Genomic DNA, 70,139 nt, shown 5'->3' with positions numbered 1-70,139 from the left:
AAGAACCCTCCGGGGAAGGATCGTTGCTTGGGACACGGGGCTGGTATGGAGGTGACTGCTCTGTGCCTCCACTTCGCAGCTGTTCTCTCTCAGCGGCTTCCGAAGGCTCTTCTGAAGAGTTTCCTGAGGGTGCCGGAAACAGGGAAGTAGCCGTCAGGCCCACGAGGACACCAAGCCTCGCAAGCAAGAGGCTGCCAGCCTCAGACGCTTGGGCTCGCTTTCGTACATGAAACCACACTGTGCTTTGAAGGTTCCTGGCACCCAGCTTGCGAACCGCACTTCCACCGTGTCTTAGGGTTCCCAGGGTTTCCATGCCATGCCGTCACAATGTCCAATTGTTAGGCCTCAGACGGCCGGGTGTCCGGCAGCTCTAAAGGAGACCATAGGAAGGCGGGCCTTTTGGCTCCTTCCACCGAGAAACCAGCTCCCCCGGAGCCTCTGTCGTCAGCCAGTTGATTTCAGAATACCTGTGCGCACCCTCCATTGCTCCTCGACGTAAGAGACAAACAGAATTGCCATAAAGGGAGGAAGCCTTCTGAGTCCAGCACAGTGGCGGTGTCTCTCACTCAGCATTCCCACAAGAGCTGAGCACCAGGGTATGGGCCCGAGAGAGGGAGAAAGAGAGAGCCGTAAGACCCAGCCTTTCCACAATGTAGTATAGGCATCACCCTTCAAGCCCACGTAAATTTCATAGAGAACACACCGGGCCTCAGTGTGCCTTCTTGTGGGTAAGGAAACTTGGCTTTTCATTCCTTGGGTGGCACACTGGCTCAGGGCTGCCCTACCCCAGAGACTCACGGTGCGCAGCCCGATCGGTTGAGATCAGCCCCTTCGGCGTTTCCACGGATGGGACCAACTCGGGAAAGAGCCGTTCAGAAGCTGGGGACCATGGTGGCTTTCACTAGTCTTCACAGCCGGAGCACCCTGAAGGAGAGGAGCTGCTGAAGTCCGCTAGCAAAGTCTTCTAGTCCGGAGAGGAGCCTTTCCTTGAGAGGGGCTTCCGAAGGCCTCGATGCATTTTCGCCGTTATCTAGAGTGGAGGCCTGTCGCCTGGCAGACTCCCCCACGGGCCTGCTTCCCTGGCTGGGATACGGACACGCCGCCTGCTGCAGCCGAAAGGGGCAGCTTGGAGTAAAGATAAAAACCCAGTGCGTAAACGTTCTTGCCTAGCCCTCGCCACGAGCACAAGCGTATAGGCCTCTGGTCAAAGGCTTTCGCCACAAGCCGAACACGTTGGGTCTCATCTAGCCTCTGAAGCCCGAGTTTACCCAGCTACGAATCAAACTTCAGGAAAGGTACTCGGGGTGATGCGGACTGCCAAGCATGTAACCAGGCAGCCCGGATCGAGTACAAATACTTGTGTTTTAAACGGGCAGAAGAAATGGTGTCAAGAGCGCGCCTCCATCTGCCGGGCGACGTACACATTTTCTCCGTGAGATAGATGCAGGCCCTTCCTCCAGTGTGAAAGGCCTCTACGCCTCTTCGCGCTCGCAGCGCAGAGGTGCCACCCGCTCTGCAAACCTTCCAAAGGCACAGGGTCACGCAGCGTGTGAACCACCGAGAGCGGGTACAGCACACACCTAGGTCTTCTCGGTCGGCCTGAGAACACCCACGGCACAGGGCTTCTTGGGTGCACACACGTGGTCGCGGTCGGTGATGCCTTCTGCTCCGTGAAACCTTCTCGCGGACACATAGAGTGAGCGCACGTCAGATTAGCCCTACACCTCAGCCCTGTTTCTTGAGTGAGTTGTACTGCTACAAGGCAAAACTCCCTGCTGGAACCTCGGTGTGGCGTAAGTATCCTCCGGGAGGCGATCTCTGCTAGAGACACTGTGCTGCTATCTAGGATAATGGTCTGTGCCTCCACTGCGCTCGCTTGCTGTTGTCTCCAAGCCGTTGGCGAAGGCTTTTCGGAAGAGGTTGCTCACAGTGTCCTTTCTGTAGAGTAACCCACAGGCGTGCGAGGATACCTGTTCTGTGAAGTTAAATGCTAGGGCGCAGTTTTGTGCAGGAAAGGACCCTCCGCCTTGAAGGGTCTTCCTTCCGGATTGCCACTTGCACTGGCGATGTCTCCTAAATCTCGCAGGCTTTCCGTGCCGTCACAAGGTCCGTATCTCAGGCCTAGAACGGCAGAGCGTCCGGCAGCCTTGAAAGAGACCTTCGGCATTCTGGCCTTTGGGCTCCCTCCATGAGGAACCAGCTCCTCAGCACCACGCGTCTTTAGTTCTTTCATGTCAGAACCTCTGCGGGCGACCTCATTCCGCCCCCCCACGTGAGAGGCACACAGACTTGCCATTGGGGGCGGAAGGCTTCAGAGTCCAGAAGGGAGGCTGGCGCTCCCACTCAGCATTCCAACAGGGAACTGAGCCCGGGTGCGTGAGACCGTGAGAGGGGGCAAGACAGGCGTACCGGCGAGCTGTTCACAGTGTACTCTGACGCGTCACCCTTCAAGCTCGCGTTCATCTCATGGAGAGAACACGAGGCCTTGATGCGCTTTCCCGTGGTAAGTAAACTTCGGTTGCGTCCCCTGGTGGGCACATCGGCACAGGGCTGCCCTGTCCCAGAGGCTCAAGGCGTGGAGCCCGATCGCTGGAGATCGGCCTCACGTGGATCTTTCACGGATGAAACCGGCTCGCAGTGGGACCGTTCACAAGCTGGGGACCGTGGTGGCTGTTAGGAGTCGGCACACCCAGAGCACTGCGAGGGAGAGGAGCTGCTGACGTTTGCCAGCACAGTCTCCAATTCCGAATTGCAACCTTTCCCTGTAAGTGGCTCCCGAAAACCTCGACGCACTTTCTCAGCTATGATGGAGGCCAGTCACTTGGCGGACTCCCCCAACGCCCTGCCTCCCAGGCTGCGATACAGACACGCCGACTGCTTCAGCCAACAGGGACAGCTTAGAGTAAAGGTAAGAATCCTACGTGTCAAAGTACTTGCGCGACGCTGGCCAGAAGCACAAACGTTTAGGGCAGGGCATCAAGGCTCGTCGCCGCACGCTGAGCAAGTCTGTTCTCATCTCGCCTCTGAACGCCGAGTTTAACCAGCTAGGAGGCAAACTTCAGGAAAGGTACTCAGGGTGCCAGCGATTCAGAATCCTTTCGCCAGACAGCCCAAATCGTGTACGCCTCTTTGTATTTTCCGTGGGCAGAACAAAATGGTGTCAACCTGCACGCCTCCAGCTGGGGTGGGGTGGGGGTGTGGGTGTGGGCGACGTACACTTTCTCCCTGGGAAACCAGCCCACGCCTTCAGTGTGAAAGGCCTCTACGCCTCTCTGCTTTCGCAGCCCAGGGGTAGCCTCAGCTCTGAAAAGCTTCCAGAGGAGGAAGGTCAGAGAACCCTTGAACCACCCAGCAGGTGCAGCACAGAACAAGGACTTCTCTCTTGGCCTGAGAACACCCACTGCCCAGCGCTCCTTTGTTGTACACACGTGGTGGAGGAAGGGTGCTGGATTCGGCTCCGTGAGAACTTCTCCGGGCCTCGTCGTGTGAACGCAAGTACATGAGCCCTACCTCTCATGCCAGTTTCCTGTGCAAGTTGGACAAGGCAAACTCCCTGCTTGAATCCCTGGGTGGGTTAAGAACCCTCCGGGGAAGGATCGTTGCTTGGGACACGGGGCTGGTATCGAGGTGACTGCTCTGTGCCTCCACTTCGCAGCTGTTCTCTCTCAGCGGCTTCCGAAGGCTCTTCTGAAGAGTTTCCTGAGGGTGCCGGAAACAGGGAAGTAGCCGTCAGGCCCACGAGGACACCAAGCCTCGCAAGCAAGAGGCTGCCAGCCTCAGACGCTTGGGCTCGCTTTCGTACATGGAACCACACTGTGCTTTGAAGGTTCCTGGCACCCAGCTTGCGAACCGCACTTCCACCGTGTCTTAGGGTTCCCAGGGTTTCCATGCCATGCCGTCACAATGTCCAATTGTTAGGCCTCAGACGGCCGGGTGTCCGGCAGCTCTAAAGGAGACCATAGGAAGGCGGGCCTTTTGGCTCCTTCCACCGAGAAACCAGCTCCCCCGGAGCCTCTGTCGTCAGCCAGTTGATTTCAGAATACCTGTGCGCACCCTCCATTGCTCCTCGACGTAAGAGACAAACAGAATTGCCATAAAGGGAGGAAGCCTTCTGAGTCCAGCACAGTGGCGGTGTCTCTCACTCAGCATTCCCACAAGAGCTGAGCACCAGGGTATGGGCCCGAGAGAGGGAGAAAGAGAGAGCCGTAAGACCCAGCCTTTCCACAATGTAGTATAGGCATCACCCTTCAAGCCCACGTAAATTTCATAGAGAACACACCGGGCCTCAGTGTGCCTTCTTGTGGGTAAGGAAACTTGGCTTTTCATTCCTTGGGTGGCACACTGGCTCAGGGCTGCCCTACCCCAGAGACTCACGGTGCGCAGCCCGATCGGTTGAGATCAGCCCCTTCGGCGTTTCCACGGATGGGACCAACTCGGGAAAGAGCCGTTCAGAAGCTGGGGACCATGGTGGCTTTCACTAGTCTTCACAGCCGGAGCACCCTGAAGGAGAGGAGCTGCTGAAGTCCGCTAGCAAAGTCTTCTAGTCCGGAGAGGAGCCTTTCCTTGAGAGGGGCTTCCGAAGGCCTCGATGCATTTTCGCCGTTATCTAGAGTGGAGGCCTGTCGCCTGGCAGACTCCCCCACGGGCCTGCTTCCCTGGCTGGGATACGGACACGCCGCCTGCTGCAGCCGAAAGGGGCAGCTTGGAGTAAAGATAAAAACCCAGTGCGTAAACGTTCTTGCCTAGCCCTCGCCACGGGCACAAGCGTATAGGCCTCTGGTCAAAGGCTTTCGCCACAAGCCGAACACGTTGGGTCTCATCTAGCCTCTGAAGCCCGAGTTTACCCAGCTACGAATCAAACTTCAGGAAAGGTACTCGGGGTGATGCGGACTGCCAAGCATGTAACCAGGCAGCCCGGATCGAGTACAAATACTTGTGTTTTAAACGGGCAGAAGAAATGGTGTCAAGAGCGCGCCTCCATCTGCCGGGCGACGTACACATTTTCTCCGTGAGATAGATGCAGGCCCTTCCTCCAGTGTGAAAGGCCTCTACGCCTCTTCGCGCTCGCAGCGCAGAGGTGCCACCCGCTCTGAAAACCTTCCAAAGGCACAGGGTCACGCAGCGTGTGAACCACCGAGAGCGGGTACAGCACACACCTAGGTCTTCTCGGTCGGCCTGAGAACACCCACGGCACAGCGCTTCTTGGGTGCACACACGTGGTCGCGGTCGGTGATGCCTTCTGCTCCGTGAAACCTTCTCGCGGACACATAGAGTGAGCGCACGTCAGATTAGCCCTACACCTCAGCCCTGTTTCTTGAGTGAGTTGTACTGCTACAAGGCAAAACTCCCTGCTGGAACCTCGGTGTGGCGTAAGTATCCTCCGGGAGGCGATCTCTGCTAGAGACACTGTGCTGCTATCTAGGATAATGGTCTGTGCCTCCACTGCGCTCGCTTGCTGTTGTCTCCAAGCCGTTGGCGAAGGCTTTTCGGAAGAGGTTGCTCACAGTGTCCTTTCTGTAGAGTAAGCCACAGGCGTGCGAGGATACCTGTTCTGTGAAGTTAAATGCTAGGGCGCAGTTTTGTGCAGGAAAGGACCCTCCGCCTTGAAGGGTCTTCCTTCCGGATTGCCACTTGCACTGGCGATGTCTCCTAAATCTCGCAGGCTTTCCGTGCCGTCACAAGGTCCGTATCTCAGGCCTAGAACGGCAGAGCGTCCGGCAGCCTTGAAAGAGACCTTCGGCATTCTGGCCTTTGGGCTCCCTCCATGAGGAACCAGCTCCTCAGCACCACGCGTCTTTAGTTCTTTCATGTCAGAACCTCTGCGGGCGACCTCATTCCGCCCCCCCACGTGAGAGGCACACAGACTTGCCATTGGGGGCGGAAGGCTTCAGAGTCCAGAAGGGAGGCTGGCGCTCCCACTCAGCATTCCAACAGGGAACTGAGCCCGGGTGCGTGAGACCGTGAGAGGGGGCAAGACAGGCGTACCGGCGAGCTGTTCACAGTGTACTCTGACGCGTCACCCTTCAAGCTCGCGTTCATCTCATGGAGAGAACACGAGGCCTTGATGCGCTTTCCCGTGGTAAGTAAACTTCGGTTGCGTCCCCTGGTGGGCACATCGGCACAGGGCTGCCCTGTCCCAGAGGCTCAAGGCGTGGAGCCCGATCGCTGGAGATCGGCCTCACGTGGATCTTTCACGGATGAAACCGGCTCGCAGTGGGACCGTTCACAAGCTGGGGACCGTGGTGGCTGTTAGGAGTCGGCACACCCAGAGCACTGCGAGGGAGAGGAGCTGCTGACGTTTGCCAGCACAGTCTCCAATTCCGAATTGCAACCTTTCCCTGTAAGTGGCTCCCGAAAACCTCGACGCACTTTCTCAGCTATGATGGAGGCCAGTCACTTGGCGGACTCCCCCAACGCCCTGCCTCCCAGGCTGCGATACAGACACGCCGACTGCTTCAGCCAACAGGGACAGCTTAGAGTAAAGGTAAGAATCCTACGTGTCAAAGTACTTGCGCGACGCTGGCCAGAAGCACAAACGTTTAGGGCAGGGCATCAAGGCTCGTCGCCGCACGCTGAGCAAGTCTGTTCTCATCTCGCCTCTGAACGCCGAGTTTAACCAGCTAGGAGGCAAACTTCAGGAAAGGTACTCAGGGTGCCAGCGATTCAGAATCCTTTCGCCAGACAGCCCAAATCGTGTACGCCTCTTTGTATTTTCCGTGGGCAGAACAAAATGGTGTCAACCTGCACGCCTCCAGCTGGGGTGGGGTGGGGGTGTGGGTGTGGGCGACGTACACTTTCTCCCTGGGAAACCAGCCCACGCCTTCAGTGTGAAAGGCCTCTACGCCTCTCTGCTTTCGCAGCCCAGGGGTAGCCTCAGCTCTGAAAAGCTTCCAGAGGAGGAAGGTCAGAGAACCCTTGAACCACCCAGCAGGTGCAGCACAGAACAAGGACTTCTCTCTTGGCCTGAGAACACCCACTGCCCAGCGCTCCTTTGTTGTACACACGTGGTGGAGGAAGGGTGCTGGATTCGGCTCCGTGAGAACTTCTCCGGGCCTCGTCGTGTGAACGCAAGTACATGAGCCCTACCTCTCATGCCAGTTTCCTGTGCAAGTTGGACAAGGCAAACTCCCTGCTTGAATCCCTGGGTGGGTTAAGAACCCTCCGGGGAAGGATCGTTGCTTGGGACACGGGGCTGGTATCGAGGTGACTGCTCTGTGCCTCCACTTCGCAGCTGTTCTCTCTCAGCGGCTTCCGAAGGCTCTTCTGAAGAGTTTCCTGAGGGTGCCGGAAACAGGGAAGTAGCCGTCAGGCCCACGGGGACACCAAGCCTCGCAAGCAAGAGGCTGCCAGGCTCAGACGCTTGGGCTCGCTTTCGTACATGAAACCACACTGTGCTTTGAAGGTTCCTGGCACCCAGCTTGCGAACCGCACTTCCACCGTGTCTTAGGGTTCCCAGGGTTTCCATGCCATGCCGTCACAATGTCCAATTGTTAGGCCTCAGACGGCCGGGTGTCCGGCAGCTCTAAAGGAGACCATAGGAAGGCGGGCCTTTTGGCTCCTTCCACCGAGAAACCAGCTCCCCCGGAGCCTCTGTCGTCAGCCAGTTGATTTCAGAATACCTGTGCGCACCCTCCATTGCTCCTCGACGTAAGAGACAAACAGAATTGCCATAAAGGGAGGAAGCCTTCTGAGTCCAGCACAGTGGCGGTGTCTCTCACTCAGCATTCCCACAAGAGCTGAGCACCAGGGTATGGGCCCGAGAGAGGGAGAAAGAGAGAGCCGTAAGACCCAGCCTTTCCACAATGTAGTATAGGCATCACCCTTCAAGCCCACGTAAATTTCATAGAGAACACACCGGGCCTCAGTGTGCCTTCTTGTGGGTAAGGAAACTTGGCTTTTCATTCCTTGGGTGGCACACTGGCTCAGGGCTGCCCTACCCCAGAGACTCACGGTGCGCAGCCCGATCGGTTGAGATCAGCCCCTTCGGCGTTTCCACGGATGGGACCAACTCGGGAAAGAGCCGTTCAGAAGCTGGGGACCATGGTGGCTTTCACTAGTCTTCACAGCCGGAGCACCCTGAAGGAGAGGAGCTGCTGAAGTCCGCTAGCAAAGTCTTCTAGTCCGGAGAGGAGCCTTTCCTTGAGAGGGGCTTCCGAAGGCCTCGATGCATTTTCGCCGTTATCTAGAGTGGAGGCCTGTCGCCTGGCAGACTCCCCCACGGGCCTGCTTCCCTGGCTGGGATACGGACACGCCGCCTGCTGCAGCCGAAAGGGGCAGCTTGGAGTAAAGATAAAAACCCAGTGCGTAAACGTTCTTGCCTAGCCCTCGCCACGGGCACAAGCGTATAGGCCTCTGGTCAAAGGCTTTCGCCACAAGCCGAACACGTTGGGTCTCATCTAGCCTCTGAAGCCCGAGTTTACCCAGCTACGAATCAAACTTCAGGAAAGGTACTCGGGGTGATGCGGACTGCCAAGCATGTAACCAGGCAGCCCGGATCGAGTACAAATACTTGTGTTTTAAACGGGCAGAAGAAATGGTGTCAAGAGCGCGCCTCCATCTGCCGGGCGACGTACACATTTTCTCCGTGAGATAGATGCAGGCCCTTCCTCCAGTGTGAAAGGCCTCTACGCCTCTTCGCGCTCGCAGCGCAGAGGTGCCACCCGCTCTGAAAACCTTCCAAAGGCACAGGGTCACGCAGCGTGTGAACCACCGAGAGCGGGTACAGCACACACCTAGGTCTTCTCGGTCGGCCTGAGAACACCCACGGCACAGGGCTTCTTGGGTGCACACACGTGGTCGCGGTCGGTGATGCCTTCTGCTCCGTGAAACCTTCTCGCGGACACATAGAGTGAGCGCACGTCAGATTAGCCCTACACCTCAGCCCTGTTTCTTGAGTGAGTTGTACTGCTACAAGGCAAAACTCCCTGCTGGAACCTCGGTGTGGCGTAAGTATCCTCCGGGAGGCGATCTCTGCTAGAGACACTGTGCTGCTATCTAGGATAATGGTCTGTGCCTCCACTGCGCTCGCTTGCTGTTGTCTCCAAGCCGTTGGCGAAGGCTTTTCGGAAGAGGTTGCTCACAGTGTCCTTTCTGTAGAGTAACCCACAGGCGTGCGAGGATACCTGTTCTGTGAAGTTAAATGCTAGGGCGCAGTTTTGTGCAGGAAAGGACCCTCCGCCTTGAAGGGTCTTCCTTCCGGATTGCCACTTGCACTGGCGATGTCTCCTAAATCTCGCAGGCTTTCCATGCCGTCACAAGGTCCGTATCTCAGGCCTAGAACGGCAGAGCGTCCGGCAGCCTTGAAAGAGACCTTCGGCATTCTGGCCTTTGGGCTCCCTCCATGAGGAACCAGCTCCTCAGCACCACGCGTCTTTAGTTCTTTCATGTCAGAACCTCTGCGGGCGACCTCATTCCGCCCCCCCACGTGAGAGGCACACAGACTTGCCATTGGGGGCGGAAGGCTTCAGAGTCCAGAAGGGAGGCTGGCGCTCCCACTCAGCATTCCAACAGGGAACTGAGCCCGGGTGCGTGAGACCGTGAGAGGGGGCAAGACAGGCGTACCGGCGAGCTGTTCACAGTGTACTCTGACGCGTCACCCTTCAAGCTCGCGTTCATCTCATGGAGAGAACACGAGGCCTTGATGCGCTTTCCCGTGGTAAGTAAACTTCGGTTGCGTCCCCTGGTGGGCACATCGGCACAGGGCTGCCCTGTCCCAGAGGCTCAAGGCGTGGAGCCCGATCGCTGGAGATCGGCCTCACGTGGATCTTTCACGGATGAAACCGGCTCGCAGTGGGACCGTTCACAAGCTGGGGACCGTGGTGGCTGTTAGGAGTCGGCACACCCAGAGCACTGCGAGGGAGAGGAGCTGCTGACGTTTGCCAGCACAGTCTCCAATTCCGAATTGCAACCTTTCCCTGTAAGTGGCTCCCGAAAACCTCGACGCACTTTCTCAGCTATGATGGAGGCCAGTCACTTGGCGGACTCCCCCAACGCCCTGCCTCCCAGGCTGCGATACAGACACGCCGACTGCTTCAGCCAACAGGGACAGCTTAGAGTAAAGGTAAGAATCCTACGTGTCAAAGTACTTGCGCGACGCTGGCCAGAAGCACAAACGTTTAGGGCAGGGCATCAAGGCTCGTCGCCGCACGCTGAGCAAGTCTGTTCTCATCTCGCCTCTGAACGCCGAGTTTAACCAGCTAGGAGGCAAACTTCAGGAAAGGTACTCAGGGTGCCAGCGATTCAGAATCCTTTCGCCAGACAGCCCAAATCGTGTACGCCTCTTTGTATTTTCTGTGGGCAGAACAAAATGGTGTCAACCTGCACGCCTCCAGCTGGGGTGGGGTGGGGGTGTGGGTGTGGGCGACGTACACTTTCTCCCTGGGAAACCAGCCCACGCCTTCAGTGTGAAAGGCCTCTACGCCTCTCTGCTTTCGCAGCCCAGGGGTAGCCTCAGCTCTGAAAAGCTTCCAGAGGAGGAAGGTCAGAGAACCCTTGAACCACCCAGCAGGTGCAGCACAGAACAAGGACTTCTCTCTTGGCCTGAGAACACCCACTGCCCAGCGCTCCTTTGTTGTACACACGTGGTGGAGGAAGGGTGCTGGATTCGGCTCCGTGAGAACTTCTCCGGGCCTCGTCGTGTGAACGCAAGTACATGAGCCCTACCTCTCATGCCAGTTTCCTGTGCAAGTTGGACAAGGCAAACTCCCTGCTTGAATCCCTGGGTGGGTTAAGAACCCTCCGGGGAAGGATCGTTGCTTGGGACACGGGGCTGGTATCGAGGTGACTGCTCTGTGCCTCCACTTCGCAGCTGTTCTCTCTCAGCGGCTTCCGAAGGCTCTTCTGAAGAGTTTCCTGAGGGTGCCGGAAACAGGGAAGTAGCCGTCAGGCCCACGGGGACACCAAGCCTCGCAAGCAAGAGGCTGCCAGGCTCAGACGCTTGGGCTCGCTTTCGTACATGAAACCACACTGTGCTTTGAAGGTTCCTGGCACCCAGCTTGCGAACCGCACTTCCACCGTGTCTTAGGGTTCCCAGGGTTTCCATGCCATGCCGTCACAATGTCCAATTGTTAGGCCTCAGACGGCCGGGTGTCCGGCAGCTCTAAAGGAGACCATAGGAAGGCGGGCCTTTTGGCTCCTTCCACCGAGAAACCAGCTCCCCCGGAGCCTCTGTCGTCAGCCAGTTGATTTCAGAATACCTGTGCGCACCCTCCATTGCTCCTCGACGTAAGAGACAAACAGAATTGCCATAAAGGGAGGAAGCCTTCTGAGTCCAGCACAGTGGCGGTGTCTCTCACTCAGCATTCCCACAAGAGCTGAGCACCAGGGTATGGGCCCGAGAGAGGGAGAAAGAGAGAGCCGTAAGACCCAGCCTTTCCACAATGTAGTATAGGCATCACCCTTCAAGCCCACGTAAATTTCATAGAGAACACACCGGGCCTCAGTGTGCCTTCTTGTGGGTAAGGAAACTTGGCTTTTCATTCCTTGGGTGGCACACTGGCTCAGGGCTGCCCTACCCCAGAGACTCACGGTGCGCAGCCCGATCGGTTGAGATCAGCCCCTTCGGCGTTTCCACGGATGGGACCAACTCGGGAAAGAGCCGTTCAGAAGCTGGGGACCATGGTGGCTTTCACTAGTCTTCACAGCCGGAGCACCCTGAAGGAGAGGAGCTGCTGAAGTCCGCTAGCAAAGTCTTCTAGTCCGGAGAGGAGCCTTTCCTTGAGAGGGGCTTCCGAAGGCCTCGATGCATTTTCGCCGTTATCTAGAGTGGAGGCCTGTCGCCTGGCAGACTCCCCCACGGGCCTGCTTCCCTGGCTGGGATACGGACACGCCGCCTGCTGCAGCCGAAAGGGACAGCTTGGAGTAAAAATAAAAACCCAGTGCGTAAACGTTCTTGCCTAGCCCTCGCCACGAGCACAAGCGTATAGGCCTCTGGTCAAAGGCTTTCGCCACAAGCCGAACACGTTGGGTCTCATCTAGCCTCTGAAGCCCGAGTTTACCCAGCTACGAATCAAACTTCAGGAAAGGTACTCGGGGTGATGCGGACTGCCAAGCATGTAACCAGGCAGCCCGGATCGAGTACAAATACTTGTGTTTTAAACGGGCAGAAGAAATGGTGTCAAGAGCGCGCCTCCATCTGCCGGGCGACGTACACATTTTCTCCGTGAGATAGATGCAGGCCCTTCCTCCAGTGTGAAAGGCCTCTACGCCTCTTCGCGCTCGCAGCGCAGAGGTGCCACCCGCTCTGAAAACCTTCCAAAGGCACAGGGTCACGCAGCGTGTGAACCACCGAGAGCGGGTACAGCACACACCTAGGTCTTCTCGGTCGGCCTGAGAACACCCACGGCACAGGGCTTCTTGGGTGCACACACGTGGTCGCGGTCGGTGATGCCTTCTGCTCTGTGAAACCTTCTCGCGGACACATAGAGTGAGCGCACGTCAGATTAGCCCTACACCTCAGCCCTGTTTCTTGAGTGAGTTGTACTGCTACAAGGCAAAACTCCCTGCTGGAACCTCGGTGTGGCGTAAGTATCCTCCGGGAGGCGATCTCTGCTAGAGACACTGTGCTGCTATCTAGGATAATGGTCTGTGCCTCCACTGCGCTCGCTTGCTGTTGTCTCCAAGCCGTTGGCGAAGGCTTTTCGGAAGAGGTTGCTCACAGTGTCCTTTCTGTAGAGTAAGCCACAGGCGTGCGAGGATACCTGTTCTGTGAAGTTAAATGCTAGGGCGCAGTTTTGTGCAGGAAAGGACCCTCCGCCTTGAAGGGTCTTCCTTCCGGATTGCCACTTGCACTGGCGATGTCTCCTAAATCTCGCAGGCTTTCCGTGCCGTCACAAGGTCCGTATCTCAGGCCTAGAACGGCAGAGCGTCCGGCAGCCTTGAAAGAGACCTTCGGCATTCTGGCCTTTGGGCTCCCTCCATGAGGAACCAGCTCCTCAGCACCACGCGTCTTTAGTTCTTTCATGTCAGAACCTCTGCGGGCGACCTCATTCCGCCCCCCCACGTGAGAGGCACACAGACTTGCCATTGGGGGCGGAAGGCTTCAGAGTCCAGAAGGGAGGCTGGCGCTCCCACTCAGCATTCCAACAGGGAACTGAGCTCGGGTGCGTGAGACCGTGAGAGGGGGCAAGACAGGCGTACCGGCGAGCTGTTCACAGTGTACTCTGACGCGTCACCCTTCAAGCTCGCGTTCATCTCATGGAGAGAACACGAGGCCTTGATGCGCTTTCCCGTGGTAAGTAAACTTCGGTTGCGTCCCCTGGTGGGCACATCGGCACAGGGCTGCCCTGTCCCAGAGGCTCAAGGCGTGGAGCCCGATCGCTGGAGATCGGCCTCACGTGGATCTTTCACGGATGAAACCGGCTCGCAGTGGGACCGTTCACAAGCTGGGGACCGTGGTGGCTGTTAGGAGTCGGCACACCCAGAGCACTGCGAGGGAGAGGAGCTGCTGACGTTTGCCAGCACAGTCTCCAATTCCGAATTGCAACCTTCCCTGTAAGTGGCTCCCGAAATCCTCGACGCACTTTCTCAGCTATGATGGAGGCCAGTCACTTGGCGGACTCCCCCAACGCCCTGCCTCCCAGGCTGCGATACAGACACGCCGACTGCTTCAGCCAACAGGGACAGCTTAGAGTAAAGGTAAGAATCCTACGTGTCAAAGTACTTGCGCGACGCTGGCCAGAAGCACAAACGTTTAGGGCAGGGCATCAAGGCTCGTCGCCGCACGCTGAGCAAGTCTGTTCTCATCTCGCCTCTGAACGCCGAGTTTAACCAGCTAGGAGGCAAACTTCAGGAAAGGTACTCAGGGTGCCAGCGATTCAGAATCCTTTCGCCAGACAGCCCAAATCGTGTACGCCTCTTTGTATTTTCCGTGGGCAGAACAAAATGGTGTCAACCTGCACGCCTCCAGCTGGGGTGGGGTGGGGGTGTGGGTGTGGGCGACGTACACTTTCTCCCTGGGAAACCAGCCCACGCCTTCAGTGTGAAAGGCCTCTACGCCTCTCTGCTTTCGCAGCCCAGGGGTAGCCTCAGCTCTGAAAAGCTTCCAGAGGAGGAAGGTCAGAGAACCCTTGAACCACCCAGCAGGTGCAGCACAGAACAAGGACTTCTCTCTTGGCCTGAGAACACCCACTGCCCAGCGCTCCTTTGTTGTACACACGTGGTGGAGGAAGGGTGCTGGATTCGGCTCCGTGAGAACTTCTCCGGGCCTCGTCGTGTGAACGCAAGTACATGAGCCCTACCTCTCATGCCAGTTTCCTGTGCAAGTTGGACAAGGCAAACTCCCTGCTTGAATCCCTGGGTGGGTTAAGAACCCTCCGGGGAAGGATCGTTGCTTGGGACACGGGGCTGGTATGGAGGTGACTGCTCTGTGCCTCCACTTCGCAGCTGTTCTCTCTCAGCGGCTTCCGAAGGCTCTTCTGAAGAGTTTCCTGAGGGTGCCGGAAACAGGGAAGTAGCCGTCAGGCCCACGAGGACACCAAGCCTCGCAAGCAAGAGGCTGCCAGCCTCAGACGCTTGGGCTCGCTTTCGTACATGAAACCACACTGTGCTTTGAAGGTTCCTGGCACCCAGCTTGCGAACCGCACTTCCACCGTGTCTTAGGGTTCCCAGGGTTTCCATGCCATGCCGTCACAATGTCCAATTGTTAGGCCTCAGACGGCCGGGTGTCCGGCAGCTCTAAAGGAGACCATAGGAAGGCGGGCCTTTTGGCTCCTTCCACCGAGAAACCAGCTCCCCCGGAGCCTCTGTCGTCAGCCAGTTGATTTCAGAATACCTGTGCGCACCCTCCATTGCTCCTCGACGTAAGAGACAAACAGAATTGCCATAAAGGGAGGAAGCCTTCTGAGTCCAGCACAGTGGCGGTGTCTCTCACTCAGCATTCCCACAAGAGCTGAGCACCAGGGTATGGGCCCGAGAGAGGGAGAAAGAGAGAGCCGTAAGACCCAGCCTTTCCACAATGTAGTATAGGCATCACCCTTCAAGCCCACGTAAATTTCATAGAGAACACACCGGGCCTCAGTGTGCCTTCTTGTGGGTAAGGAAACTTGGCTTTTCATTCCTTGGGTGGCACACTGGCTCAGGGCTGCCCTACCCCAGAGACTCACGGTGCGCAGCCCGATCGGTTGAGATCAGCCCCTTCGGCGTTTCCACGGATGGGACCAACTCGGGAAAGAGCCGTTCAGAAGCTGGGGACCATGGTGGCTTTCACTAGTCTTCACAGCCGGAGCACCCTGAAGGAGAGGAGCTGCTGAAGTCCGCTAGCAAAGTCTTCTAGTCCGGAGAGGAGCCTTTCCTTGAGAGGGGCTTCCGAAGGCCTCGATGCATTTTCGCCGTTATCTAGAGTGGAGGCCTGTCGCCTGGCAGACTCCCCCACGGGCCTGCTTCCCTGGCTGGGATACGGACACGCCGCCTGCTGCAGCCGAAAGGGGCAGCTTGGAGTAAAGATAAAAACCCAGTGCGTAAACGTTCTTGCCTAGCCCTCGCCACGGGCACAAGCGTATAGGCCTCTGGTCAAAGGCTTTCGCCACAAGCCGAACACGTTGGGTCTCATCTAGCCTCTGAAGCCCGAGTTTACCCAGCTACGAATCAAACTTCAGGAAAGGTACTCGGGGTGATGCGGACTGCCAAGCATGTAACCAGGCAGCCCGGATCGAGTACAAATACTTGTGTTTTAAACGGGCAGAAGAAATGGTGTCAAGAGCGCGCCTCCATCTGCCGGGCGACGTACACATTTTCTCCGTGAGATAGATGCAGGCCCTTCCTCCAGTGTGAAAGGCCTCTACGCCTCTTCGCGCTCGCAGCGCAGAGGTGCCACCCGCTCTGAAAACCTTCCAAAGGCACAGGGTCACGCAGCGTGTGAACCACCGAGAGCGGGTACAGCACACACCTAGGTCTTCTCGGTCGGCCTGAGAACACCCACGGCACAGGGCTTCTTGGGTGCACACACGTGGTCGCGGTCGGTGATGCCTTCTGCTCCGTGAAACCTTCTCGCGGACACATAGAGTGAGCGCACGTCAGATTAGCCCTACACCTCAGCCCTGTTTCTTGAGTGAGTTGTACTGCTACAAGGCAAAACTCCCTGCTGGAACCTCGGTGTGGCGTAAGTATCCTCCGGGAGGCGATCTCTGCTAGAGACACTGTGCTGCTATCTAGGATAATGGTCTGTGCCTCCACTGCGCTCGCTTGCTGTTGTCTCCAAGCCGTTGGCGAAGGCTTTTCGGAAGAGGTTGCTCACAGTGTCCTTTCTGTAGAGTAAGCCACAGGCGTGCGAGGATACCTGTTCTGTGAAGTTAAATGCTAGGGCGCAGTTTTGTGCAGGAAAGGACCCTCCGCCTTGAAGGGTCTTCCTTCCGGATTGCCACTTGCACTGGCGATGTCTCCTAAATCTCGCAGGCTTTCCGTGCCGTCACAAGGTCCGTATCTCAGGCCTAGAACGGCAGAGCGTCCGGCAGCCTTGAAAGAGACCTTCGGCATTCTGGCCTTTGGGCTCCCTCCATGAGGAACCAGCTCCTCAGCACCACGCGTCTTTAGTTCTTTCATGTCAGAACCTCTGCGGGCGACCTCATTCCGCCCCCCCACGTGAGAGGCACACAGACTTGCCATTGGGGGCGGAAGGCTTCAGAGTCCAGAAGGGAGGCTGGCGCTCCCACTCAGCATTCCAACAGGGAACTGAGCCCGGGTGCGTGAGACCGTGAGAGGGGGCAAGACAGGCGTACCGGCGAGCTGTTCACAGTGTACTCTGACGCGTCACCCTTCAAGCTCGCGTTCATCTCATGGAGAGAACACGAGGCCTTGATGCGCTTTCCCGTGGTAAGTAAACTTCGGTTGCGTCCCCTGGTGGGCACATCGGCACAGGGCTGCCCTGTCCCAGAGGCTCAAGGCGTGGAGCCCGATCGCTGGAGATCGGCCTCACGTGGATCTTTCACGGATGAAACCGGCTCGCAGTGGGACCGTTCACAAGCTGGGGACCGTGGTGGCTGTTAGGAGTCGGCACACCCAGAGCACTGCGAGGGAGAGGAGCTGCTGACGTTTGCCAGCACAGTCTCCAATTCCGAATTGCAACCTTTCCCTGTAAGTGGCTCCCGAAAACCTCGACGCACTTTCTCAGCTATGATGGAGGCCAGTCACTTGGCGGACTCCCCCAACGCCCTGCCTCCCAGGCTGCGATACAGACACGCCGACTGCTTCAGCCAACAGGGACAGCTTAGAGTAAAGGTAAGAATCCTACGTGTCAAAGTACTTGCGCGACGCTGGCCAGAAGCACAAACGTTTAGGGCAGGGCATCAAGGCTCGTCGCCGCACGCTGAGCAAGTCTGTTCTCATCTCGCCTCTGAACGCCGAGTTTAACCAGCTAGGAGGCAAACTTCAGGAAAGGTACTCAGGGTGCCAGCGATTCAGAATCCTTTCGCCAGACAGCCCAAATCGTGTACGCCTCTTTGTATTTTCCGTGGGCAGAACAAAATGGTGTCAACCTGCACGCCTCCAGCTGGGGTGGGGTGGGGGTGTGGGTGTGGGCGACGTACACTTTCTCCCTGGGAAACCAGCCCACGCCTTCAGTGTGAAAGGCCTCTACGCCTCTCTGCTTTCGCAGCCCAGGGGTAGCCTCAGCTCTGAAAAGCTTCCAGAGGAGGAAGGTCAGAGAACCCTTGAACCACCCAGCAGGTGCAGCACAGAACAAGGACTTCTCTCTTGGCCTGAGAACACCCACTGCCCAGCGCTCCTTTGTTGTACACACGTGGTGGAGGAAGGGTGCTGGATTCGGCTCCGTGAGAACTTCTCCGGGCCTCGTCGTGTGAACGCAAGTACATGAGCCCTACCTCTCATGCCAGTTTCCTGTGCAAGTTGGACAAGGCAAACTCCCTGCTTGAATCCCTGGGTGGGTTAAGAACCCTCCGGGGAAGGATCGTTGCTTGGGACACGGGGCTGGTATGGAGGTGACTGCTCTGTGCCTCCACTTCGCAGCTGTTCTCTCTCAGCGGCTTCCGAAGGCTCTTCTGAAGAGTTTCCTGAGGGTGCCGGAAACAGGGAAGTAGCCGTCAGGCCCACGAGGACACCAAGCCTCGCAAGCAAGAGGCTGCCAGCCTCAGACGCTTGGGCTCGCTTTCGTACATGAAACCACACTGTGCTTTGAAGGTTCCTGGCACCCAGCTTGCGAACCGCACTTCCACCGTGTCTTAGGGTTCCCAGGGTTTCCATGCCATGCCGTCACAATGTCCAATTGTTAGGCCTCAGACGGCCGGGTGTCCGGCAGCTCTAAAGGAGACCATAGGAAGGCGGGCCTTTTGGCTCCTTCCACCGAGAAACCAGCTCCCCCGGAGCCTCTGTCGTCAGCCAGTTGATTTCAGAATACCTGTGCGCACCCTCCATTGCTCCTCGACGTAAGAGACAAACAGAATTGCCATAAAGGGAGGAAGCCTTCTGAGTCCAGCACAGTGGCGGTGTCTCTCACTCAGCATTCCCACAAGAGCTGAGCACCAGGGTATGGGCCCGAGAGAGGGAGAAAGAGAGAGCCGTAAGACCCAGCCTTTCCACAATGTAGTATAGGCATCACCCTTCAAGCCCACGTAAATTTCATAGAGAACACACCGGGCCTCAGTGTGCCTTCTTGTGGGTAAGGAAACTTGGCTTTTCATTCCTTGGGTGGCACACTGGCTCAGGGCTGCCCTACCCCAGAGACTCACGGTGCGCAGCCCGATCGGTTGAGATCAGCCCCTTCGGCGTTTCCACGGATGGGACCAACTCGGGAAAGAGCCGTTCAGAAGCTGGGGACCATGGTGGCTTTCACTAGTCTTCACAGCCGGAGCACCCTGAAGGAGAGGAGCTGCTGAAGTCCGCTAGCAAAGTCTTCTAGTCCGGAGAGGAGCCTTTCCTTGAGAGGGGCTTCCGAAGGCCTCGATGCATTTTCGCCGTTATCTAGAGTGGAGGCCTGTCGCCTGGCAGACTCCCCCACGGGCCTGCTTCCCTGGCTGGGATACGGACACGCCGCCTGCTGCAGCCGAAAGGGGCAGCTTGGAGTAAAGATAAAAACCCAGTGCGTAAACGTTCTTGCCTAGCCCTCGCCACGGGCACAAGCGTATAGGCCTCTGGTCAAAGGCTTTCGCCACAAGCCGAACACGTTGGGTCTCATCTAGCCTCTGAAGCCCGAGTTTACCCAGCTACGAATCAAACTTCAGGAAAGGTACTCGGGGTGATGCGGACTGCCAAGCATGTAACCAGGCAGCCCGGATCGAGTACAAATACTTGTGTTTTAAACGGGCAGAAGAAATGGTGTCAAGAGCGCGCCTCCATCTGCCGGGCGACGTACACATTTTCTCCGTGAGATAGATGCAGGCCCTTCCTCCAGTGTGAAAGGCCTCTACGCCTCTTCGCGCTCGCAGCGCAGAGGTGCCACCCGCTCTGAAAACCTTCCAAAGGCACAGGGTCACGCAGCGTGTGAACCACCGAGAGCGGGTACAGCACACACCTAGGTCTTCTCGGTCGGCCTGAGAACACCCACGGCACAGCGCTTCTTGGGTGCACACACGTGGTCGCGGTCGGTGATGCCTTCTGCTCCGTGAAACCTTCTCGCGGACACATAGAGTGAGCGCACGTCAGATTAGCCCTACACCTCAGCCCTGTTTCTTGAGTGAGTTGTACTGCTACAAGGCAAAACTCCCTGCTGGAACCTCGGTGTGGCGTAAGTATCCTCCGGGAGGCGATCTCTGCTAGAGACACTGTGCTGCTATCTAGGATAATGGTCTGTGCCTCCACTGCGCTCGCTTGCTGTTGTCTCCAAGCCGTTGGCGAAGGCTTTTCGGAAGAGGTTGCTCACAGTGTCCTTTCTGTAGAGTAAGCCACAGGCGTGCGAGGATACCTGTTCTGTGAAGTTAAATGCTAGGGCGCAGTTTTGTGCAGGAAAGGACCCTCCGCCTTGAAGGGTCTTCCTTCCAGATTGCCACTTGCACTGGCGATGTCTCCTAAATCTCGCAGGCTTTCCGTGCCGTCACAAGGTCCGTATCTCAGGCCTAGAACGGCAGAGCGTCCGGCAGCCTTGAAAGAGACCTTCGGCATTCTGGCCTTTGGGCTCCCTCCATGAGGAACCAGCTCCTCAGCACCACGCGTCTTTAGTTCTTTCATGTCAGAACCTCTGCGGGCGACCTCATTCCGCCCCCCCACGTGAGAGGCACACAGACTTGCCATTGGGGGCGGAAGGCTTCAGAGTCCAGAAGGGAGGCTGGCGCTCCCACTCAGCATTCCAACAGGGAACTGAGCCCGGGTGCGTGAGACCGTGAGAGGGGGCAAGACAGGCGTACCGGCGAGCTGTTCACAGTGTACTCTGACGCGTCACCCTTCAAGCTCGCGTTCATCTCATGGAGAGAACACGAGGCCTTGATGCGCTTTCCCGTGGTAAGTAAACTTCGGTTGCGTCCCCTGGTGGGCACATCGGCACAGGGCTGCCCTGTCCCAGAGGCTCAAGGCGTGGAGCCCGATCGCTGGAGATCGGCCTCACGTGGATCTTTCACGGATGAAACCGGCTCGCAGTGGGACCGTTCACAAGCTGGGGACCGTGGTGGCTGTTAGGAGTCGGCACACCCAGAGCACTGCGAGGGAGAGGAGCTGCTGACGTTTGCCAGCACAGTCTCCAATTCCGAATTGCAACCTTTCCCTGTAAGTGGCTCCCGAAAACCTCGACGCACTTTCTCAGCTATGATGGAGGCCAGTCACTTGGCGGACTCCCCCAACGCCCTGCCTCCCAGGCTGCGATACAGACACGCCGACTGCTTCAGCCAACAGGGACAGCTTAGAGTAAAGGTAAGAATCCTACGTGTCAAAGTACTTGCGCGACGCTGGCCAGAAGCACAAACGTTTAGGGCAGGGCATCAAGGCTCGTCGCCGCACGCTGAGCAAGTCTGTTCTCATCTCGCCTCTGAACGCCGAGTTTAACCAGCTAGGAGGCAAACTTCAGGAAAGGTACTCAGGGTGCCAGCGATTCAGAATCCTTTCGCCAGACAGCCCAAATCGTGTACGCCTCTTTGTATTTTCCGTGGGCAGAACAAAATGGTGTCAACCTGCACGCCTCCAGCTGGGGTGGGGTGGGGGTGTGGGTGTGGGCGACGTACACTTTCTCCCTGGGAAACCAGCCCACGCCTTCAGTGTGAAAGGCCTCTACGCCTCTCTGCTTTCGCAGCCCAGGGGTAGCCTCAGCTCTGAAAAGCTTCCAGAGGAGGAAGGTCAGAGAACCCTTGAACCACCCAGCAGGTGCAGCACAGAACAAGGACTTCTCTCTTGGCCTGAGAACACCCACTGCCCAGCGCTCCTTTGTTGTACACACGTGGTGGAGGAAGGGTGCTGGATTCGGCTCCGTGAGAACTTCTCCGGGCCTCGTCGTGTGAACGCAAGTACATGAGCCCTACCTCTCATGCCAGTTTCCTGTGCAAGTTGGACAAGGCAAACTCCCTGCTTGAATCCCTGGGTGGGTTAAGAACCCTCCGGGGAAGGATCGTTGCTTGGGACACGGGGCTGGTATGGAGGTGACTGCTCTGTGCCTCCACTTCGCAGCTGTTCTCTCTCAGCGGCTTCCGAAGGCTCTTCTGAAGAGTTTCCTGAGGGTGCCGGAAACAGGGAAGTAGCCGTCAGGCCCACGAGGACACCAAGCCTCGCAAGCAAGAGGCTGCCAGCCTCAGACGCTTGGGCTCGCTTTCGTACATGAAACCACACTGTGCTTTGAAGGTTCCTGGCACCCAGCTTGCGAACCGCACTTCCACCGTGTCTTAGGGTTCCCAGGGTTTCCATGCCATGCCGTCACAATGTCCAATTGTTAGGCCTCAGACGGCCGGGTGTCCGGCAGCTCTAAAGGAGACCATAGGAAGGCGGGCCTTTTGGCTCCTTCCACCGAGAAACCAGCTCCCCCGGAGCCTCTGTCGTCAGCCAGTTGATTTCAGAATACCTGTGCGCACCCTCCATTGCTCCTCGACGTAAGAGACAAACAGAATTGCCATAAAGGGAGGAAGCCTTCTGAGTCCAGCACAGTGGCGGTGTCTCTCACTCAGCATTCCCACAAGAGCTGAGCACCAGGGTATGGGCCCGAGAGAGGGAGAAAGAGAGAGCCGTAAGACCCAGCCTTTCCACAATGTAGTATAGGCATCACCCTTCAAGCCCACGTAAATTTCATAGAGAACACACCGGGCCTCAGTGTGCCTTCTTGTGGGTAAGGAAACTTGGCTTTTCATTCCTTGGGTGGCACACTGGCTCAGGGCTGCCCTACCCCAGAGACTCACGGTGCGCAGCCCGATCGGTTGAGATCAGCCCCTTCGGCGTTTCCACGGATGGGACCAACTCGGGAAAGAGCCGTTCAGAAGCTGGGGACCATGGTGGCTTTCACTAGTCTTCACAGCCGGAGCACCCTGAAGGAGAGGAGCTGCTGAAGTCCGCTAGCAAAGTCTTCTAGTCCGGAGAGGAGCCTTTCCTTGAGAGGGGCTTCCGAAGGCCTCGATGCATTTTCGCCGTTATCTAGAGTGGAGGCCTGTCGCCTGGCAGACTCCCCCACGGGCCTGCTTCCCTGGCTGGGATACGGACACGCCGCCTGCTGCAGCCGAAAGGGGCAGCTTGGAGTAAAGATAAAAACCCAGTGCGTAAACGTTCTTGCCTAGCCCTCGCCACGAGCACAAGCGTATAGGCCTCTGGTCAAAGGCTTTCGCCACAAGCCGAACACCTTGGGTCTCATCTAGCCTCTGAAGCCCGAGTTTACCCAGCTACGAATCAAACTTCAGGAAAGGTACTCGGGGTGATGCGGACTGCCAAGCATGTAACCAGGCAGCCCGGATCGAGTACAAATACTTGTGTTTTAAACGGGCAGAAGAAATGGTGTCAAGAGCGCGCCTCCATCTGCCGGGCGACGTACACATTTTCTCCGTGAGATAGATGCAGGCCCTTCCTCCAGTGTGAAAGGCCTCTACGCCTCTTCGCGCTCGCAGCGCAGAGGTGCCACCCGCTCTGAAAACCTTCCAAAGGCACAGGGTCACGCAGCGTGTGAACCACCGAGAGCGGGTACAGCACACACCTAGGTCTTCTCGGTCGGCCTGAGAACACCCACGGCACAGGGCTTCTTGGGTGCACACACGTGGTCGCGGTCGGTGATGCCTTCTGCTCTGTGAAACCTTCTCGCGGACACATAGAGTGAGCGCACGTCAGATTAGCCCTACACCTCAGCCCTGTTTCTTGAGTGAGTTGTACTGCTACAAGGCAAAACTCCCTGCTGGAACCTCGGTGTGGCGTAAGTATCCTCCGGGAGGCGATCTCTGCTAGAGACACTGTGCTGCTATCTAGGATAATGGTCTGTGCCTCCACTGCGCTCGCTTGCTGTTGTCTCCAAGCCGTTGGCGAAGGCTTTTCGGAAGAGGTTGCTCACAGTGTCCTTTCTGTAGAGTAAGCCACAGGCGTGCGAGGATACCTGTTCTGTGAAGTTAAATGCTAGGGCGCAGTTTTGTGCAGGAAAGGACCCTCCGCCTTGAAGGGTCTTCCTTCCGGATTGCCACTTGCACTGGCGATGTCTCCTAAATCTCGCAGGCTTTCCGTGCCGTCACAAGGTCCGTATCTCAGGCCTAGAACGGCAGAGCGTCCGGCAGCCTTGAAAGAGACCTTCGGCATTCTGGCCTTTGGGCTCCCTCCATGAGGAACCAGCTCCTCAGCACCACGCGTCTTTAGTTCTTTCATGTCAGAACCTCTGCGGGCGACCTCATTCCGCCCCCCCACGTGAGAGGCACACAGACTTGCCATTGGGGGCGGAAGGCTTCAGAGTCCAGAAGGGAGGCTGGCGCTCCCACTCAGCATTCCAACAGGGAACTGAGCCCGGGTGCGTGAGACCGTGAGAGGGGGCAAGACAGGCGTACCGGCGAGCTGTTCACAGTGTACTCTGACGCGTCACCCTTCAAGCTCGCGTTCATCTCATGGAGAGAACACGAGGCCTTGATGCGCTTTCCCGTGGTAAGTAAACTTCGGTTGCGTCCCCTGGTGGGCACATCGGCACAGGGCTGCCCTGTCCCAGAGGCTCAAGGCGTGGAGCCCGATCGCTGGAGATCGGCCTCACGTGGATCTTTCACGGATGAAACCGGCTCGCAGTGGGACCGTTCACAAGCTGGGGACCGTGGTGGCTGTTAGGAGTCGGCACACCCAGAGCACTGCGAGGGAGAGGAGCTGCTGACGTTTGCCAGCACAGTCTCCAATTCCGAATTGCAACCTTTCCCTGTAAGTGGCTCCCGAAAACCTCGACGCACTTTCTCAGCTATGATGGAGGCCAGTCACTTGGCGGACTCCCCCAACGCCCTGCCTCCCAGGCTGCGATACAGACACGCCGACTGCTTCAGCCAACAGGGACAGCTTAGAGTAAAGGTAAGAATCCTACGTGTCAAAGTACTTGCGCGACGCTGGCCAGAAGCACAAACGTTTAGGGCAGGGCATCAAGGCTCGTCGCCGCACGCTGAGCAAGTCTGTTCTCATCTCGCCTCTGAACGCCGAGTTTAACCAGCTAGGAGGCAAACTTCAGGAAAGGTACTCAGGGTGCCAGCGATTCAGAATCCTTTCGCCAGACAGCCCAAATCGTGTACGCCTCTTTGTATTTTCCGTGGGCAGAACAAAATGGTGTCAACCTGCACGCCTCCAGCTGGGGTGGGGTGGGGGTGTGGGTGTGGGCGACGTACACTTTCTCCCTGGGAAACCAGCCCACGCCTTCAGTGTGAAAGGCCTCTACGCCTCTCTGCTTTCGCAGCCCAGGGGTAGCCTCAGCTCTGAAAAGCTTCCAGAGGAGGAAGGTCAGAGAACCCTTGAACCACCCAGCAGGTGCAGCACAGAACAAGGACTTCTCTCTTGGCCTGAGAACACCTACTGCGCCCAGCGCTCCTTTGTTGTACACACGTGGTGGAGGAAGGGTGCTGGATTCGGCTCCGTGAGAACTTCTCCGGGCCTCGTCGTGTGAACGCAAGTACATGAGCCCTACCTCTCATGCCAGTTTCCTGTGCAAGTTGGACAAGGCAAACTCCCTGCTTGAATCCCTGGGTGGGTTAAGAACCCTCCGGGGAAGGATCGTTGCTTGGGACACGGGGCTGGTATGGAGGTGACTGCTCTGTGCCTCCACTTCGCAGCTGTTCTCTCTCAGCGGCTTCCGAAGGCTCTTCTGAAGAGTTTCCTGAGGGTGCCGGAAACAGGGAAGTAGCCGTCAGGCCCACGAGGACACCAAGCCTCGCAAGCAAGAGGCTGCCAGCCTCAGACGCTTGGGCTCGCTTTCGTACATGAAACCACACTGTGCTTTGAAGGTTCCTGGCACCCAGCTTGCGAACCGCACTTCCACCGTGTCTTAGGGTTCCCAGGGTTTCCATGCCATGCCGTCACAATGTCCAATTGTTAGGCCTCAGACGGCCGGGTGTCCGGCAGCTCTAAAGGAGACCATAGGAAGGCGGGCCTTTTGGCTCCTTCCACCGAGAAACCAGCTCCCCCGGAGCCTCTGTCGTCAGCCAGTTGATTTCAGAATACCTGTGCGCACCCTCCATTGCTCCTCGACGTAAGAGACAAACAGAATTGCCATAAAGGGAGGAAGCCTTCTGAGTCCAGCACAGTGGCGGTGTCTCTCACTCAGCATTCCCACAAGAGCTGAGCACCAGGGTATGGGCCCGAGAGAGGGAGAAAGAGAGAGCCGTAAGACCCAGCCTTTCCACAATGTAGTATAGGCATCACCCTTCAAGCCCACGTAAATTTCATAGAGAACACACCGGGCCTCAGTGTGCCTTCTTGTGGGTAAGGAAACTTGGCTTTTCATTCCTTGGGTGGCACACTGGCTCAGGGCTGCCCTACCCCAGAGACTCACGGTGCGCAGCCCGATCGGTTGAGATCAGCCCCTTCGGCGTTTCCACGGATGGGACCAACTCGGGAAAGAGCCGTTCAGAAGCTGGGGACCATGGTGGCTTTCACTAGTCTTCACAGCCGGAGCACCCTGAAGGAGAGGAGCTGCTGAAGTCCGCTAGCAAAGTCTTCTAGTCCGGAGAGGAGCCTTTCCTTGAGAGGGGCTTCCGAAGGCCTCGATGCATTTTCGCCGTTATCTAGAGTGGAGGCCTGTCGCCTGGCAGACTCCCCCACGGGCCTGCTTCCCTGGCTGGGATACGGACGCGCCGCCTGCTGCAGCCGAAAGGGGCAGCTTGGAGTAAAGATAAAAACCCAGTGCGTAAACGTTCTTGCCTAGCCCTCGCCACGAGCACAAGCGTATAGGCCTCTGGTCAAAGGCTTTCGCCACAAGCCGAACACGTTGGGTCTCATCTAGCCTCTGAAGCCCGAGTTTACCCAGCTACGAATCAAACTTCAGGAAAGGTACTCGGGGTGATGCGGACTGCCAAGCATGTAACCAGGCAGCCCGGATCGAGTACAAATACTTGTGTTTTAAACGGGCAGAAGAAATGGTGTCAAGAGCGCGCCTCCATCTGCCGGGCGACGTACACATTTTCTCCGTGAGATAGATGCAGGCCCTTCCTCCAGTGTGAAAGGCCTCTACGCCTCTTCGCGCTCGCAGCGCAGAGGTGCCACCCGCTCTGAAAACCTTCCAAAGGCACAGGGTCACGCAGCGTGTGAACCACCGAGAGCGGGTACAGCACACACCTAGGTCTTCTCGGTCGGCCTGAGAACACCCACGGCACAGGGCTTCTTGGGTGCACACACGTGGTCGCGGTCGGTGATGCCTTCTGCTCCGTGAAACCTTCTCGCGGACACATAGAGTGAGCGCACGTCAGATTAGCCCTACACCTCAGCCCTGTTTCTTGAGTGAGTTGTACTGCTACAAGGCAAAACTCCCTGCTGGAACCTCGGTGTGGCGTAAGTATCCTCCGGGAGGCGATCTCTGCTAGAGACACTGTGCTGCTATCTAGGATAATGGTCTGTGCCTCCACTGCGCTCGCTTGCTGTTGTCTCCAAGCCGTTGGCGAAGGCTTTTCGGAAGAGGTTGCTCACAGTGTCCTTTCTGTAGAGTAAGCCACAGGCGTGCGAGGATACCTGTTCTGTGAAGTTAAATGCTAGGGCGCAGTTTTGTGCAGGAAAGGACCCTCCGCCTTGAAGGGTCTTCCTTCCGGATTGCCACTTGCACTGGCGATGTCTCCTAAATCTCGCAGGCTTTCCGTGCCGTCACAAGGTCCGTATCTCAGGCCTAGAACGGCAGAGCGTCCGGCAGCCTTGAAAGAGACCTTCGGCATTCTGGCCTTTGGGCTCCCTCCATGAGGAACCAGCTCCTCAGCACCACGCGTCTTTAGTTCTTTCATGTCAGAACCTCTGCGGGCGACCTCATTCCGCCCCCCCACGTGAGAGGCACACAGACTTGCCATTGGGGGCGGAAGGCTTCAGAGTCCAGAAGGGAGGCTGGCGCTCCCACTCAGCATTCCAACAGGGAACTGAGCCCGGGTGCGTGAGACCGTGAGAGGGGGCAAGACAGGCGTACCGGCGAGCTGTTCACAGTGTACTCTGACGCGTCACCCTTCAAGCTCGCGTTCATCTCATGGAGAGAACACGAGGCCTTGATGCGCTTTCCCGTGGTAAGTAAACTTCGGTTGCGTCCCCTGGTGGGCACATCGGCACAGGGCTGCCCTGTCCCAGAGGCTCAAGGCGTGGAGCCCGATCGCTGGAGATCGGCCTCACGTGGATCTTTCACGGATGAAACCGGCTCGCAGTGGGACCGTTCACAAGCTGGGGACCGTGGTGGCTGTTAGGAGTCGGCACACCCAGAGCACTGCGAGGGAGAGGAGCTGCTGACGTTTGCCAGCACAGTCTCCAATTCCGAATTGCAACCTTTCCCTGTAAGTGGCTCCCGAAAACCTCGACGCACTTTCTCAGCTATGATGGAGGCCAGTCACTTGGCGGACTCCCCCAACGCCCTGCCTCCCAGGCTGCGATACAGACACGCCGACTGCTTCAGCCAACAGGGACAGCTTAGAGTAAAGGTAAGAATCCTACGTGTCAAAGTACTTGCGCGACGCTGGCCAGAAGCACAAACGTTTAGGGCAGGGCATCAAGGCTCGTCGCCGCACGCTGAGCAAGTCTGTTCTCATCTCGCCTCTGAACGCCGAGTTTAACCAGCTAGGAGGCAAACTTCAGGAAAGGTACTCAGGGTGCCAGCGATTCAGAATCCTTTCGCCAGACAGCCCAAATCGTGTACGCCTCTTTGTATTTTCCGTGGGCAGAACAAAATGGTGTCAACCTGCACGCCTCCAGCTGGGGTGGGGTGGGGGTGTGGGTGTGGGCGACGTACACTTTCTCCCTGGGAAACCAGCCCACGCCTTCAGTGTGAAAGGCCTCTACGCCTCTCTGCTTTCGCAGCCCAGGGGTAGCCTCAGCTCTGAAAAGCTTCCAGAGGAGGAAGGTCAGAGAACCCTTGAACCACCCAGCAGGTGCAGCACAGAACAAGGACTTCTCTCTTGGCCTGAGAACACCTACTGCGCCCAGCGCTCCTTTGTTGTACACACGTGGTGGAGGAAGGGTGCTGGATTCGGCTCCGTGAGAACTTCTCCGGGCCTCGTCGTGTGAACGCAAGTACATGAGCCCTACCTCTCATGCCAGTTTCCTGTGCAAGTTGGACAAGGCAAACTCCCTGCTTGAATCCCTGGGTGGGTTAAGAACCCTCCGGGGAAGGATCGTTGCTTGGGACACGGGGCTGGTATGGAGGTGACTGCTCTGTGCCTCCACTTCGCAGCTGTTCTCTCTCAGCGGCTTCCGAAGGCTCTTCTGAAGAGTTTCCTGAGGGTGCCGGAAACAGGGAAGTAGCCGTCAGGCCCACGAGGACACCAAGCCTCGCAAGCAAGAGGCTGCCAGCCTCAGACGCTTGGGCTCGCTTTCGTACATGAAACCACACTGTGCTTTGAAGGTTCCTGGCACCCAGCTTGCGAACCGCACTTCCACCGTGTCTTAGGGTTCCCAGGGTTTCCATGCCATGCCGTCACAATGTCCAATTGTTAGGCCTCAGACGGCCGGGTGTCCGGCAGCTCTAAAGGAGACCATAGGAAGGCGGGCCTTTTGGCTCCTTCCACCGAGAAACCAGCTCCCCCGGAGCCTCTGTCGTCAGCCAGTTGATTTCAGAATACCTGTGCGCACCCTCCATTGCTCCTCGACGTAAGAGACAAACAGAATTGCCATAAAGGGAGGAAGCCTTCTGAGTCCAGCACAGTGGCGGTGTCTCTCACTCAGCATTCCCACAAGAGCTGAGCACCAGGGTATGGGCCCGAGAGAGGGAGAAAGAGAGAGCCGTAAGACCCAGCCTTTCCACAATGTAGTATAGGCATCACCCTTCAAGCCCACGTAAATTTCATAGAGAACACACCGGGCCTCAGTGTGCCTTCTTGTGGGTAAGGAAACTTGGCTTTTCATTCCTTGGGTGGCACACTGGCTCAGGGCTGCCCTACCCCAGAGACTCACGGTGCGCAGCCCGATCGGTTGAGATCAGCCCCTTCGGCGTTTCCACGGATGGGACCAACTCGGGAAAGAGCCGTTCAGAAGCTGGGGACCATGGTGGCTTTCACTAGTCTTCACAGCCGGAGCACCCTGAAGGAGAGGAGCTGCTGAAGTCCGCTAGCAAAGTCTTCTAGTCCGGAGAGGAGCCTTTCCTTGAGAGGGGCTTCCGAAGGCCTCGATGCATTTTCGCCGTTATCTAGAGTGGAGGCCTGTCGCCTGGCAGACTCCCCCACGGGCCTGCTTCCCTGGCTGGCATACGGACACGCCGCCTGCTGCAGCCGAAAGGGGCAGCTTGGAGTAAAGATAAAAACCCAGTGCGTAAACGTTCTTGCCTAGCCCTCGCCACGAGCACAAGCGTATAGGCCTCTGGTCAAAGGCTTTCGCCACAAGCCGAACACGTTGGGTCTCATCTAGCCTCTGAAGCCCGAGTTTACCCAGCTACGAATCAAACTTCAGGAAAGGTACTCGGGGTGATGCGGACTGCCAAGCATGTAACCAGGCAGCCCGGATCGAGTACAAATACTTGTGTTTTAAACGGGCAGAAGAAATGGTGTCAAGAGCGCGCCTCCATCTGCCGGGCGACGTACACATTTTCTCCGTGAGATAGATGCAGGCCCTTCCTCCAGTGTGAAAGGCCTCTACGCCTCTTCGCGCTCGCAGCGCAGAGGTGCCACCCGCTCTGTAAACCTTCCAAAGGCACAGGGTCACGCAGCGTGTGAACCACCGAGAGCGGGTACAGCACACACCTAGGTCTTCTCGGTCGGCCTGAGAACACCCACGGCACAGGGCTTCTTGGGTGCACACACGTGGTCGCGGTCGGTGATGCCTTCTGCTCCGTGAAACCTTCTCGCGGACACATAGAGTGAGCGCACGTCAGATTAGCCCTACACCTCAGCCCTGTTTCTTGAGTGAGTTGTACTGCTACAAGGCAAAACTCCCTGCTGGAACCTCGGTGTGGCGTAAGTATCCTCCGGGAGGCGATCTCTGCTAGAGACACTGTGCTGCTATCTAGGATAATGGTCTGTGCCTCCACTGCGCTCGCTTGCTGTTGTCTCCAAGCCATTGGCGAAGGCTTTTCGGAAGAGGTTGCTCACAGTGTCCTTTCTGTAGAGTAAGCCACTGGCGTGCGAGGATACCTGTTCTGTGAAGTTAAATGCTAGGGCGCAGTTTTGTGCAGGAAAGGACCCTCCGCCTTGAAGGGTCTTCCTTCCGGATTGCCACTTGCACTGGCGATGTCTCCTAAATCTCGCAGGCTTTCCGTGCCGTCACAAGGTCCGTATCTCAGGCCTAGAACGGCAGAGCGTCCGGCAGCCTTGAAAGAGACCTTCGGCATTCTGGCCTTTGGGCTCCCTCCATGAGGAACCAGCTCCTCAGCACCACGCGTCTTTAGTTCTTTCATGTCAGAACCTCTGCGGGCGACCTCATTCCGCCCCCCCACGTGAGAGGCACACAGACTTGCCATTGGGGGCGGAAGGCTTCAGAGTCCAGAAGGGAGGCTGGCGCTCCCACTCAGCATTCCAACAGGGAACTGAGCCCGGGTGCGTGAGACCGTGAGAGGGGGCAAGACAGGCGTACCGGCGAGCTGTTCACAGTGTACTCTGACGCGTCACCCTTCAAGCTCGCGTTCATCTCATGGAGAGAACACGAGGCCTTGATGCGCTTTCCCGTGGTAAGTAAACTTCGGTTGCGTCCCCTGGTGGGCACATCGGCACAGGGCTGCCCTGTCCCAGAGGCTCAAGGCGTGGAGCCCGATCGCTGGAGATCGGCCTCACGTGGATCTTTCACGGATGAAACCGGCTCGCAGTGGGACCGTTCACAAGCTGGGGACCGTGGTGGCTGTTAGGAGTCGGCACACCCAGAGCACTGCGAGGGAGAGGAGCTGCTGACGTTTGCCAGCACAGTCTCCAATTCCGAATTGCAACCTTTCCCTGTAAGTGGCTCCCGAAAACCTCGACGCACTTTCTCAGCTATGATGGAGGCCAGTCACTTGGCGGACTCCCCCAACGCCCTGCCTCCCAGGCTGCGATACAGACACGCCGACTGCTTCAGCCAACAGGGACAGCTTAGAGTAAAGGTAAGAATCCTACGTGTCAAAGTACTTGCGCGACGCTGGCCAGAAGCACAAACGTTTAGGGCAGGGCATCAAGGCTCGTCGCCGCACGCTGAGCAAGTCTGTTCTCATCTCGCCTCTGAACGCCGAGTTTAACCAGCTAGGAGGCAAACTTCAGGAAAGGTACTCAGGGTGCCAGCGATTCAGAATCCTTTCGCCAGACAGCCCAAATCGTGTACGCCTCTTTGTATTTTCCGTGGGCAGAACAAAATGGTGTCAACCTGCACGCCTCCAGCTGGGGTGGGGTGGGGGTGTGGGTGTGGGCGACGTACACTTTCTCCCTGGGAAACCAGCCCACGCCTTCAGTGTGAAAGGCCTCTACGCCTCTCTGCTTTCGCAGCCCAGGGGTAGCCTCAGCTCTGAAAAGCTTCCAGAGGAGGAAGGTCAGAGAACCCTTGAACCACCCAGCAGGTGCAGCACAGAACAAGGACTTCTCTCTTGGCCTGAGAACACCTACTGCGCCCAGCGCTCCTTTGTTGTACACACGTGGTGGAGGAAGGGTGCTGGATTCGGCTCCGTGAGAACTTCTCCGGGCCTCGTCGTGTGAACGCAAGTACATGAGCCCTACCTCTCATGCCAGTTTCCTGTGCAAGTTGGACAAGGCAAACTCCCTGCTTGAATCCCTGGGTGGGTTAAGAACCCTCCGGGGAAGGATCGTTGCTTGGGACACGGGGCTGGTATGGAGGTGACTGCTCTGTGCCTCCACTTCGCAGCTGTTCTCTCTCAGCGGCTTCCGAAGGCTCTTCTGAAGAGTTTCCTGAGGGTGCCGGAAACAGGGAAGTAGCCGTCAGGCCCACGAGGACACCAAGCCTCGCAAGCAAGAGGCTGCCAGCCTCAGACGCTTGGGCTCGCTTTCGTACATGAAACCACACTGTGCTTTGAAGGTTCCTGGCACCCAGCTTGCGAACCGCACTTCCACCGTGTCTTAGGGTTCCCAGGGTTTCCATGCCATGCCGTCACAATGTCCAATTGTTAGGCCTCAGACGGCCGGGTGTCCGGCAGCTCTAAAGGAGACCATAGGAAGGCGGGCCTTTTGGCTCCTTCCACCGAGAAACCAGCTCCCCCGGAGCCTCTGTCGTCAGCCAGTTGATTTCAGAATACCTGTGTGCACCCTCCATTGCTCCTCGACGTAAGAGACAAACAGAATTGCCATAAAGGGAGGAAGCCTTCTGAGTCCAGCACAGTGGCGGTGTCTCTCACTCAGCATTCCCACAAGAGCTGAGCACCAGGGTATGGGCCCGAGAGAGGGAGAAAGAGAGAGCCGTAAGACCCAGCCTTTCCACAATGTAGTATAGGCATCACCCTTCAAGCCCACGTAAATTTCATAGAGAACACACCGGGCCTCAGTGTGCCTTCTTGTGGGTAAGGAAACTTGGCTTTTCATTCCTTGGGTGGCACACTGGCTCAGGGCTGCCCTACCCCAGAGACTCACGGTGCGCAGCCCGATCGGTTGAGATCAGCCCCTTCGGCGTTTCCACGGATGGGACCAACTCGGGAAAGAGCCGTTCAGAAGCTGGGGACCATGGTGGCTTTCACTAGTCTTCACAGCCGGAGCACCCTGAAGGAGAGGAGCTGCTGAAGTCCGCTAGCAAAGTCTTCTAGTCCGGAGAGGAGCCTTTCCTTGAGAGGGGCTTCCGAAGGCCTCGATGCATTTTCGCCGTTATCTAGAGTGGAGGCCTGTCGCCTGGCAGACTCCCCCACGGGCCTGCTTCCCTGGCTGGGATACGGACACGCCGCCTGCTGCAGCCGAAAGGGACAGCTTGGAGTAAAGATAAAAACCCAGTGCGTAAACGTTCTTGCCTAGCCCTCGCCACGAGCACAAGCGTATAGGCCTCTGGTCAAAGGCTTTCGCCACAAGCCGAACACGTTGGGTCTCATCTAGCCTCTGAAGCCCGAGTTTACCCAGCTACGAATCAAACTTCAGGAAAGGTACTCGGGGTGATGCGGACTGCCAAGCATGTAACCAGGCAGCCCGGATCGAGTACAAATACTTGTGTTTTAAACGGGCAGAAGAAATGGTGTCAAGAGCGCGCCTCCATCTGCCGGGCGACGTACACATTTTCTCCGTGAGATAGATGCAGGCCCTTCCTCCAGTGTGAAAGGCCTCTACGCCTCTTCGCGCTCGCAGCGCAGAGGTGCCACCCGCTCTGAAAACCTTCCAAAGGCACAGGGTCACGCAGCGTGTGAACCACCGAGAGCGGGTACAGCACACACCTAGGTCTTCTCGGTCGGCCTGAGAACACCCACGGCACAGGGCTTCTTGGGTGCACACACGTGGTCGCGGTCGGTGATGCCTTCTGCTCCGTGAAACCTTCTCGCGGACACATAGAGTGAGCGCACGTCAGATTAGCCCTACACCTCAGCCCTGTTTCTTGAGTGAGTTGTACTGCTACAAGGCAAAACTCCCTGCTGGAACCTCGGTGTGGCGTAAGTATCCTCCGGGAGGCGATCTCTGCTAGAGACACTGTGCTGCTATCTAGGATAATGGTCTGTGCCTCCACTGCGCTCGCTTGCTGTTGTCTCCAAGCCGTTGGCGAAGGCTTTTCGGAAGAGGTTGCTCACAGTGTCCTTTCTGTAGAGTAAGCCACAGGCGTGCGAGGATACCTGTTCTGTGAAGTTAAATGCTAGGGCGCAGTTTTGTGCAGGAAAGGACCCTCCGCCTTGAAGGGTCTTCCTTCCGGATTGCCACTTGCACTGGCGATGTCTCCTAAATCTCGCAGGCTTTCCGTGCCGTCACAAGGTCCGTATCTCAGGCCTAGAACGGCAGAGCGTCCGGCAGCCTTGAAAGAGACCTTCGGCATTCTGGCCTTTGGGCTCCCTCCATGAGGAACCAGCTCCTCAGCACCACGCGTCTTTAGTTCTTTCATGTCAGAACCTCTGCGGGCGACCTCATTCCGCCCCCCCACGTGAGAGGCACACAGACTTGCCATTAGGGGCGGAAGGCTTCAGAGTCCAGAAGGGAGGCTGGCGCTCCCACTCAGCATTCCAACAGGGAACTGAGCCCGGGTGCGTGAGACCGTGAGAGGGGGCAAGACAGGCGTACCGGCGAGCTGTTCACAGTGTACTCTGACGCGTCACCCTTCAAGCTCGCGTTCATCTCATGCAGAGAACACGAGGCCTTGATGCGCTTTCCCGTGGTAAGTAAACTTCGGTTGCGTCCCCTGGTGGGCACATCGGCACAGGGCTGCCCTGTCCCAGAGGCTCAAGGCGTGGAGCCCGATCGCTGGAGATCGGCCTCACGTGGATCTTTCACGGATGAAACCGGCTCGCAGTGGGACCGTTCACAAGCTGGGGACCGTGGTGGCTGTTAGGAGTCGGCACACCCAGAGCACTGCGAGGGAGAGGAGCTGCTGACGTTTGCCAGCACAGTCTCCAATTCCGAATTGCAACCTTTCCCTGTAAGTGGCTCCCGAAAACCTCGACGCACTTTCTCAGCTATGATGGAGGCCAGTCACTTGGCGGACTCCCCCAACGCCCTGCCTCCCAGGCTGCGATACAGACACGCCGACTGCTTCAGCCAACAGGGACAGCTTAGAGTAAAGGTAAGAATCCTACGTGTCAAAGTACTTGCGCGACGCTGGCCAGAAGCACAAACGTTTAGGGCAGGGCATCAAGGCTCGTCGCCGCACGCTGAGCAAGTCTGTTCTCATCTCGCCTCTGAACGCCGAGTTTAACCAGCTAGGAGGCAAACTTCAGGAAAGGTACTCAGGGTGCCAGCGATTCAGAATCCTTTCGCCAGACAGCCCAAATCGTGTACGCCTCTTTGTATTTTCCGTGGGCAGAACAAAATGGTGTCAACCTGCACGCCTCCAGCTGGGGTGGGGTGGGGGTGTGGGTGTGGGCGACGTACACTTTCTCCCTGGGAAACCAGCCCACGCCTTCAGTGTGAAAGGCCTCTACGCCTCTCTGCTTTCGCAGCCCAGGGGTAGCCTCAGCTCTGAAAAGCTTCCAGAGGAGGAAGGTCAGAGAACCCTTGAACCACCCAGCAGGTGCAGCACAGAACAAGGACTTCTCTCTTGGCCTGAGAACACCTACTGCGCCCAGCGCTCCTTTGTTGTACACACGTGGTGGAGGAAGGGTGCTGGATTCGGCTCCGTGAGAACTTCTCCGGGCCTCGTCGTGTGAACGCAAGTACATGAGCCCTACCTCTCATGCCAGTTTCCTGTGCAAGTTGGACAAGGCAAACTCCCTGCTTGAATCCCTGGGTGGGTTAAGAACCCTCCGGGGAAGGATCGTTGCTTGGGACACGGGGCTGGTATGGAGGTGACTGCTCTGTGCCTCCACTTCGCAGCTGTTCTCTCTCAGCGGCTTCCGAAGGCTCTTCTGAAGAGTTTCCTGAGGGTGCCGGAAACAGGGAAGTAGCCGTCAGGCCCACGAGGACACCAAGCCTCGCAAGCAAGAGGCTGCCAGCCTCAGACGCTTGGGCTCGCTTTCGTACATGAAACCACACTGTGCTTTGAAGGTTCCTGGCACCCAGCTTGCGAACCGCACTTCCACCGTGTCTTAGGGTTCCCAGGGTTTCCATGCCATGCCGTCACAATGTCCAATTGTTAGGCCTCAGACGGCCGGGTGTCCGGCAGCTCTAAAGGAGACCATAGGAAGGCGGGCCTTTTGGCTCCTTCCACCGAGAAACCAGCTCCCCCGGAGCCTCTGTCGTCAGCCAGTTGATTTCAGAATACCTGTGCGCACCCTCCATTGCTCCTCGACGTAAGAGACAAACAGAATTGCCATAAAGGGAGGAAGCCTTCTGAGTCCAGCACAGTGGCGGTGTCTCTCACTCAGCATTCCCACAAGAGCTGAGCACCAGGGTATGGGCCCGAGAGAGGGAGAAAGAGAGAGCCGTAAGACCCAGCCTTTCCACAATGTAGTATAGGCATCACCCTTCAAGCCCACGTAAATTTCATAGAGAACACACCGGGCCTCAGTGTGCCTTCTTGTGGGTAAGGAAACTTGGCTTTTCATTCCTTGGGTGGCACACTGGCTCAGGGCTGCCCTACCCCAGAGACTCACGGTGCGCAGCCCGATCGGTTGAGATCAGCCCCTTCGGCGTTTCCACGGATGGGACCAACTCGGGAAAGAGCCGTTCAGAAGCTGGGGACCATGGTGGCTTTCACTAGTCTTCACAGCCGGAGCACCCTGAAGGAGAGGAGCTGCTGAAGTCCGCTAGCAAAGTCTTCTAGTCCGGAGAGGAGCCTTTCCTTGAGAGGGGCTTCCGAAGGCCTCGATGCATTTTCGCCGTTATCTAGAGTGGAGGCCTGTCGCCTGGCAGACTCCCCCACGGGCCTGCTTCCCTGGCTGGGATACGGACACGCCGCCTGCTGCAGCCGAAAGGGACAGCTTGGAGTAAAGATAAAAACCCAGTGCGTAAACGTTCTTGCCTAGCCCTCGCCACGGGCACAAGCGTATAGGCCTCTGGTCAAAGGCTTTCGCCACAAGCCGAACACGTTGGGTCTCATCTAGCCTCTGAAGCCCGAGTTTACCCAGCTACGAATCAAACTTCAGGAAAGGTACTCGGGGTGATGCGGACTGCCAAGCATGTAACCAGGCAGCCCGGATCGAGTACAAATACTTGTGTTTTAAACGGGCAGAAGAAATGGTGTCAAGAGCGCGCCTCCATCTGCCGGGCGACGTACACATTTTCTCCGTGAGATAGATGCAGGCCCTTCCTCCAGTGTGAAAGGCCTCTACGCCTCTTCGCGCTCGCAGCGCAGAGGTGCCACCCGCTCTGAAAACCTTCCAAAGGCACAGGGTCACGCAGCGTGTGAACCACCGAGAGCGGGTACAGCACACACCTAGGTCTTCTCGGTCGGCCTGAGAACACCCACGGCACAGGGCTTCTTGGGTGCACACACGTGGTCGCGGTCGGTGATGCCTTCTGCTCCGTGAAACCTTCTCGCGGACACATAGAGTGAGCGCACGTCAGATTAGCCCTACACCTCAGCCCTGTTTCTTGAGTGAGTTGTACTGCTACAAGGCAAAACTCCCTGCTGGAACCTCGGTGTGGCGTAAGTATCCTCTGGGAGGCGATCTCTGCTAGAGACACTGTGCTGCTATCTAGGATAATGGTCTGTGCCTCCACTGCGCTCGCTTGCTGTTGTCTCCAAGCCGTTTGCGAAGGCTTTTCGGAAGAGGTTGCTCACAGTGTCCTTTCTGTAGAGTAAGCCACAGGCGTGCGAGGATACCTGTTCTGTGAAGTTAAATGCTAGGGCGCAGTTTTGTGCAGGAAAGGACCCTCCGCCTTGAAGGGTCTTCCTTCCGGATTGCCACTTGCACTGGCGATGTCTCCTAAATCTCGCAGGCTTTCCGTGCCGTCACAAGGTCCGTATCTCAGGCCTAGAACGGCAGAGCGTCCGGCAGCCTTGAAAGAGACCTTCGGCATTCTGGCCTTTGGGCTCCCTCCATGAGGAACCAGCTCCTCAGCACCACGCGTCTTTAGTTCTTTCATGTCAGAACCTCTGCGGGCGACCTCATTCCGCCCCCCCACGTGAGAGGCACACAGACTTGCCATTAGGGGCGGAAGGCTTCAGAGTCCAGAAGGGAGGCTGGCGCTCCCACTCAGCATTCCAACAGGGAACTGAGCCCGGGTGCGTGAGACCGTGAGAGGGGGCAAGACAGGCGTACCGGCGAGCTGTTCACAGTGTACTCTGACGCGTCACCCTTCAAGCTCGCGTTCATCTCATGGAGAGAACACGAGGCCTTGATGCGCTTTCCCGTGGTAAGTAAACTTCGGTTGCGTCCCCTGGTGGGCACATCGGCACAGGGCTGCCCTGTCCCAGAGGCTCAAGGCGTGGAGCCCGATCGCTGGAGGTCGGCCTCACGTGGATCTTTCACGGATGAAACCGGCTCGCAGTGGGACCGTTCACAAGCTGGGGACCGTGGTGGCTGTTAGGAGTCGGCACACCCAGAGCACTGCGAGGGAGAGGAGCTGCTGACGTTTGCCAGCACAGTCTCCAATTCCGAATTGCAACCTTTCCCTGTAAGTGGCTCCCGAAAACCTCGACGCACTTTCTCAGCTATGATGGAGGCCAGTCACTTGGCGGACTCCCCCAACGCCCTGCCTCCCAGGCTGCGATACAGACACGCCGACTGCTTCAGCCAACAGGGACAGCTTAGAGTAAAGGTAAGAATCCTACGTGTCAAAGTACTTGCGCGACGCTGGCCAGAAGCACAAACGTTTAGGGCAGGGCATCAAGGCTCGTCGCCGCACGCTGAGCAAGTCTGTTCTCATCTCGCCTCTGAACGCCGAGTTTAACCAGCTAGGAGGCAAACTTCAGGAAAGGTACTCAGGGTGCCAGCGATTCAGAATCCTTTCGCCAGACAGCCCAAATCGTGTACGCCTCTTTGTATTTTCCGTGGGCAGAACAAAATGGTGTCAACCTGCACGCCTCCAGCTGGGGTGGGGTGGGGGTGTGGGTGTGGGCGACGTACACTTTCTCCCTGGGAAACCAGCCCACGCCTTCAGTGTGAAAGGCCTCTACGCCTCTCTGCTTTCGCAGCCCAGGGGTAGCCTCAGCTCTGAAAAGCTTCCAGAGGAGGAAGGTCAGAGAACCCTTGAACCACCCAGCAGGTGCAGCACAGAACAAGGACTTCTCTCTTGGCCTGAGAACACCTACTGCGCCCAGCGCTCCTTTGTTGTACACACGTGGTGGAGGAAGGGTGCTGGATTCGGCTCCGTGAGAACTTCTCCGGGCCTCGTCGTGTGAACGCAAGTACATGAGCCCTACCTCTCATGCCAGTTTCCTGTGCAAGTTGGACAAGGCAAACTCCCTGCTTGAATCCCTGGGTGGGTTAAGAACCCTCCGGGGAAGGATCGTTGCTTGGGACACGGGGCTGGTATGGAGGTGACTGCTCTGTGCCTCCACTTCGCAGCTGTTCTCTCTCAGCGGCTTCCGAAGGCTCTTCTGAAGAGTTTCCTGAGGGTGCCGGAAACAGGGAAGTAGCCGTCAGGCCCACGAGGACACCAAGCCTCGCAAGCAAGAGGCTGCCAGCCTCAGACGCTTGGGCTCGCTTTCGTACATGAAACCACACTGTGCTTTGAAGGTTCCTGGCACCCAGCTTGCGAACCGCACTTCCACCGTGTCTTAGGGTTCCCAGGGTTTCCATGCCATGCCGTCACAATGTCCAATTGTTAGGCCTCAGACGGCCGGGTGTCCGGCAGCTCTAAAGGAGACCATAGGAAGGCGGGCCTTTTGGCTCCTTCCACCGAGAAACCAGCTCCCCCGGAGCCTCTGTCGTCAGCCAGTTGATTTCAGAATACCTGTGTGCACCCTCCATTGCTCCTCGACGTAAGAGACAAACAGAATTGCCATAAAGGGAGGAAGCCTTCTGAGTCCAGCACAGTGGCGGTGTCTCTCACTCAGCATTCCCACAAGAGCTGAGCACCAGGGTATGGGCCCGAGAGAGGGAGAAAGAGAGAGCCGTAAGACCCAGCCTTTCCACAATGTAGTATAGGCATCACCCTTCAAGCCCACGTAAATTTCATAGAGAACACACCGGGCCTCAGTGTGCCTTCTTGTGGGTAAGGAAACTTGGCTTTTCATTCCTTGGGTGGCACACTGGCTCAGGGCTGCCCTACCCCAGAGACTCACGGTGCGCAGCCCGATCGGTTGAGATCAGCCCCTTCGGCGTTTCCACGGATGGGACCAACTCGGGAAAGAGCCGTTCAGAAGCTGGGGACCATGGTGGCTTTCACTAGTCTTCACAGCCGGAGCACCCTGAAGGAGAGGAGCTGCTGAAGTCCGCTAGCAAAGTCTTCTAGTCCGGAGAGGAGCCTTTCCTTGAGAGGGGCTTCCGAAGGCCTCGATGCATTTTCGCCGTTATCTAGAGTGGAGGCCTGTCGCCTGGCAGACTCCCCCACGGGCCTGCTTCCCTGGCTGGGATACGGACACGCCGCCTGCTGCAGCCGAAAGGGGCAGCTTGGAGTAAAGATAAAAACCCAGTGCGTAAACGTTCTTGCCTAGCCCTCGCCACGAGCACAAGCGTATAGGCCTCTGGTCAAAGGCTTTCGCCACAAGCCGAACACGTTGGGTCTCATCTAGCCTCTGAAGCCCGAGTTTACCCAGCTACGAATCAAACTTCAGGAAAGGTACTCGGGGTGATGCGGACTGCCAAGCATGTAACCAGGCAGCCCGGATCGAGTACAAATACTTGTGTTTTAAACGGGCAGAAGAAATGGTGTCAAGAGCGCGCCTCCATCTGCCGGGCGACGTACACATTTTCTCCGTGAGATAGATGCAGGCCCTTCCTCCAGTGTGAAAGGCCTCTACGCCTCTTCGCGCTCGCAGCGCAGAGGTGCCACCCGCTCTGAAAACCTTCCAAAGGCACAGGGTCACGCAGCGTGTGAACCACCGAGAGCGGGTACAGCACACACCTAGGTCTTCTCGGTCGGCCTGAGAACACCCACGGCACAGGGCTTCTTGGGTGCACACACGTGGTCGCGGTCGGTGATGCCTTCTGCTCCGTGAAACCTTCTCGCGGACACATAGAGTGAGCGCACGTCAGATTAGCCCTACACCTCAGCCCTGTTTCTTGAGTGAGTTGTACTGCTACAAGGCAAAACTCCCTGCTGGAACCTCGGTGTGGCGTAAGTATCCTCCGGGAGGCGATCTCTGCTAGAGACACTGTGCTGCTATCTAGGATAATGGTCTGTGCCTCCACTGCGCTCGCTTGCTGTTGTCTCCAAGCCGTTTGCGAAGGCTTTTCGGAAGAGGTTGCTCACAGTGTCCTTTCTGTAGAGTAAGCCACAGGCGTGCGAGGATACCTGTTCTGTGAAGTTAAATGCTAGGGCGCAGTTTTGTGCAGGAAAGGACCCTCCGCCTTGAAGGGTCTTCCTTCCGGATTGCCACTTGCACTGGCGATGTCTCCTAAATCTCGCAGGCTTTCCGTGCCGTCACAAGGTCCGTATCTCAGGCCTAGAACGGCAGAGCGTCCGGCAGCCTTGAAAGAGACCTTCGGCATTCTGGCCTTTGGGCTCCCTCCATGAGGAACCAGCTCCTCAGCACCACGCGTCTTTAGTTCTTTCATGTCAGAACCTCTGCGGGCGACCTCATTCCGCCCCCCCACGTGAGAGGCACACAGACTTGCCATTAGGGGCGGAAGGCTTCAGAGTCCAGAAGGGAGGCTGGCGCTCCCACTCAGCATTCCAACAGGGAACTGAGCCCGGGTGCGTGAGACCGTGAGAGGGGGCAAGACAGGCGTACCGGCGAGCTGTTCACAGTGTACTCTGACGCGTCACCCTTCAAGCTCGCGTTCATCTCATGCAGAGAACACGAGGCCTTGATGCGCTTTCCCGTGGTAAGTAAACTTCGGTTGCGTCCCCTGGTGGGCACATCGGCACAGGGCTGCCCTGTCCCAGAGGCTCAAGGCGTGGAGCCCGATCGCTGGAGATCGGCCTCACGTGGATCTTTCACGGATGAAACCGGCTCGCAGTGGGACCGTTCACAAGCTGGGGACCGTGGTGGCTGTTAGGAGTCGGCACACCCAGAGCACTGCGAGGGAGAGGAGCTGCTGACGTTTGCCAGCACAGTCTCCAATTCCGAATTGCAACCTTTCCCTGTAAGTGGCTCCCGAAAACCTCGACGCACTTTCTCAGCTATGATGGAGGCCAGTCACTTGGCGGACTCCCCCAACGCCCTGCCTCCCAGGCTGCGATACAGACACGCCGACTGCTTCAGCCAACAGGGACAGCTTAGAGTAAAGGTAAGAATCCTACGTGTCAAAGTACTTGCGCGACGCTGGCCAGAAGCACAAACGTTTAGGGCAGGGCATCAAGGCTCGTCGCCGCACGCTGAGCAAGTCTGTTCTCATCTCGCCTCTGAACGCCGAGTTTAACCAGCTAGGAGGCAAACTTCAGGAAAGGTACTCAGGGTGCCAGCGATTCAGAATCCTTTCGCCAGACAGCCCAAATCGTGTACGCCTCTTTGTATTTTCCGTGGGCAGAACAAAATGGTGTCAACCTGCACGCCTCCAGCTGGGGTGGGGTGGGGGTGTGGGTGTGGGCGACGTACACTTTCTCCCTGGGAAACCAGCCCACGCCTTCAGTGTGAAAGGCCTCTACGCCTCTCTGCTTTCGCAGCCCAGGGGTAGCCTCAGCTCTGAAAAGCTTCCAGAGGAGGAAGGTCAGAGAACCCTTGAACCACCCAGCAGGTGCAGCACAGAACAAGGACTTCTCTCTTGGCCTGAGAACACCTACTGCGCCCAGCGCTCCTTTGTTGTACACACGTGGTGGAGGAAGGGTGCTGGATTCGGCTCCGTGAGAACTTCTCCGGGCCTCGTCGTGTGAACGCAAGTACATGAGCCCTACCTCTCATGCCAGTTTCCTGTGCAAGTTGGACAAGGCAAACTCCCTGCTTGAATCCCTGGGTGGGTTAAGAACCCTCCGGGGAAGGATCGTTGCTTGGGACACGGGGCTGGTATGGAGGTGACTGCTCTGTGCCTCCACTTCGCAGCTGTTCTCTCTCAGCGGCTTCCGAAGGCTCTTCTGAAGAGTTTCCTGAGGGTGCCGGAAACAGGGAAGTAGCCGTCAGGCCCACGAGGACACCAAGCCTCGCAAGCAAGAGGCTGCCAGCCTCAGACGCTTGGGCTCGCTTTCGTACATGAAACCACACTGTGCTTTGAAGGTTCCTGGCACCCAGCTTGCGAACCGCACTTCCACCGTGTCTTAGGGTTCCCAGGGTTTCCATGCCATGCCGTCACAATGTCCAATTGTTAGGCCTCAGACGGCCGGGTGTCCGGCAGCTCTAAAGGAGACCATAGGAAGGCGGGCCTTTTGGCTCCTTCCACCGAGAAACCAGCTCCCCCGGAGCCTCTGTCGTCAGCCAGTTGATTTCAGAATACCTGTGCGCACCCTCCATTGCTCCTCGACGTAAGAGACAAACAGAATTGCCATAAAGGGAGGAAGCCTTCTGAGTCCAGCACAGTGGCGGTGTCTCTCACTCAGCATTCCCACAAGAGCTGAGCACCAGGGTATGGGCCCGAGAGAGGGAGAAAGAGAGAGCCGTAAGACCCAGCCTTTCCACAATGTAGTATAGGCATCACCCTTCAAGCCCACGTAAATTTCATAGAGAACACACCGGGCCTCAGTGTGCCTCCTTGTGGGTAAGGAAACTTGGCTTTTCATTCCTTGGGTGGCACACTGGCTCAGGGCTGCCCTACCCCAGAGACTCACGGTGCGCAGCCCGATCGGTTGAGATCAGCCCCTTCGGCGTTTCCACGGATGGGACCAACTCGGGAAAGAGCCGTTCAGAAGCTGGGGACCATGGTGGCTTTCACTAGTCTTCACAGCCGGAGCACCCTGAAGGAGAGGAGCTGCTGAAGTCCGCTAGCAAAGTCTTCTAGTCCGGAGAGGAGCCTTTCCTTGAGAGGGGCTTCCGAAGGCCTCGATGCATTTTCGCCGTTATCTAGAGTGGAGGCCTGTCGCCTGGCAGACTCCCCCACGGGCCTGCTTCCCTGGCTGGGATACGGACACGCCGCCTGCTGCAGCCGAAAGGGACAGCTTGGAGTAAAGATAAAAACCCAGTGCGTAAACGTTCTTGCCTAGCCCTCGCCACGGGCACAAGCGTATAGGCCTCTGGTCAAAGGCTTTTGCCACAAGCCGAACACGTTGGGTCTCATCTAGCCTCTGAAGCCCGAGTTTACCCAGCTACGAATCAAACTTCAGGAAAGGTACTCGGGGTGATGCGGACTGCCAAGCATGTAACCAGGCAGCCCGGATCGAGTACAAATACTTGTGTTTTAAACGGGCAGAAGAAATGGTGTCAAGAGCGCGCCTCCATCTGCCGGGCGACGTACACATTTTCTCCGTGAGATAGATGCAGGCCCTTCCTCCAGTGTGAAAGGCCTCTACGCCTCTTCGCGCTCGCAGCGCAGAGGTGCCACCCGCTCTGAAAACCTTCCAAAGGCACAGGGTCACGCAGCGTGTGAACCACCGAGAGCGGGTACAGCACACACCTAGGTCTTCTCGGTCGGCCTGAGAACACCCACGGCACAGGGCTTCTTGGGTGCACACACGTGGTCGCGGTCGGTGATGCCTTCTGCTCCGTGAAACCTTCTCGCGGACACATAGAGTGAGCGCACGTCAGATTAGCCCTACACCTCAGCCCTGTTTCTTGAGTGAGTTGTACTGCTACAAGGCAAAACTCCCTGCTGGAACCTCGGTGTGGCGTAAGTATCCTCTGGGAGGCGATCTCTGCTAGAGACACTGTGCTGCTATCTAGGATAATGGTCTGTGCCTCCACTGCGCTCGCTTGCTGTTGTCTCCAAGCCGTTTGCGAAGGCTTTTCGGAAGAGGTTGCTCACAGTGTCCTTTCTGTAGAGTAAGCCACAGGCGTGCGAGGATACCTGTTCTGTGAAGTTAAATGCTAGGGCGCAGTTTTGTGCAGGAAAGGACCCTCCGCCTTGAAGGGTCTTCCTTCCGGATTGCCACTTGCACTGGCGATGTCTCCTAAATCTCGCAGGCTTTCCGTGCCGTCACAAGGTCCGTATCTCAGGCCTAGAACGGCAGAGCGTCCGGCAGCCTTGAAAGAGACCTTCGGCATTCTGGCCTTTGGGCTCCCTCCATGAGGAACCAGCTCCTCAGCACCACGCGTCTTTAGTTCTTTCATGTCAGAACCTCTGCGGGCGACCTCATTCCGCCCCCCCACGTGAGAGGCACACAGACTTGCCATTAGGGGCGGAAGGCTTCAGAGTCCAGAAGGGAGGCTGGCGCTCCCACTCAGCATTCCAACAGGGAACTGAGCCCGGGTGCGTGAGACCGTGAGAGGGGGCAAGACAGGCGTACCGGCGAGCTGTTCACAGTGTACTCTGACGCGTCACCCTTCAAGCTCGCGTTCATCTCATGGAGAGAACACGAGGCCTTGATGCGCTTTCCCGTGGTAAGTAAACTTCGGTTGCGTCCCCTGGTGGGCACATCGGCACAGGGCTGCCCTGTCCCAGAGGCTCAAGGCGTGGAGCCCGATCGCTGGAGGTCGGCCTCACGTGGATCTTTCACGGATGAAACCGGCTCGCAGTGGGACCGTTCACAAGCTGGGGACCGTGGTGGCTGTTAGGAGTCGGCACACCCAGAGCACTGCGAGGGAGAGGAGCTGCTGACGTTTGCCAGCACAGTCTCCAATTCCGAATTGCAACCTTTCCCTGTAAGTGGCTCCCGAAAACCTCGACGCACTTTCTCAGCTATGATGGAGGCCAGTCACTTGGCGGACTCCCCCAACGCCCTGCCTCCCAGGCTGCGATACAGACACGCCGACTGCTTCAGCCAACAGGGACAGCTTAGAGTAAAGGTAAGAATCCTACGTGTCAAAGTACTTGCGCGACGCTGGCCAGAAGCACAAACGTTTAGGGCAGGGCATCAAGGCTCGTCGCCGCACGCTGAGCAAGTCTGTTCTCATCTCGCCTCTGAACGCCGAGTTTAACCAGCTAGGAGGCAAACTTCAGGAAAGGTACTCAGGGTGCCAGCGATTCAGAATCCTTTCGCCAGACAGCCCAAATCGTGTACGCCTCTTTGTATTTTCCGTGGGCAGAACAAAATGGTGTCAACCTGCACGCCTCCAGCTGGGGTGGGGTGGGGGTGTGGGTGTGGGCGACGTACACTTTCTCCCTGGGAAACCAGCCCACGCCTTCAGTGTGAAAGGCCTCTACGCCTCTCTGCTTTCGCAGCCCAGGGGTAGCCTCAGCTCTGAAAAGCTTCCAGAGGAGGAAGGTCAGAGAACCCTTGAACCACCCAGCAGGTGCAGCACAGAACAAGGACTTCTCTCTTGGCCTGAGAACACCCACTGCCCAGCGCTCCTTTGTTGTACACACGTGGTGGAGGAAGGGTGCTGGATTCGGCTCCGTGAGAACTTCTCCGGGCCTCGTCGTGTGAACGCAAGTACATGAGCCCTACCTCTCATGCCAGTTTCCTGTGCAAGTTGGACAAGGCAAACTCCCTGCTTGAATCCCTGGGTGGGTTAAGAACCCTCCGGGGAAGGATCGTTGCTTGGGACACGGGGCTGGTATGGAGGTGACTGCTCTGTGCCTCCACTTCGCAGCTGTTCTCTCTCAGCGGCTTCCGAAGGCTCTTCTGAAGAGTTTCCTGAGGGTGCCGGAAACAGGGAAGTAGCCGTCAGGCCCACGAGGACACCAAGCCTCGCAAGCAAGAGGCTGCCAGCCTCAGACGCTTGGGCTCGCTTTCGTACATGAAACCACACTGTGCTTTGAAGGTTCCTGGCACCCAGCTTGCGAACCGCACTTCCACCGTGTCTTAGGGTTCCCAGGGTTTCCATGCCATGCCGTCACAATGTCCAATTGTTAGGCCTCAGACGGCCGGGTGTCCGGCAGCTCTAAAGGAGACCATAGGAAGGCGGGCCTTTTGGCTCCTTCCACCGAGAAACCAGCTCCCCCGGAGCCTCTGTCGTCAGCCAGTTGATTTCAGAATACCTGTGCGCACCCTCCATTGCTCCTCGACGTAAGAGACAAACAGAATTGCCATAAAGGGAGGAAGCCTTCTGAGTCCAGCACAGTGGCGGTGTCTCTCACTCAGCATTCCCACAAGAGCTGAGCACCAGGGTATGGGCCCGAGAGAGGGAGAAAGAGAGAGCCGTAAGACCCAGCCTTTCCACAATGTAGTATAGGCATCACCCTTCAAGCCCACGTAAATTTCATAGAGAACACACCGGGCCTCAGTGTGCCTCCTTGTGGGTAAGGAAACTTGGCTTTTCATTCCTTGGGTGGCACACTGGCTCAGGGCTGCCCTACTCCAGAGACTCACGGTGCGCAGCCCGATCGGTTGAGATCAGCCCCTTCGGCGTTTCCACGGATGGGACCAACTCGGGAAAGAGCCGTTCAGAAGCTGGGGACCATGGTGGCTTTCACTAGTCTTCACAGCCGGAGCACCCTGAAGGAGAGGAGCTGCTGAAGTCCGCTAGCAAAGTCTTCTAGTCCGGAGAGGAGCCTTTCCTTGAGAGGGGCTTCCGAAGGCCTCGATGCATTTTCGCCGTTATCTAGAGTGGAGGCCTGTCGCCTGGCAGACTCCCCCACGGGCCTGCTTCCCTGGCTGGGATACGGACACGCCGCCTGCTGCAGCCGAAAGGGGCAGCTTGGAGTAAAGATAAAAACCCAGTGCGTAAACGTTCTTGCCTAGCCCTCGCCACGGGCACAAGCGTATAGGCCTCTGGTCAAAGGCTTTCGCCACAAGCCGAACACGTTGGGTCTCATCTAGCCTCTGAAGCCCGAGTTTACCCAGCTACGAATCAAACTTCAGGAAAGGTACTCGGGGTGATGCGGACTGCCAAGCATGTAACCAGGCAGCCCGGATCGAGTACAAATACTTGTGTTTTAAACGGGCAGAAGAAATGGTGTCAAGAGCGCGCCTCCATCTGCCGGGCGACGTACACATTTTCTCCGTGAGATAGATGCAGGCCCTTCCTCCAGTGTGAAAGGCCTCTACGCCTCTTCGCGCTCGCAGCGCAGAGGTGCCACCCGCTCTGAAAACCTTCCAAAGGCACAGGGTCACGCAGCGTGTGAACCACCGAGAGCGGGTACAGCACACACCTAGGTCTTCTCGGTCGGCCTGAGAACACCCACGGCACAGGGCTTCTTGGGTGCACACACGTGGTCGCGGTCGGTGATGCCTTCTGCTCCGTGAAACCTTCTCGCGGACACATAGAGTGAGCGCACGTCAGATTAGCCCTACACCTCAGCCCTGTTTCTTGAGTGAGTTGTACTGCTACAAGGCAAAACTCCCTGCTGGAACCTCGGTGTGGCGTAAGTATCCTCCGGGAGGCGATCTCTGCTAGAGACACTGTGCTGCTATCTAGGATAATGGTCTGTGCCTCCACTGCGCTCGCTTGCTGTTGTCTCCAAGCCGTTTGCGAAGGCTTTTCGGAAGAGGTTGCTCACAGTGTCCTTTCTGTAGAGTAACCCACAGGCGTGCGAGGATACCTGTTCTGTGAAGTTAAATGCTAGGGCGCAGTTTTGTGCAGGAAAGGACCCTCCGCCTTGAAGGGTCTTCCTTCCGGATTGCCACTTGCACTGGCGATGTCTCCTAAATCTCGCAGGCTTTCCGTGCCGTCACAAGGTCCGTATCTCAGGCCTAGAACGGCAGAGCGTCCGGCAGCCTTGAAAGAGACCTTCGGCATTCTGGCCTTTGGGCTCCCTCCATGAGGAACCAGCTCCTCAGCACCACGCGTCTTTAGTTCTTTCATGTCAGAACCTCTGCGGGCGACCTCATTCCGCCCCCCCACGTGAGAGGCACACAGACTTGCCATTAGGGGCGGAAGGCTTCAGAGTCCAGAAGGGAGGCTGGCGCTCCCACTCAGCATTCCAACAGGGAACTGAGCCCGGGTGCGTGAGACCGTGAGAGGGGGCAAGACAGGCGTACCGGCGAGCTGTTCACAGTGTACTCTGACGCGTCACCCTTCAAGCTCGCGTTCATCTCATGGAGAGAACACGAGGCCTTGATGCGCTTTCCCGTGGTAAGTAAACTTCGGTTGCGTCCCCTGGTGGGCACATCGGCACAGGGCTGCCCTGTCCCAGAGGCTCAAGGCGTGGAGCCCGATCGCTGGAGGTCGGCCTCACGTGGATCTTTCACGGATGAAACCGGCTCGCAGTGGGACCGTTCACAAGCTGGGGACCGTGGTGGCTGTTAGGAGTCGGCACACCCAGAGCACTGCGAGGGAGAGGAGCTGCTGACGTTTGCCAGCACAGTCTCCAATTCCGAATTGCAACCTTTCCCTGTAAGTGGCTCCCGAAAACCTCGACGCACTTTCTCAGCTATGATGGAGGCCAGTCACTTGGCGGACTCCCCCAACGCCCTGCCTCCCAGGCTGCGATACAGACACGCCGACTGCTTCAGCCAACAGGGACAGCTTAGAGTAAAGGTAAGAATCCTACGTGTCAAAGTACTTGCGCGACGCTGGCCAGAAGCACAAACGTTTAGGGCAGGGCATCAAGGCTCGTCGCCGCACGCTGAGCAAGTCTGTTCTCATCTCGCCTCTGAACGCCGAGTTTAACCAGCTAGGAGGCAAACTTCAGGAAAGGTACTCAGGGTGCCAGCGATTCAGAATCCTTTCGCCAGACAGCCCAAATCGTGTACGCCTCTTTGTATTTTCCGTGGGCAGAACAAAATGGTGTCAACCTGCACGCCTCCAGCTGGGGTGGGGTGGGGGTGTGGGTGTGGGCGACGTACACTTTCTCCCTGGGAAACCAGCCCACGCCTTCAGTGTGAAAGGCCTCTACGCCTCTCTGCTTTCGCAGCCCAGGGGTAGCCTCAGCTCTGAAAAGCTTCCAGAGGAGGAAGGTCAGAGAACCCTTGAACCACCCAGCAGGTGCAGCACAGAACAAGGACTTCTCTCTTGGCCTGAGAACACCTACTGCGCCCAGCGCTCCTTTGTTGTACACACGTGGTGGAGGAAGGGTGCTGGATTCGGCTCCGTGAGAACTTCTCCGGGCCTCGTCGTGTGAACGCAAGTACATGAGCCCTACCTCTCATGCCAGTTTCCTGTGCAAGTTGGACAAGGCAAACTCCCTGCTTGAATCCCTGGGTGGGTTAAGAACCCTCCGGGGAAGGATCGTTGCTTGGGACACGGGGCTGGTATGGAGGTGACTGCTCTGTGCCTCCACTTCGCAGCTGTTCTCTCTCAGCGGCTTCCGAAGGCTCTTCTGAAGAGTTTCCTGAGGGTGCCGGAAACAGGGAAGTAGCCGTCAGGCCCACGAGGACACCAAGCCTCGCAAGCAAGAGGCTGCCAGCCTCAGACGCTTGGGCTCGCTTTCGTACATGAAACCACACTGTGCTTTGAAGGTTCCTGGCACCCAGCTTGCGAACCGCACTTCCACCGTGTCTTAGGGTTCCCAGGGTTTCCATGCCATGCCGTCACAATGTCCAATTGTTAGGCCTCAGACGGCCGGGTGTCCGGCAGCTCTAAAGGAGACCATAGGAAGGCGGGCCTTTTGGCTCCTTCCACCGAGAAACCAGCTCCCCCGGAGCCTCTGTCGTCAGCCAGTTGATTTCAGAATACCTGTGCGCACCCTCCATTGCTCCTCGACGTAAGAGACAAACAGAATTGCCATAAAGGGAGGAAGCCTTCTGAGTCCAGCACAGTGGCGGTGTCTCTCACTCAGCATTCCCACAAGAGCTGAGCACCAGGGTATGGGCCCGAGAGAGGGAGAAAGAGAGAGCCGTAAGACCCAGCCTTTCCACAATGTAGTATAGGCATCACCCTTCAAGCCCACGTAAATTTCATAGAGAACACACCGGGCCTCAGTGTGCCTTCTTGTGGGTAAGGAAACTTGGCTTTTCATTCCTTGGGTGGCACACTGGCTCAGGGCTGCCCTACCCCAGAGACTCACGGTGCGCAGCCCGATCGGTTGAGATCAGCCCCTTCGGCGTTTCCACGGATGGGACCAACTCGGGAAAGAGCCGTTCAGAAGCTGGGGACCATGGTGGCTTTCACTAGTCTTCACAGCCGGAGCACCCTGAAGGAGAGGAGCTGCTGAAGTCCGCTAGCAAAGTCTTCTAGTCCGGAGAGGAGCCTTTCCTTGAGAGGGGCTTCCGAAGGCCTCGATGCATTTTCGCCGTTATCTAGAGTGGAGGCCTGTCGCCTGGCAGACTCCCCCACGGGCCTGCTTCCCTGGCTGGCATACGGACACGCCGCCTGCTGCAGCCGAAAGGGGCAGCTTGGAGTAAAGATAAAAACCCAGTGCGTAAACGTTCTTGCCTAGCCCTCGCCACGAGCACAAGCGTATAGGCCTCTGGTCAAAGGCTTTCGCCACAAGCCGAACACCTTGGGTCTCATCTAGCCTCTGAAGCCCGAGTTTACCCAGCTACGAATCAAACTTCAGGAAAGGTACTCGGGGTGATGCGGACTGCCAAGCATGTAACCAGGCAGCCCGGATCGAGTACAAATACTTGTGTTTTAAACGGGCAGAAGAAATGGTGTCAAGAGCGCGCCTCCATCTGCCGGGCGATGTACACATTTTCTCCGTGAGATAGATGCAGGCCCTTCCTCCAGTGTGAAAGGCCTCTACGCCTCTTCGCGCTCGCAGCGCAGAGGTGCCACCCGCTCTGCAAACCTTCCAAAGGCACAGGGTCACGCAGCGTGTGAACCACCGAGAGCGGGTACAGCACACACCTAGGTCTTCTCGGTCGGCCTGAGAACACCCACGGCACAGGGCTTCTTGGGTGCACACACGTGGTCGCGGTCGGTGATGCCTTCTGCTCCGTGAAACCTTCTCGCGGACACATAGAGTGAGCGCACGTCAGATTAGCCCTACACCTCAGCCCTGTTTCTTGAGTGAGTTGTACTGCTACAAGGCAAAACTCCCTGCTGGAACCTCGGTGTGGCGTAAGTATCCTCCGGGAGGCGATCTCTGCTAGAGACACTGTGCTGCTATCTAGGATAATGGTCTGTGCCTCCACTGCGCTCGCTTGCTGTTGTCTCCAAGCCGTTTGCGAAGGCTTTTCGGAAGAGGTTGCTCACAGTGTCCTTTCTGTAGAGTAAGCCACAGGCGTGCGAGGATACCTGTTCTGTGAAGTTAAATGCTAGGGCGCAGTTTTGTGCAGGAAAGGACCCTCCGCCTTGAAGGGTCTTCCTTCCGGATTGCCACTTGCACTGGCGATGTCTCCTAAATCTCGCAGGCTTTCCGTGCCGTCACAAGGTCCGTATCTCAGGCCTAGAACGGCAGAGCGTCCGGCAGCCTTGAAAGAGACCTTCGGCATTCTGGCCTTTGGGCTCCCTCCATGAGGAACCAGCTCCTCAGCACCACGCGTCTTTAGTTCTTTCATGTCAGAACCTCTGCGGGCGACCTCATTCCGCCCCCCCACGTGAGAGGCACACAGACTTGCCATTAGGGGCGGAAGGCTTCAGAGTCCAGAAGGGAGGCTGGCGCTCCCACTCAGCATTCCAACAGGGAACTGAGCCCGGGTGCGTGAGACCGTGAGAGGGGGCAAGACAGGCGTACCGGCGAGCTGTTCACAGTGTACTCTGACGCGTCACCCTTCAAGCTCGCGTTCATCTCATGGAGAGAACACGAGGCCTTGATGCGCTTTCCCGTGGTAAGTAAACTTCGGTTGCGTCCCCTGGTGGGCACATCGGCACAGGGCTGCCCTGTCCCAGAGGCTCAAGGCGTGGAGCCCGATCGCTGGAGATCGGCCTCACGTGGATCTTTCACGGATGAAACCGGCTCGCAGTGGGACCGTTCACAAGCTGGGGACCGTGGTGGCTGTTAGGAGTCGGCACACCCAGAGCACTGCGAGGGAGAGGAGCTGCTGACGTTTGCCAGCACAGTCTCCAATTCCGAATTGCAACCTTTCCCTGTAAGTGGCTCCCGAAAACCTCGACGCACTTTCTCAGCTATGATGGAGGCCAGTCACTTGGCGGACTCCCCCAACGCCCTGCCTCCCAGGCTGCGATACAGACACGCCGACTGCTTCAGCCAACAGGGACAGCTTAGAGTAAAGGTAAGAATCCTACGTGTCAAAGTACTTGCGCGACGCTGGCCAGAAGCACAAACGTTTAGGGCAGGGCATCAAGGCTCGTCGCCGCACGCTGAGCAAGTCTGTTCTCATCTCGCCTCTGAACGCCGAGTTTAACCAGCTAGGAGGCAAACTTCAGGAAAGGTACTCAGGGTGCCAGCGATTCAGAATCCTTTCGCCAGACAGCCCAAATCGTGTACGCCTCTTTGTATTTTCCGTGGGCAGAACAAAATGGTGTCAACCTGCACGCCTCCAGCTGGGGTGGGGTGGGGGTGTGGGTGTGGGCGACATACACTTTCTCCCTGGGAAACCAGCCCACGCCTTCAGTGTGAAAGGCCTCTACGCCTCTCTGCTTTCGCAGCCCAGGGGTAGCCTCAGCTCTGAAAAGCTTCCAGAGGAGGAAGGTCAGAGAACCCTTGAACCACCCAGCAGGTGCAGCACAGAACAAGGACTTCTCTCTTGGCCTGAGAACACCCACTGCCCAGCGCTCCTTTGTTGTACACACGTGGTGGAGGAAGGGTGCTGGATTCGGCTCCGTGAGAACTTCTCCGGGCCTCGTCGTGTGAACGCAAGTACATGAGCCCTACCTCTCATGCCAGTTTCCTGTGCAAGTTGGACAAGGCAAACTCCCTGCTTGAATCCCTGGGTGGGTTAAGAACCCTCCGGGGAAGGATCGTTGCTTGGGACACGGGGCTGGTATGGAGGTGACTGCTCTGTGCCTCCACTTCGCAGCTGTTCTCTCTCAGCGGCTTCCGAAGGCTCTTCTGAAGAGTTTCCTGAGGGTGCCGGAAACAGGGAAGTAGCCGTCAGGCCCACGAGGACACCAAGCCTCGCAAGCAAGAGGCTGCCAGCCTCAGACGCTTGGGCTCGCTTTCGTACATGAAACCACACTGTGCTTTGAAGGTTCCTGGCACCCAGCTTGCGAACCGCACTTCCACCGTGTCTTAGGGTTCCCAGGGTTTCCATGCCATGCCGTCACAATGTCCAATTGTTAGGCCTCAGACGGCCGGGTGTCCGGCAGCTCTAAAGGAGACCATAGGAAGGCGGGCCTTTTGGCTCCTTCCACCGAGAAACCAGCTCCCCCGGAGCCTCTGTCGTCAGCCAGTTGATTTCAGAATACCTGTGCGCACCCTCCATTGCTCCTCGACGTAAGAGACAAACAGAATTGCCATAAAGGGAGGAAGCCTTCTGAGTCCAGCACAGTGGCGGTGTCTCTCACTCAGCATTCCCACAAGAGCTGAGCACCAGGGTATGGGCCCGAGAGAGGGAGAAAGAGAGAGCCGTAAGACCCAGCCTTTCCACAATGTAGTATAGGCATCACCCTTCAAGCCCACGTAAATTTCATAGAGAACACACCGGGCCTCAGTGTGCCTTCTTGTGGGTAAGGAAACTTGGCTTTTCATTCCTTGGGTGGCACACTGGCTCAGGGCTGCCCTACCCCAGAGACTCACGGTGCGCAGCCCGATCGGTTGAGATCAGCCCCTTCGGCGTTTCCACGGATGGGACCAACTCGGGAAAGAGCCGTTCAGAAGCTGGGGACCATGGTGGCTTTCACTAGTCTTCACAGCCGGAGCACCCTGAAGGAGAGGAGCTGCTGAAGTCCGCTAGCAAAGTCTTCTAGTCCGGAGAGGAGCTTTTCCTTGAGAGGAGCTTCCGAAGGCCTCGATGCATTTTCGCCGTTATCTAGAGTGGAGGCCTGTCGCCTGGCAGACTCCCCCACGGGCCTGCTTCCCTGGCTGGCATACGGACACGCCGCCTGCTGCAGCCGAAAGGGGCAGCTTGGAGTAAAGATAAAAACCCAGTGCGTAAACGTTCTTGCCTAGCCCTCGCCACGAGCACAAGCGTATAGGCCTCTGGTCAAAGGCTTTCGCCACAAGCCGAACACGTTGGGTCTCATCTAGCCTCTGAAGCCCGAGTTTACCCAGCTACGAATCAAACTTCAGGAAAGGTACTCGGGGTGATGCGGACTGCCAAGCATGTAACCAGGCAGCCCGGATCGAGTACAAATACTTGTGTTTTAAACGGGCAGAAGAAATGGTGTCAAGAGCGCGCCTCCATCTGCCGGGCGACGTACACATTTTCTCCGTGAGATAGATGCAGGCCCTTCCTCCAGTGTGAAAGGCCTCTACGCCTCTTCGCGCTCGCAGCGCAGAGGTGCCACCCGCTCTGAAAACCTTCCAAAGGCACAGGGTCACGCAGCGTGTGAACCACCGAGAGCGGGTACAGCACACACCTAGGTCTTCTCGGTCGGCCTGAGAACACCCACGGCACAGGGCTTCTTGGGTGCACACACGTGGTCGCGGTCGGTGATGCCTTCTGCTCCGTGAAACCTTCTCGCGGACACATAGAGTGAGCGCACGTCAGATTAGCCCTACACCTCAGCCCTGTTTCTTGAGTGAGTTGTACTGCTACAAGGCAAAACTCCCTGCTGGAACCTCGGTGTGGCGTAAGTATCCTCCGGGAGGCGATCTCTGCTAGAGACACTGTGCTGCTATCTAGGATAATGGTCTGTGCCTCCACTGCGCTCGCTTGCTGTTGTCTCCAAGCCGTTTGCGAAGGCTTTTCGGAAGAGGTTGCTCACAGTGTCCTTTCTGTAGAGTAAGCCACAGGCGTGCGAGGATACCTGTTCTGTGAAGTTAAATGCTAGGGCGCAGTTTTGTGCAGGAAAGGACCCTCCGCCTTGAAGGGTCTTCCTTCCGGATTGCCACTTGCACTGGCGATGTCTCCTAAATCTCGCAGGCTTTCCGTGCCGTCACAAGGTCCGTATCTCAGGCCTAGAACGGCAGAGCGTCCGGCAGCCTTGAAAGAGACCTTCGGCATTCTGGCCTTTGGGCTCCCTCCATGAGGAACCAGCTCCTCAGCACCACGCGTCTTTAGTTCTTTCATGTCAGAACCTCTGCGGGCGACCTCATTCCGCCCCCCCACGTGAGAGGCACACAGACTTGCCATTAGGGGCGGAAGGCTTCAGAGTCCAGAAGGGAGGCTGGCGCTCCCACTCAGCATTCCAACAGGGAACTGAGCCCGGGTGCGTGAGACCGTGAGAGGGGGCAAGACAGGCGTACCGGCGAGCTGTTCACAGTGTACTCTGACGCGTCACCCTTCAAGCTCGCGTTCATCTCATGGAGAGAACACGAGGCCTTGATGCGCTTTCCCGTGGTAAGTAAACTTCGGTTGCATCCCCTGGTGGGCACATCGGCACAGGGCTGCCCTGTCCCAGAGGCTCAAGGCGTGGAGCCCGATCGCTGGAGATCGGCCTCACGTGGATCTTTCACGGATGAAACCGGCTCGCAGTGGGACCGTTCACAAGCTGGGGACCGTGGTGGCTGTTAGGAGTCGGCACACCCAGAGCACTGCGAGGGAGAGGAGCTGCTGACGTTTGCCAGCACAGTCTCCAATTCCGAATTGCAACCTTTCCCTGTAAGTGGCTCCCGAAAACCTCGACGCACTTTCTCAGCTATGATGGAGGCCAGTCACTTGGCGGACTCCCCCAACGCCCTGCCTCCCAGGCTGCGATACAGACACGCCGACTGCTTCAGCCAACAGGGACAGCTTAGAGTAAAGGTAAGAATCCTACGTGTCAAAGTACTTGCGCGACGCTGGCCAGAAGCACAAACGTTTAGGGCAGGGCATCAAGGCTCGTCGCCGCACGCTGAGCAAGTCTGTTCTCATCTCGCCTCTGAACGCCGAGTTTAACCAGCTAGGAGGCAAACTTCAGGAAAGGTACTCAGGGTGCCAGCGATTCAGAATCCTTTCGCCAGACAGCCCAAATCGTGTACGCCTCTTTGTATTTTCTGTGGGCAGAACAAAATGGTGTCAACCTGCACGCCTCCAGCTGGGGTGGGGTGGGGGTGTGGGTGTGGGCGACGTACACTTTCTCCCTGGGAAACCAGCCCACGCCTTCAGTGTGAAAGGCCTCTACGCCTCTCTGCTTTCGCAGCCCAGGGGTAGCCTCAGCTCTGAAAAGCTTCCAGAGGAGGAAGGTCAGAGAACCCTTGAACCACCCAGCAGGTGCAGCACAGAACAAGGACTTCTCTCTTGGCCTGAGAACACCTACTGCGCCCAGCGCTCCTTTGTTGTACACACGTGGTGGAGGAAGGGTGCTGGATTCGGCTCCGTGAGAACTTCTCCGGGCCTCGTCGTGTGAACGCAAGTACATGAGCCCTACCTCTCATGCCAGTTTCCTGTGCAAGTTGGACAAGGCAAACTCCCTGCTTGAATCCCTGGGTGGGTTAAGAACCCTCCGGGGAAGGATCGTTGCTTGGGACACGGGGCTGGTATCGAGGTGACTGCTCTGTGCCTCCACTTCGCAGCTGTTCTCTCTCAGCGGCTTCCGAAGGCTCTTCTGAAGAGTTTCCTGAGGGTGCCGGAAACAGGGAAGTAGCCGTCAGGCCCACGAGGACACCAAGCCTCGCAAGCAAGAGGCTGCCAGCCTCAGACGCTTGGGCTCGCTTTCGTACATGAAACCACACTGTGCTTTGAAGGTTCCTGGCACCCAGCTTGCGAACCGCACTTCCACCGTGTCTTAGGGTTCCCAGGGTTTCCATGCCATGCCGTCACAATGTCCAATTGTTAGGCCTCAGACGGCCGGGTGTCCGGCAGCTCTAAAGGAGACCATAGGAAGGCGGGCCTTTTGGCTCCTTCCACCGAGAAACCAGCTCCCCCGGAGCCTCTGTCGTCAGCCAGTTGATTTCAGAATACCTGTGCGCACCCTCCATTGCTCCTCGACGTAAGAGACAAACAGAATTGCCATAAAGGGAGGAAGCCTTCTGAGTCCAGCACAGTGGCGGTGTCTCTCACTCAGCATTCCCACAAGAGCTGAGCACCAGGGTATGGGCCCGAGAGAGGGAGAAAGAGAGAGCCGTAAGACCCAGCCTTTCCACAATGTAGTATAGGCATCACCCTTCAAGCCCACGTAAATTTCATAGAGAACACACCGGGCCTCAGTGTGCCTTCTTGTGGGTAAGGAAACTTGGCTTTTCATTCCTTGAGTGGCACACTGGCTCAGGGCTGCCCTACCCCAGAGACTCACGGTGCGCAGCCCGATCGGTTGAGATCAGCCCCTTCGGCGTTTCCACGGATGGGACCAACTCGGGAAAGAGCCGTTCAGAAGCTGGGGACCATGGTGGCTTTCACTAGTCTTCACAGCCGGAGCACCCTGAAGGAGAGGAGCTGCTGAAGTCCGCTAGCAAAGTCTTCTAGTCCGGAGAGGAGCCTTTCCTTGAGAGGGGCTTCCGAAGGCCTCGATGCATTTTCGCCGTTATCTAGAGTGGAGGCCTGTCGCCTGGCAGACTCCCCCACGGGCCTGCTTCCCTGGCTGGGATACGGACACGCCGCCTGCTGCAGCCGAAAGGGACAGCTTGGAGTAAAGATAAAAACCCAGTGCGTAAACGTTCTTGCCTAGCCCTCGCCACGGGCACAAGCGTATAGGCCTCTGGTCAAAGGCTTTCGCCACAAGCCGAACACGTTGGGTCTCATCTAGCCTCTGAAGCCCGAGTTTACCCAGCTACGAATCAAACTTCAGGAAAGGTACTCGGGGTGATGCGGACTGCCAAGCATGTAACCAGGCAGCCCGGATCGAGTACAAATACTTGTGTTTTAAACGGGCAGAAGAAATGGTGTCAAGAGCGCGCCTCCATCTGCCGGGCGACGTACACATTTTCTCCGTGAGATAGATGCAGGCCCTTCCTCCAGTGTGAAAGGCCTCTACGCCTCTTCGCGCTCGCAGCGCAGAGGTGCCACCCGCTCTGAAAACCTTCCAAAGGCACAGGGTCACGCAGCGTGTGAACCACCGAGAGCGGGTACAGCACACACCTAGGTCTTCTCGGTCGGCCTGAGAACACCCACGGCACAGGGCTTCTTGGGTGCACACACGTGGTCGCGGTCGGTGATGCCTTCTGCTCCGTGAAACCTTCTCGCGGACACATAGAGTGAGCGCACGTCAGATTAGCCCTACACCTCAGCCCTGTTTCTTGAGTGAGTTGTACTGCTACAAGGCAAAACTCCCTGCTGGAACCTCGGTGTGGCGTAAGTATCCTCCGGGAGGCGATCTCTGCTAGAGACACTGTGCTGCTATCTAGGATAATGGTCTGTGCCTCCACTGCGCTCGCTTGCTGTTGTCTCCAAGCCGTTTGCGAAGGCTTTTCGGAAGAGGTTGCTCACAGTGTCCTTTCTGTAGAGTAAGCCACAGGCGTGCGAGGATACCTGTTCTGTGAAGTTAAATGCTAGGGCGCAGTTTTGTGCAGGAAAGGACCCTCCGCCTTGAAGGGTCTTCCTTCCGGATTGCCACTTGCACTGGCGATGTCTCCTAAATCTCGCAGGCTTTCCGTGCCGTCACAAGGTCCGTATCTCAGGCCTAGAACGGCAGAGCGTCCGGCAGCCTTGAAAGAGACCTTCGGCATTCTGGCCTTTGGGCTCCCTCCATGAGGAACCAGCTCCTCAGCACCACGCGTCTTTAGTTCTTTCATGTCAGAACCTCTGCGGGCGACCTCATTCCGCCCCCCCACGTGAGAGGCACACAGACTTGCCATTAGGGGCGGAAGGCTTCAGAGTCCAGAAGGGAGGCTGGCGCTCCCACTCAGCATTCCAACAGGGAACTGAGCCCGGGTGCGTGAGACCGTGAGAGGGGGCAAGACAGGCGTACCGGCGAGCTGTTCACAGTGTACTCTGACGCGTCACCCTTCAAGCTCGCGTTCATCTCATGCAGAGAACACGAGGCCTTGATGCGCTTTCCCGTGGTAAGTAAACTTCGGTTGCGTCCCCTGGTGGGCACATCGGCACAGGGCTGCCCTGTCCCAGAGGCTCAAGGCGTGGAGCCCGATCGCTGGAGATCGGCCTCACGTGGATCTTTCACGGATGAAACCGGCTCGCAGTGGGACCGTTCACAAGCTGGGGACCGTGGTGGCTGTTAGGAGTCGGCACACCCAGAGCACTGCGAGGGAGAGGAGCTGCTGACGTTTGCCAGCACAGTCTCCAATTCCGAATTGCAACCTTTCCCTGTAAGTGGCTCCCGAAAACCTCGACGCACTTTCTCAGCTATGATGGAGGCCAGTCACTTGGCGGACTCCCCCAACGCCCTGCCTCCCAGGCTGCGATACAGACACGCCGACTGCTTCAGCCAACAGGGACAGCTTAGAGTAAAGGTAAGAATCCTACGTGTCAAAGTACTTGCGCGACGCTGGCCAGAAGCACAAACGTTTAGGGCAGGGCATCAAGGCTCGTCGCCGCACGCTGAGCAAGTCTGTTCTCATCTCGCCTCTGAACGCCGAGTTTAACCAGCTAGGAGGCAAACTTCAGGAAAGGTACTCAGGGTGCCAGCGATTCAGAATCCTTTCGCCAGACAGCCCAAATCGTGTACGCCTCTTTGTATTTTCCGTGGGCAGAACAAAATGGTGTCAACCTGCACGCCTCCAGCTGGGGTGGGGTGGGGGTGTGGGTGTGGGCGACGTACACTTTCTCCCTGGGAAACCAGCCCACGCCTTCAGTGTGAAAGGCCTCTACGCCTCTCTGCTTTCGCAGCCCAGGGGTAGCCTCAGCTCTGAAAAGCTTCCAGAGGAGGAAGGTCAGAGAACCCTTGAACCACCCAGCAGGTGCAGCACAGAACAAGGACTTCTCTCTTGGCCTGAGAACACCCACTGCCCAGCGCTCCTTTGTTGTACACACGTGGTGGAGGAAGGGTGCTGGATTCGGCTCCGTGAGAACTTCTCCGGGCCTCGTCGTGTGAACGCAAGTACATGAGCCCTACCTCTCATGCCAGTTTCCTGTGCAAGTTGGACAAGGCAAACTCCCTGCTTGAATCCCTGGGTGGGTTAAGAACCCTCCGGGGAAGGATCGTTGCTTGGGACACGGGGCTGGTATGGAGGTGACTGCTCTGTGCCTCCACTTCGCAGCTGTTCTCTCTCAGCGGCTTCCGAAGGCTCTTCTGAAGAGTTTCCTGAGGGTGCCGGAAACAGGGAAGTAGCCGTCAGGCCCACGAGGACACCAAGCCTCGCAAGCAAGAGGCTGCCAGCCTCAGACGCTTGGGCTCGCTTTCGTACATGAAACCACACTGTGCTTTGAAGGTTCCTGGCACCCAGCTTGCGAACCGCACTTCCACCGTGTCTTAGGGTTCCCAGGGTTTCCATGCCATGCCGTCACAATGTCCAATTGTTAGGCCTCAGACGGCCGGGTGTCCGGCAGCTCTAAAGGAGACCATAGGAAGGCGGGCCTTTTGGCTCCTTCCACCGAGAAACCAGCTCCCCCGGAGCCTCTGTCGTCAGCCAGTTGATTTCAGAATACCTGTGCGCACCCTCCATTGCTCCTCGACGTAAGAGACAAACAGAATTGCCATAAAGGGAGGAAGCCTTCTGAGTCCAGCACAGTGGCGGTGTCTCTCACTCAGCATTCCCACAAGAGCTGAGCACCAGGGTATGGGCCCGAGAGAGGGAGAAAGAGAGAGCCGTAAGACCCAGCCTTTCCACAATGTAGTATAGGCATCACCCTTCAAGCCCACGTAAATTTCATAGAGAACACACCGGGCCTCAGTGTGCCTTCTTGTGGGTAAGGAAACTTGGCTTTTCATTCCTTGGGTGGCACACTGGCTCAGGGCTGCCCTACCCCAGAGACTCACGGTGCGCAGCCCGATCGGTTGAGATCAGCCCCTTCGGCGTTTCCACGGATGGGACCAACTCGGGAAAGAGCCGTTCAGAAGCTGGGGACCATGGTGGCTTTCACTAGTCTTCACAGCCGGAGCACCCTGAAGGAGAGGAGCTGCTGAAGTCCGCTAGCAAAGTCTTCTAGTCCGGAGAGGAGCCTTTCCTTGAGAGGGGCTTCCGAAGGCCTCGATGCATTTTCGCCGTTATCTAGAGTGGAGGCCTGTCGCCTGGCAGACTCCCCCACGGGCCTGCTTCCCTGGCTGGGATACGGACGCGCCGCCTGCTGCAGCCGAAAGGGGCAGCTTGGAGTAAAGATAAAAACCCAGTGCGTAAACGTTCTTGCCTAGCCCTCGCCACGAGCACAAGCGTATAGGCCTCTGGTCAAAGGCTTTCGCCACAAGCCGAACACGTTGGGTCTCATCTAGCCTCTGAAGCCCGAGTTTACCCAGCTACGAATCAAACTTCAGGAAAGGTACTCGGGGTGATGCGGACTGCCAAGCATGTAACCAGGCAGCCCGGATCGAGTACAAATACTTGTGTTTTAAACGGGCAGAAGAAATGGTGTCAAGAGCGCGCCTCCATCTGCCGGGCGACGTACACATTTTCTCCGTGAGATAGATGCAGGCCCTTCCTCCAGTGTGAAAGGCCTCTACGCCTCTTCGCGCTCGCAGCGCAGAGGTGCCACCCGCTCTGAAAACCTTCCAAAGGCACAGGGTCACGCAGCGTGTGAACCACCGAGAGCGGGTACAGCACACACCTAGGTCTTCTCGGTCGGCCTGAGAACACCCACGGCACAGGGCTTCTTGGGTGCACACACGTGGTCGCGGTCGGTGATGCCTTCTGCTCCGTGAAACCTTCTCGCGGACACATAGAGTGAGCGCACGTCAGATTAGCCCTACACCTCAGCCCTGTTTCTTGAGTGAGTTGTACTGCTACAAGGCAAAACTCCCTGCTGGAACCTCGGTGTGGCGTAAGTATCCTCCGGGAGGCGATCTCTGCTAGAGACACTGTGCTGCTATCTAGGATAATGGTCTGTGCCTCCACTGCGCTCGCTTGCTGTTGTCTCCAAGCCGTTTGCGAAGGCTTTTCGGAAGAGGTTGCTCACAGTGTCCTTTCTGTAGAGTAAGCCACAGGCGTGCGAGGATACCTGTTCTGTGAAGTTAAATGCTAGGGCGCAGTTTTGTGCAGGAAAGGACCCTCCGCCTTGAAGGGTCTTCCTTCCGGATTGCCACTTGCACTGGCGATGTCTCCTAAATCTCGCAGGCTTTCCGTGCCGTCACAAGGTCCGTATCTCAGGCCTAGAACGGCAGAGCGTCCGGCAGCCTTGAAAGAGACCTTCGGCATTCTGGCCTTTGGGCTCCCTCCATGAGGAACCAGCTCCTCAGCACCACGCGTCTTTAGTTCTTTCATGTCAGAACCTCTGCGGGCGACCTCATTCCGCCCCCCCACGTGAGAGGCACACAGACTTGCCATTAGGGGCGGAAGGCTTCAGAGTCCAGAAGGGAGGCTGGCGCTCCCACTCAGCATTCCAACAGGGAACTGAGCCCGGGTGCGTGAGACCGTGAGAGGGGGCAAGACAGGCGTACCGGCGAGCTGTTCACAGTGTACTCTGACGCGTCACCCTTCAAGCTCGCGTTCATCTCATGGAGAGAACACGAGGCCTTGATGCGCTTTCCCGTGGTAAGTAAACTTCGGTTGCGTCCCCTGGTGGGCACATCGGCACAGGGCTGCCCTGTCCCAGAGGCTCAAGGCGTGGAGCCCGATCGCTGGAGATCGGCCTCACGTGGATCTTTCACGGATGAAACCGGCTCGCAGTGGGACCGTTCACAAGCTGGGGACCGTGGTGGCTGTTAGGAGTCGGCACACCCAGAGCACTGCGAGGGAGAGGAGCTGCTGACGTTTGCCAGCACAGTCTCCAATTCCGAATTGCAACCTTTCCCTGTAAGTGGCTCCCGAAAACCTCGACGCACTTTCTCAGCTATGATGGAGGCCAGTCACTTGGCGGACTCCCCCAACGCCCTGCCTCCCAGGCTGCGATACAGACACGCCGACTGCTTCAGCCAACAGGGACAGCTTAGAGTAAAGGTAAGAATCCTACGTGTCAAAGTACTTGCGCGACGCTGGCCAGAAGCACAAACGTTTAGGGCAGGGCATCAAGGCTCGTCGCCGCACGCTGAGCAAGTCTGTTCTCATCTCGCCTCTGAACGCCGAGTTTAACCAGCTAGGAGGCAAACTTCAGGAAAGGTACTCAGGGTGCCAGCGATTCAGAATCCTTTCGCCAGACAGCCCAAATCGTGTACGCCTCTTTGTATTTTCTGTGGGCAGAACAAAATGGTGTCAACCTGCACGCCTCCAGCTGGGGTGGGGTGGGGGTGTGGGTGTGGGCGACGTACACTTTCTCCCTGGGAAACCAGCCCACGCCTTCAGTGTGAAAGGCCTCTACGCCTCTCTGCTTTCGCAGCCCAGGGGTAGCCTCAGCTCTGAAAAGCTTCCAGAGGAGGAAGGTCAGAGAACCCTTGAACCACCCAGCAGGTGCAGCACAGAACAAGGACTTCTCTCTTGGCCTGAGAACACCTACTGCGCCCAGCGCTCCTTTGTTGTACACACGTGGTGGAGGAAGGGTGCTGGATTCGGCTCCGTGAGAACTTCTCCGGGCCTCGTCGTGTGAACGCAAGTACATGAGCCCTACCTCTCATGCCAGTTTCCTGTGCAAGTTGGACAAGGCAAACTCCCTGCTTGAATCCCTGGGTGGGTTAAGAACCCTCCGGGGAAGGATCGTTGCTTGGGACACGGGGCTGGTATGGAGGTGACTGCTCTGTGCCTCCACTTCGCAGCTGTTCTCTCTCAGCGGCTTCCGAAGGCTCTTCTGAAGAGTTTCCTGAGGGTGCCGGAAACAGGGAAGTAGCCGTCAGGCCCACGAGGACACCAAGCCTCGCAAGCAAGAGGCTGCCAGCCTCAGACGCTTGGGCTCGCTTTCGTACATGAAACCACACTGTGCTTTGAAGGTTCCTGGCACCCAGCTTGCGAACCGCACTTCCACCGTGTCTTAGGGTTCCCAGGGTTTCCATGCCATGCCGTCACAATGTCCAATTGTTAGGCCTCAGACGGCCGGGTGTCCGGCAGCTCTAAAGGAGACCATAGGAAGGCGGGCCTTTTGGCTCCTTCCACCGAGAAACCAGCTCCCCCGGAGCCTCTGTCGTCAGCCAGTTGATTTCAGAATACCTGTGCGCACCCTCCATTGCTCCTCGACGTAAGAGACAAACAGAATTGCCATAAAGGGAGGAAGCCTTCTGAGTCCAGCACAGTGGCGGTGTCTCTCACTCAGCATTCCCACAAGAGCTGAGCACCAGGGTATGGGCCCGAGAGAGGGAGAAAGAGAGAGCCGTAAGACCCAGCCTTTCCACAATGTAGTATAGGCATCACCCTTCAAGCCCACGTAAATTTCATAGAGAACACACCGGGCCTCAGTGTGCCTTCTTGTGGGTAAGGAAACTTGGCTTTTCATTCCTTGGGTGGCACACTGGCTCAGGGCTGCCCTACCCCAGAGACTCACGGTGCGCAGCCCGATCGGTTGAGATCAGCCCCTTCGGCGTTTCCACGGATGGGACCAACTCGGGAAAGAGCCGTTCAGAAGCTGGGGACCATGGTGGCTTTCACTAGTCTTCACAGCCGGAGCACCCTGAAGGAGAGGAGCTGCTGAAGTCCGCTAGCAAAGTCTTCTAGTCCGGAGAGGAGCCTTTCCTTGAGAGGGGCTTCCGAAGGCCTCGATGCATTTTCGCCGTTATCTAGAGTGGAGGCCTGTCGCCTGGCAGACTCCCCCACGGGCCTGCTTCCCTGGCTGGGATACGGACGCGCCGCCTGCTGCAGCCGAAAGGGGCAGCTTGGAGTAAAGATAAAAACCCAGTGCGTAAACGTTCTTGCCTAGCCCTCGCCACGGGCACAAGCGTATAGGCCTCTGGTCAAAGGCTTTCGCCACAAGCCGAACACGTTGGGTCTCATCTAGCCTCTGAAGCCCGAGTTTACCCAGCTACGAATCAAACTTCAGGAAAGGTACTCGGGGTGATGCGGACTGCCAAGCATGTAACCAGGCAGCCCGGATCGAGTACAAATACTTGTGTTTTAAACGGGCAGAAGAAATGGTGTCAAGAGCGCGCCTCCATCTGCCGGGCGACGTACACATTTTCTCCGTGAGATAGATGCAGGCCCTTCCTCCAGTGTGAAAGGCCTCTACGCCTCTTCGCGCTCGCAGCGCAGAGGTGCCACCCGCTCTGAAAACCTTCCAAAGGCACAGGGTCACGCAGCGTGTGAACCACCGAGAGCGGGTACAGCACACACCTAGGTCTTCTCGGTCGGCCTGAGAACACCCACGGCACAGGGCTTCTTGGGTGCACACACGTGGTCGCGGTCGGTGATGCCTTCTGCTCCGTGAAACCTTCTCGCGGACACATAGAGTGAGCGCACGTCAGATTAGCCCTACACCTCAGCCCTGTTTCTTGAGTGAGTTGTACTGCTACAAGGCAAAACTCCCTGCTGGAACCTCGGTGTGGCGTAAGTATCCTCCGGGAGGCGATCTCTGCTAGAGACACTGTGCTGCTATCTAGGATAATGGTCTGTGCCTCCACTGCGCTCGCTTGCTGTTGTCTCCAAGCCGTTTGCGAAGGCTTTTCGGAAGAGGTTGCTCACAGTGTCCTTTCTGTAGAGTAAGCCACAGGCGTGCGAGGATACCTGTTCTGTGAAGTTAAATGCTAGGGCGCAGTTTTGTGCAGGAAAGGACCCTCCGCCTTGAAGGGTCTTCCTTCCGGATTGCCACTTGCACTGGCGATGTCTCCTAAATCTCGCAGGCTTTCCGTGCCGTCACAAGGTCCGTATCTCAGGCCTAGAACGGCAGAGCGTCCGGCAGCCTTGAAAGAGACCTTCGGCATTCTGGCCTTTGGGCTCCCTCCATGAGGAACCAGCTCCTCAGCACCACGCGTCTTTAGTTCTTTCATGTCAGAACCTCTGCGGGCGACCTCATTCCGCCCCCCCACGTGAGAGGCACACAGACTTGCCATTAGGGGCGGAAGGCTTCAGAGTCCAGAAGGGAGGCTGGCGCTCCCACTCAGCATTCCAACAGGGAACTGAGCCCGGGTGCGTGAGACCGTGAGAGGGGGCAAGACAGGCGTACCGGCGAGCTGTTCACAGTGTACTCTGACGCGTCACCCTTCAAGCTCGCGTTCATCTCATGGAGAGAACACGAGGCCTTGATGCGCTTTCCCGTGGTAAGTAAACTTCGGTTGCGTCCCCTGGTGGGCACATCGGCACAGGGCTGCCCTGTCCCAGAGGCTCAAGGCGTGGAGCCCGATCGCTGGAGATCGGCCTCACGTGGATCTTTCACGGATGAAACCGGCTCGCAGTGGGACCGTTCACAAGCTGGGGACCGTGGTGGCTGTTAGGAGTCGGCACACCCAGAGCACTGCGAGGGAGAGGAGCTGCTGACGTTTGCCAGCACAGTCTCCAATTCCGAATTGCAACCTTTCCCTGTAAGTGGCTCCCGAAAACCTCGACGCACTTTCTCAGCTATGATGGAGGCCAGTCACTTGGCGGACTCCCCCAACGCCCTGCCTCCCAGGCTGCGATACAGACACGCCGACTGCTTCAGCCAACAGGGACAGCTTAGAGTAAAGGTAAGAATCCTACGTGTCAAAGTACTTGCGCGACGCTGGCCAGAAGCACAAACGTTTAGGGCAGGGCATCAAGGCTCGTCGCCGCACGCTGAGCAAGTCTGTTCTCATCTCGCCTCTGAACGCCGAGTTTAACCAGCTAGGAGGCAAACTTCAGGAAAGGTACTCAGGGTGCCAGCGATTCAGAATCCTTTCGCCAGACAGCCCAAATCGTGTACGCCTCTTTGTATTTTCCGTGGGCAGAACAAAATGGTGTCAACCTGCACGCCTCCAGCTGGGGTGGGGTGGGGGTGTGGGTGTGGGCGACGTACACTTTCTCCCTGGGAAACCAGCCCACGCCTTCAGTGTGAAAGGCCTCTACGCCTCTCTGCTTTCGCAGCCCAGGGGTAGCCTCAGCTCTGAAAAGCTTCCAGAGGAGGAAGGTCAGAGAACCCTTGAACCACCCAGCAGGTGCAGCACAGAACAAGGACTTCTCTCTTGGCCTGAGAACACCTACTGCGCCCAGCGCTCCTTTGTTGTACACACGTGGTGGAGGAAGGGTGCTGGATTCGGCTCCGTGAGAACTTCTCCGGGCCTCGTCGTGTGAACGCAAGTACATGAGCCCTACCTCTCATGCCAGTTTCCTGTGCAAGTTGGACAAGGCAAACTCCCTGCTTGAATCCCTGGGTGGGTTAAGAACCCTCCGGGGAAGGATCGTTGCTTGGGACACGGGGCTGGTATGGAGGTGACTGCTCTGTGCCTCCACTTCGCAGCTGTTCTCTCTCAGCGGCTTCCGAAGGCTCTTCTGAAGAGTTTCCTGAGGGTGCCGGAAACAGGGAAGTAGCCGTCAGGCCCACGAGGACACCAAGCCTCGCAAGCAAGAGGCTGCCAGCCTCAGACGCTTGGGCTCGCTTTCGTACATGAAACCACACTGTGCTTTGAAGGTTCCTGGCACCCAGCTTGCGAACCGCACTTCCACCGTGTCTTAGGGTTCCCAGGGTTTCCATGCCATGCCGTCACAATGTCCAATTGTTAGGCCTCAGACGGCCGGGTGTCCGGCAGCTCTAAAGGAGACCATAGGAAGGCGGGCCTTTTGGCTCCTTCCACCGAGAAACCAGCTCCCCCGGAGCCTCTGTCGTCAGCCAGTTGATTTCAGAATACCTGTGCGCACCCTCCATTGCTCCTCGACGTAAGAGACAAACAGAATTGCCATAAAGGGAGGAAGCCTTCTGAGTCCAGCACAGTGGCGGTGTCTCTCACTCAGCATTCCCACAAGAGCTGAGCACCAGGGTATGGGCCCGAGAGAGGGAGAAAGAGAGAGCCGTAAGACCCAGCCTTTCCACAATGTAGTATAGGCATCACCCTTCAAGCCCACGTAAATTTCATAGAGAACACACCGGGCCTCAGTGTGCCTTCTTGTGGGTAAGGAAACTTGGCTTTTCATTCCTTGGGTGGCACACTGGCTCAGGGCTGCCCTACCCCAGAGACTCACGGTGCGCAGCCCGATCGGTTGAGATCAGCCCCTTCGGCGTTTCCACGGATGGGACCAACTCGGGAAAGAGCCGTTCAGAAGCTGGGGACCATGGTGGCTTTCACTAGTCTTCACAGCCGGAGCACCCTGAAGGAGAGGAGCTGCTGAAGTCCGCTAGCAAAGTCTTCTAGTCCGGAGAGGAGCCTTTCCTTGAGAGGGGCTTCCGAAGGCCTCGATGCATTTTCGCCGTTATCTAGAGTGGAGGCCTGTCGCCTGGCAGACTCCCCCACGGGCCTGCTTCCCTGGCTGGGATACGGACGCGCCGCCTGCTGCAGCCGAAAGGGGCAGCTTGGAGTAAAGATAAAAACCCAGTGCGTAAACGTTCTTGCCTAGCCCTCGCCACGAGCACAAGCGTATAGGCCTCTGGTCAAAGGCTTTCGCCACAAGCCGAACACGTTGGGTCTCATCTAGCCTCTGAAGCCCGAGTTTACCCAGCTACGAATCAAACTTCAGGAAAGGTACTCGGGGTGATGCGGACTGCCAAGCATGTAACCAGGCAGCCCGGATCGAGTACAAATACTTGTGTTTTAAACGGGCAGAAGAAATGGTGTCAAGAGCGCGCCTCCATCTGCCGGGCGACGTACACATTTTCTCCGTGAGATAGATGCAGGCCCTTCCTCCAGTGTGAAAGGCCTCTACGCCTCTTCGCGCTCGCAGCGCAGAGGTGCCACCCGCTCTGAAAACCTTCCAAAGGCACAGGGTCACGCAGCGTGTGAACCACCGAGAGCGGGTACAGCACACACCTAGGTCTTCTCGGTCGGCCTGAGAACACCCACGGCACAGGGCTTCTTGGGTGCACACACGTGGTCGCGGTCGGTGATGCCTTCTGCTCCGTGAAACCTTCTCGCGGACACATAGAGTGAGCGCACGTCAGATTAGCCCTACACCTCAGCCCTGTTTCTTGAGTGAGTTGTACTGCTACAAGGCAAAACTCCCTGCTGGAACCTCGGTGTGGCGTAAGTATCCTCCGGGAGGCGATCTCTGCTAGAGACACTGTGCTGCTATCTAGGATAATGGTCTGTGCCTCCACTGCGCTCGCTTGCTGTTGTCTCCAAGCCGTTTGCGAAGGCTTTTCGGAAGAGGTTGCTCACAGTGTCCTTTCTGTAGAGTAAGCCACAGGCGTGCGAGGATACCTGTTCTGTGAAGTTAAATGCTAGGGCGCAGTTTTGTGCAGGAAAGGACCCTCCGCCTTGAAGGGTCTTCCTTCCGGATTGCCACTTGCACTGGCGATGTCTCCTAAATCTCGCAGGCTTTCCGTGCCGTCACAAGGTCCGTATCTCAGGCCTAGAACGGCAGAGCGTCCGGCAGCCTTGAAAGAGACCTTCGGCATTCTGGCCTT

This window comes from Delphinapterus leucas, chromosome 20 (assembly GCF_059928025.1).
Source record: "Delphinapterus leucas isolate spDelLeu-1000000601 "Yukka" chromosome 20, BTC_Dleu_Yukka2, whole genome shotgun sequence".
NCBI lineage: Eukaryota > Metazoa > Chordata > Mammalia > Artiodactyla > Monodontidae > Delphinapterus > Delphinapterus leucas.
The sequence above is the reverse complement of the archived record's forward strand: the minus strand, read 5'-3'. Positions refer to the sequence as shown.